Source organism: Choloepus didactylus, chromosome 17, assembly GCF_015220235.1.
Source record: "Choloepus didactylus isolate mChoDid1 chromosome 17, mChoDid1.pri, whole genome shotgun sequence".
NCBI lineage: Eukaryota > Metazoa > Chordata > Mammalia > Pilosa > Megalonychidae > Choloepus > Choloepus didactylus.
In genome coordinates, this window is record NC_051323.1 from 10,653,095 (window position 1) to 10,725,183 (window position 72,089).

Sequence of the window (72,089 nt, forward strand, 5' to 3'; positions counted from 1 at the left end):
TTGAGAATCTGTATTAATCATATAAAGGAGGCAATCATAGATGTTTAATTCCTTTCTATCTAAAATTCCCTCTCTTAAAAATGGTTTAGACTAGAGTATTTCTAAGAGCACTCAAGCTTTAATATTTTATGATTGTATTAGCCATGATGAGGTCAGGGCTGCTCAGACACTGCAAGCAATATGGAATACAGCAGAAAATAAAAAGGATTAAATTCTGTCCAAAGTTCCAAATTCACCTGCCTCTTTCTCTTTTCCTCTACCCACCTTTTTTTTTTTAATCTGTCAGCCTACTGATCTCTCCTACTTAAATCGAGAGCTGTGGTGTCCTATAAAGTGTTTTGTTTTCTTGATGCCTAAAATTTTTACCTGTAGAAGAAGGATACCAAGTTTCCCACATTTTGAATACAGACAATCACCAGCAAGGGAGAAAATTTTCTGCAGTGTTTATGGAGCGTGGTTGTCCCAGTTTAGAAAAATGCCATCCTTGTCACCTCCATTACCATCAATTTATATAAGGTTGTGTATTAGGGTTCTGTAGGGAAGCAAAGCCAATAGGAGAAATCTGTAAATAAGAGATCTTAGAAAAGTGCCTCATGCAACTGTAGGTATGCATGAGTTCAAATCCCATAGGACAGGATGCACAAGTCCAAATTCCATAGGGAAGGCAGAAAGCTGCAACTCCAGTGAGAGTCTTCAATAAGCTTCCCAGGAGAGGCTGGTTGGCTGAAGAAGAAATGAAAGTTCTCTCTCTTATCCCTTAAAAGTCTTCAACTAATTGGATTAAATCCAGCTGACTGAATTCTCTCATTGTGGAAGGCATGCCCTTCATTGATGTAATCAGTTACAGATGCAGTCAATTGACTGAAGATTTAATAAACCAGCCTTCTGATTTATTAATGAGCCACAAATGTCCTTGCAGTAATGGTTAGGCCAGTGCTTGCTTGACCAGATACCTGGGCACCATCACCTGGCCAAGTTGACACATGAACGTAACCATCACAATCTGGTACTCAGAAAGAAGTTAAATGTTTTGAATACGTGTGTGTGTGTGTGTGTGTGTGTGTGTGTGTGTGTGTGCAGATTTCTAGAGAAAAGTTATTCCTTCTAGTATACCCTCTTTGGATAGAGAATGAAGAATGGCAGGACTTTCCCTTCCTAATAATGAGGCAAAATCATGTTTACTGTAGGAGGATAACTCAAGAACTTTGCATTGCTCTCCTCTGAAAGTTGGTGCTGGGGTTACTGAGGTATACACAGATGGCGGAGTTGAGAGAAGTGACTCTAGGCAGGAAAAGTGCAATTCCTCTTTATTATGGCTTAAATATGGACTTTCCCCAGTCAATTCTGTGCCACTGGAAGTAGCTGGATTGGAGCTACCTTCCTTTAGTTTACCAAGCAAACTACCCATTGAATGCAGGAGGTTGAGCTGTATATTTGTTGTTCACATCTCCCAATACACATTGTACTCTCTTTTGTTCTTGGAGATGACATACAACATCGTACAGATTCTCTTGCCCTCTGGCATCTAGTTGGTTTCCACCCACTAGAGGTATCTCTAGCACCTAAGAAGGTGAGAGGAGAAAGAAAAAGGGTGCCTTACCTGCCCTGCCAGGCTTGGCAGTGGTTGTGCTCCTTTACCTGCGGCACAGCCCCTATCAGGAAGTCTCTCCCCAGTGCCTGAATCCATACCTCCTACCAGAAAAGTTCACCTGCACAACGTCATCTCTCACTGGAATCCATTAACTCTATTTCTTTGTCGTTCTTTAGGCAAAGCAATGGTGAAATTTTTCAGATATGGCTACTCCCTGGGTGTTAACAATCTTTTGTTGGTTAGTGTAACCCAAGACAACATTTTGTAAGTAATTTAAAAGTGAACATGTTCCACTGTTCCCTTTGAGTCCATCTATTGTATGATGGGAATTGAGCACAGACTAAGGAAAACAGGAAGAGGATGAGTTGGAGCTGGATCTTTAAGGTCAGAAACCTGGAAATATAGGGCCCTTGAAATAAATCACAGGAACACACTCAACCCATGGGATGTTAACCAGTTGTTGTTGCTGTTGTTGTTGTTATTGTTGTTGTTTTTTTAAGACAGAGAAAAAAAATATGCCCAGTCATTTAGATCTCTATTTCACCCTCCCTTCTCCTTCCCCAATAGTAGAGGGGATGCATGGGAAAGAGAATAACTTGAGGATAGAAAGAAGAGATCATCTCACCCTGCTTCAACCTCACCACAAACTTCTAGCTGCTAAAGCTACAAAAAGGTCTAGCCTGCAAAATGGGGATGGGAGGGGAAGTGCTTTAAATGGGATTTAAAAATGCACAGGATTGGGCTTTGAATATGAAATGAGATGGTTTGAATAAACTGAAGTGACTGACATTGTGGAATCTAGTCAAAATTATAAAAGGAGTCACAATTTAATGGAAAAGGAAATTTATAGAGAAGAATTGTTGAGCAGTTATAGGAAAAATAAAATGGTCTCTCATTTAAACCTGTGATGAGCTGAGACTTTTCAACAAATCAATTGTATTAAGTGTGATCTGTTAAGGACACTTAGCTTTAGGCTTAATCAAGCAGTAACAAATATATAAATATATAACCATTGCATTGAATAAGCTCAATTTATAGGATTAATTATTAAGAAATGTATTACTATTTCCCTCTGTCTATCTGAATAGTCAATGGCTCTAGACTTTCCTCATTCTCTGGATAAAAACTTGGTAAGACCTCTTGAATTTTCTGCTCCCTCTTTCATTGATCACTTTAAAGATACAAATCACATTCTAAATTCAATATATGAAATGCCTTCTGAGAATAATCCAAAATCAAAACTTGATTTGGAGTTAAAACTTCCCTATTTCCCCAGCTGGAGTCCAATGCTAAAGAGAAGATTCAGTGCAGGAAAGGGTCAAATGGTCAGCTTCCATCTAGAACGTATATTCCTCCTTTCACATCTTTCTAACTATACTTAGGACCTCCTCAAGGGAGCATGCATATTCTTACTTAAAATAGCTTTTAGTAAATTAATTTTAGTAACGTAGCCTTGGAGATTTCTTTGGATTTCACAGATATTTAAATCAATGCCCTCCCCCTCTGTCTAGTGCTTTTGTGAATTCTTCAGAAAAATATCCCCTTACATTGTTGCTTGCAATATTCCTTGAATTGGTCGAATGCATCTCTATATAGGGTGCTTGTTTAGAGCTCCCTTTCTCCAACTACAGGGGAAGAGGAAGAGAAATCCAAATCTCCAACTGCTAATATTGTATGCCCTCAATGGGGAAAAGGCATTTGAGAGACATAAGTTCTTGAACCTCCTTTGCAATATTGTTTCAGTTGTCTTTGAAAATCAGCAGAAACTTCTATTTTCCAAATGTAACAGTGATGTGGGACCATAAGGAATTACCTTCAAGGGTTGAAGTTAGATTCCCAAAAACTCATACACAACCCTCCCCCCAACAAGCTCAGAATACTTGTGTCAAAGAGAGCCTGTTTTCTTTGCTCCTCTTCACCTGTTGGTCTCATTCAGCACTGGCTGCAGTGAGCAGAGAATTTGATTGTTTGTGCACCTAGGCATCATCAAGTGTGCCTGTTACCCCCTTGAGACCCTTCTCATGCACCTTTTATAATCTTTGTTTGCAGATTCTGTAACAAAGGAAAGTGAGAGCTGCTTTGCAAACTCAGAGGAGCCCTTGATGTCTTACCTAGCACACTACAAATTAATTGAATCCAAATTTTATTTCTGTGAGTAGGAAGATAAAGTGAGCTCAGTGGTGAATCTGAGGTATCTTGAATATCATGAAATTTCTACAGGAGGGAAGGATGTCCTTACAAACTGTGTCAAACACAAAGCTCTGTGGGGAAAAAGTCAATTCACCCAAATAACCAGTTTGACTGTATTTTCATTTTTTATTTTTATTTTATTTTTTAACAAGTAGTTATATAGGAAATTTCCAAAGTTGTTAGGAGTTACAATACCATTCTTTCAGTTATTTCCTTATTGTGAAATATAACAGATATGCAAAAAGGTGATAGCTTTCAAATTACAATTTAACAAGTAGCTATAGAATGAACTTCAAAGGATGCTGCGGGTTAGAGTTCCACCATTTCAATTCTTTCCTTCTAGCTATTCTAATACCCTAGCAACTAAGAAAAAGAAAATTATATAGAGATTCAGTATTCATAATCTTTTGTTAAATTCCATCTTATCTGTGCTACCTCTTCCTCTAGTTTAATAACTTTCCCAGACTTCAGGGATGTCTAGGCAGTTGACCACCTTAACCTGTTCACATTGAAAAGGGGGTAAACGGTATTTTATTGTCAATGAAATTGACTGGCCACTTGATGAGTTGTAACCAAGCTTGTAAACAAGTATTCAATGAATTGACCATTGTAGAATGGTTAGTTTAGTCCTGTCAATAGAGAGAGTGAGGATTATGAGTTGAGAGTGACCAAGTCAGGATGAAACAATGAATTAAATGAAAAGCATAAAGAAGCATCTTGGTTATGCCTGACTTCATTCTCTGAGCTCCTAAGAATTTTATACTTAACATCATAATATTTTTCCACTGTATACTATCTACTATCCATCTGTTCTAGTTTGCTAATGCTGCCGGAATGCAAAACACCAGGGATGGATTGGCTTTTATAAAGGGGGTTTATTTGGTTACAAAGTTACAGTCTTAAGGCCATAAAGTGTCCAAGGTAAGTCATCAACAATTGGGTACCTTCATTGGAGGATGGTCAGTGGTGTCCAGAAAAAACCTCTGTTAGCTGGGAAGGCACGTGGCTGGCATATGGTCTGGAGTTCTGGTTTCAAAATGGCTTTCTCCCAGGATGGTCCTCTCTAGGCTGCAGTTCCTCAAAAATGTCACTCTTAGTTGTTCTTGGGGGTGTTTTTCCTCTCGTAGATTCTTCGGAGCAAAAGTCTGCTTTCAACAGCCATCTTCAAACTGTCTCTCATCTGCAGCTCCTCTCTCAGCTCCTGTGCATTCTTCAAAGTGTCTCTCTTGGCTGTGGCAAGCTCACTCCTGTCTGACCTTATATAGTGCTCTAGTAAACTAATCAAGGCCCATGCTGAATGAGCAGGGCCACACCTCCAAGGAAATTATCCAATCAGAGTTATCACCTACAGTTTGGCGGGTCACATCTCCATGGAAACAATCAAAGAATTACAATCTTATCAACACTAATCCATCTGCCCCCACAGGATTGCATCAAAGATAATGGCATTTCGGGGGACACAATACATTCAAATTGGCACACTATCCATTCAGAAAATCTATTTTCCCTTATCCAATGGAAAATATTTTGTATATTTGAGCCACAGATTAGACCATTCATTCCTTGAAAGAAGGCACTGGACATATTTTTCATCTTTGTAGCCCTGGTTGCCATTACAGTATCTGATCACTGGTAAGAAATTAATACGTTCATTTTGAGTGGAATGGCATTTGCATTGAATCTATTTCTGTTAAGAGTATCCCAACTTTTAGAAGCCATCTTGTTTCATAATAATTACACAAGAAATTACTTACTGTTAAGCTAATTGTGTGCACTCAGAGAAAGTCAACTTGCAGGACCCTCACCTTCCACGATCCAGGTTCTTTTTGAAGTGGGGTTTGTGGTGTATCCATTGCCTTGTCTCCCTCCTATTAAAGATAAAGGTTGAAGAAAATAGTCACAACAATTTTAGGTGCTTGGGCATAAGGCAGCAGGATTTTAGCCAACAAGCAGTAGGCTGTTTTATGTTTACCAAGAAGTTGAACATAAGACAAGGGTACTCTGAAGATGAAATAGGTCATATGCAAAGAAAAATAGCAGATGGTGGAAGTCACAGTTTAGGCATAAATCAGTCCATTTAAAGGAAAGTGAGAGCACCTGATAAGCAGAAATTAATGAAGAAAATTTAAAGTGATGCATTCTCAATTAACAGTAAAGACATATTCTGTAAAATTCCATAGAAATGCTAGCCTTTGGGGGTAAAAGTGAAATTAACAAACTTACCTTTATGCTAAAATTCCCATTCTGGATAGTTCATGTAGGATTTGGGGTAGAAAAGGACCAGAATCTTCCCCAAGAAAGCAATGCATGCTGAGTATATGGTAGAACAAATGTATGCAGTAGGACATATCATCTCCTCCAGTGAGTCGTTAATTGTGTGGTCTGTAAAATGGAGAGGAAGTGTTTAATGATCTGATACCCCCTTCTGTTTCCCAAATTGGATTCTCTTGCTTCCCTTCCCTGGTGCACAAGTAACTTTATCTATTTTAGAATCTTCCCATTCTAAGGAAGACAGTCAGTAAACTGACACCTGCTGAGAAAAGGTCATTTTTTCAGTCCAAACTAAGACCCCAGAGAAAGCAACACTTCCTACAAAGACCTCACTGATGGTGTATGGCATCAGTGTCTCAGATTATGACAAAGAATTGGTCTTTTTCTTTTTTGGGTGGAGAATGCTTTTTCCTTGTGTCCTTCAAATTGCACAATATAGACAACTTTCAACTCCAGATAGGTAAACTCCTTTTGCAAAACTCATTAAGAGTCAAACGGGATACTAATATGGTCAGTTTCATGCAAAGTGAGATCAGTTTTCCTACAGAGGAACTCTAAGTCCTTTAGTTACTGAGGACACTGAGGTCTGGGTAGTCACATATAAATACCTGTAATACCGGAAATAAGCAAAAATGTCTCTAGAAATGAAGATTGAGGAAAATAGAAATTAATAAGGAATGGAACCTTCTCCACATTTTCAAGCACAGAGCAGATTTACGTAACTTCATTTTATGTAAACTGTTGGGATTATAGCTTTCAGAGGCTTTATTATCTATTTTGTTTGTTGTATAATTTTTCAGGTCTTACCTTAGTGATAATCATATGGGGTAAAGGAAGGCTGTATAAGAAATGTTCCAGATTTTAAGAAAGGCAAAAGGTTCAAAAATATGGTGAGATCTATTGAAAAAGCTGGGAGAAAAATAAAAATGACAAAAAGATGAAAGTGAGGAGAGAAAAACAACTAGAACAGGACTTTGGGGGGAAGGGGATTTAACACCCCCTATACATTTTAGAGTGTTTATGTGTATCAAGTATGACTTTGATTCCAGCTCTTTACCAAGCCATAACAGTCACTTATGTCCAACATGTTAGGGCTGCATGATTTGCATATATGCAAAACCTACAGTCAGCTGGATGGATGGGCATAGCAGAGTCTGTATGTGCTCCATTTTTATCTGAGTCCAACATATTCAAGTTTTTCAAGTATAAAATGCCTGAATGTTCACATTTTGGTGGCACTAGCATTTACTGCCATGATATCCCAGAACTCTGCTTAATGTTCTATTAGGAGGGTTTTGACCTTGCATTGAAGAGAGCCCCAGTGCTGGACCAAATCCACAGTAATGGCTTGGGCTCCCTCCTAGGAGACAGGTGGAATCTGTGCCTCAAAAACCATCATGGACACTCACCTAAGAAGTAGATACTGTGGACTTCTTCCCCTACCCTAATTAATATGTGAGTTAGAGGAAGTCTTACTTATATATGAGTCAGAGGAAGGCTTATTTGAGACAGATTTCATAATTTTATACCAGATAATTTTTTTGTCATGAATCATTCTATAGTAAATAAGCAGTTTGAAAATCCTGTCTCTGGTTAATTTCCATGTAATTCTATCAAAGTAAGTGGAGTGAATGTAGCACAGTTTACTTTAGGGTTTAGATCACTGTACCTTTGCAATACATCTATTATTAGCTAAAAAGGATTGAGTAGTGAGGCTCTCTGTTCCTGCCATCACTGCATAATAACTTCAGTGAGAGTACAAGAAAGATACCCAGACTACTACCTGTGTGTGTGTGTGTGTGTGTGTGTGTGTGTGTGTGTCTGTGTGTATGGTGAAGGGGAGAAATTTGGGGGGTGATTTATCACACTAAAAATAAGAAGGGAAACGAGACTCTTCTGTCAGCTGAACCCCAATGTCGTTGCCTTTAGTCAAAGAGTGTTGCCCTCCCAATCATGCTAAAGTTGATATATTTCAATTATCCTGAAGTCTTACCTATACGCAAGTGGGGGTAAACAATTGACACTTATAATTATACACTCACTCAGTAAGAGATTATGCTCAGTGTGATATGCTAAAGGGGGAGAAATTAGTGATGTGTTTTAGGGAAAAATGTGAAAAGTTTTTAATTTTTTAGGCTATGTCATAAATTGCATATTATATTCAATCCTTAATGGGTATGAGCAAAATATATACCAACCAGGTCGACAGCACTTACTTACAGTGATATGCACACACAGAGGCCCACGCTCACTCAGAATCAGTAGCAAGATATAACCTCCCTGCCTTCCAACACAGAAGTTCCCATCACCTACCATTTCTTTGCTAACAAATAAATGGTTACAAAGCACCTCTGGGTGTGTGCCCAGGGTTACCAGGAATTCCTTTGAGATAGTACACAGGCATGGAGAAATAATAATATCCATGACTCCCTAAAGTTCTTTACAAATCAGATGCCATGAGTTAGGAATCATGATGGACCTGAGCTGTGCCAGTGTTGAGGTGTTCAGGAATTCCCTAGAGTCAGCATAATGAAGAATGTGTTACCAATTTTCTGTGTATACATCCTCAGAGAGGGAATATAGCATAGCAGTTAAATCAGACTACCAGATTTAAATTGCACCTTGACAGTTTACCAGATTGTCAATTTTGATGGGTTACTTTAAGAACTTTAAGTCTGAGTTTCATCCTCTATAAAATGGAATTATAGCAAATATCTCATGGGACATAGTAAATGCTTTGCAGATATTAGTTATAATAACCTTGTATATACTGGATACTCAGATCTTCTTAGCACAAAATGAAAGTATCAATATTACAGTGTGGGATTCATATCAAAAATTTGAGAGGATACTGGTTTTTAAATGTCTTTGATATATGATCAATAAAACCACCATTTGAGTTGATTTCTAGACTGGTGCTGTCCATTGGAAATATAATGTGACCCACGTATATAATTTTAAATTTTCTAGTAGCTACACTGAAAAAATCATGTTAACATAAGAGCAATAAAAAATTGTTAATAAGATGTTTTACGTATTTTAGTACTAAGTCTTTGAAATTCAGTGGTGTATTTTACTCGTATAACTCATCTCAAGTCAGACGAACCTTGTTTCAAAGATTTAATAGCCACATGTGTTTATTTGCTACTACATTGGATAGTGCATCTTTAGAACACAGATCACAAATACCTGGCACATATGATACAGTTTTTCCCCATGTGCCCATGGAAGGCTTGACACTCATTTCTGCTATGCCAGAAAATAATCACAACCTCTGTCTTAACTTCACACTCAGGCAGTCACTATCCTCAAGAATTAGCATATGCCAAGAACTTACTTGTATACCTGGTCTATATAAATGTCAATAAGTCAATATATAGTCAATATAGAGGCAGATTAATTTTCTTAGGTCACAAAATTTTCCACTAATGCTGGCAATCATGAATCATTAACCCAATGAACCAATTCTCTGATACTATGATTTTTGGCAAAAAAAAAAAAAAAAAAAAAAAAGAGTAGCTAAGGCTAAATATTTGGTTTACAGAAAACCTATCTCTAAGAAATAATTCCTTACCGCTATGTGATGGGAGGGCATACTTGTAAATGTGTGTTAAATTGTATAACTTATGCCTAAAAATAGGATGACTATGTTTCGAACATATACATTAAAACCCCTAGGTTAAAAAAGTTGAAGTAATTTTGATAAAGGAATGATTACTTTCTTCAATCCTTTCTGTCCCTTCTACTTTCTCTTTTTATTTTAATCCCACCTATTCCTCTCATGCATTTATCTTTTCTCTCCAATCTCCCCCCCACTTCTCTCTTTTTCTTTCTCTCTGTGTATTACTCTCTCCACATCTCTCTCCATTTCTCTCAGTAATATATCAATAACTATTTGCAGATTCTTAACACCAAACTTCAGGAACCAATTTCCTCCTTCCACATCTGGGTCCTGTGGACCATAAGTAGATTTATGTCAGTAAGCAGAACGTGGCCATTTGTGAAGATACCTTTTAAAGGCGTATTCTTCATGACTGCCTGAGAAGGCAGCTTTTACAATGAAGTGGAGGATTTTGTCTCAGGTTTCCATTAATTTATTTCTAAATAGCTGTAAATTTGGCATTGCCATGAAGAGAATACCCAGTTGCTGAACTGAACAAGTCTACTTTGCACACACATGGTCAGACTGTGTAAAATAGCCGCTTTTACTCTATAAGAAAACACGTATTCTTGTGCTTCTCTCTGCTCCAGAAATTTCTTGCAGGCTTTTCAAACAGAAAAAGGCATTGTCCTTGAGAAGGAACTCTTTGACTGAATCTACCCAGCAACTCATTAGCTGAGAAACTTGTAGGTGGGGATGCTCCAGGGCACCAACAAATGGTTTAATTGGGTACAAAATTCCAGAAGGCCATGTGCAGATTGACAGCATTTTTGTCCAAAAAAAACAGGGTGGTTCTAGCCTTCTGCAGGGAAAAAAAAAATGAAAAACGTGCTACCTGAACAGAATATGTGATCTCAAGGAAAGTGGCCAGTTGTTCTATATTCCCAACTCCTCCTTCACTTGCTCACAGAGGCCTCAACTTGTACCATTACAGATTCATTTCTGTGACTTACAGCTTATCCCTTATTGAAATGCGACTGCTTCTGAAGGTTTTGCCACTTAAATATGAGTGACTGTTCAAGTCCTTTCCAATTAGATAAAGTTGTAGCTGGCACTGCATTAACCCCAGACTCAGAAGGGCCCTTTAGTATAAGCATACGAACAACAATGACTATGGGAAAATAACTAGGCATAAACACATTCTAAAATGAAATACAAGCTTTTTTTCTCAACCGTTAGCTCAGGACAATTTTCTCTGTTGCTTATGCATGTGTACATGTTACAGGCAGGTGATAGTGGCAGAGAGAAGAAAGTTTTCCTGCTGCTCGCTCCTGCCAGTCTACAGGCAGTGTCGCTTACACGCAAATTGCCCACTTTATTCATATGGAGAAGCTCTGACCTTTTAAAAATTATTCACAATCTTGTGCCTTGGCTTATTAAGCAGGTGGTTTCCAAATCTGACACCTTGTATTCAAGGTCTCAGAGCGAAACCGTTGCTGAAGTATTATTTATCTCTTTATAATTTATTACTCTTAAGTAGCTTCTAATGAGTTTCATTGATTTGCTCATTGTGCTTATCACAAGGCAGGTTGGCCATCTGTCTAAGGGTGTTGACATTCACATTGATTTTGAAGGGCCTTCAATATCTTTCTTCATTTGGGCAGGGTGGATGAGCCCATTCACAAACAAATAAGTAATTACAAAGATAATCCTTTCCATTTCTATCCAGTGGTTTTAACATGCACACACACACACACACACACACACACACACGCACGATATATATATTTATAGTGAGAGAGAACAAAGAGAGATAGAAATGAGAGATACGCACATGCATATACATAAAAAAATATACATGTATTCATATATATGTGTGTACATATGTGTATATATATATATATATATATATATATATATATATATATGAGAGAGAGAGAGAGATAAATGTGGCCATGAATGGGGTAGAGGACATCTCTGGAAATACAGGGTGGGTCTTAATAATTGTTGACTTCCCCACAGTGCTTACTGGGTTCTAGGCACTATTCCATAAACTTATTTACTCTTTACAACAACTCTAAGAAGTAAATGCCATTATTATTCCCATTTTACATATGGGGAAACTAAGGCACAGAGAGGTCACACGGCAAGTTCTGCCTCTTCAGTCCTAAACTGAAGGACTAAGGAGACACAAAAAGACTAGATAACAGAAGAACAAAGAATACTTCCCCTATCCCATCCAAATAATCTTTTAGAGAAAGAGCGTGAGGGATACCAAGCAGAACTTGACATGATTTTAAAACTTTCAGTCAGACAATGAGAGCCTGCCTGGCTGAGGCTGGTGGAGTTGGTTATCAGGATGGAGCAAGGTACACACTGATCTAGGAAACAGTGCATGTGTCTAGGAGAAGGTCTGAGGTGGTTTTACTGTCATTCATAGTGATCGGGACATGACTTCTGAAAATGGAAAGCGAGAACAGTGGTGAGCTGAAGAAAAATCTACAAGCACACCACCTTGGTAGAAGTCAGAGGCATCTCCAAGAATCCTGAGCCAGAGTAGTATACATGGACAAGGGGAATTCTTACTTTAATGATCCCTGCATGCATTCAGCAACATGGATCCTGAAAACCAACCGTGTGCATCTGGAATAAATGTTATATAAAAAAGTTAATATTCAAGTTATTCTCTATTAGCATATATGCTCAGGTTTTGGCTATGTCTTACGTTCTTCCCAGTACACCAAAATAATGAGCCACTAGTGAAAATATTTGCCACCTCAGACTCCCACCTGCAAATGATTCCATTATGGATTCATTCAATAGAATACAAATATAATAGACATGGAAAAGTCAGAGCTACACCTATACAGTTCTTTGAAACTCGGCAAAGTGCTTTCCTGTTGGTTATCATATCTTTACCATCGTTACAGTTCAGGTAGCCTTATTTTCCTGATTTTATAAAGACAGTTTCCGAAGAAAACTTTGCTTAGCAATAATTCTCCTGAATCTCCTGAATCTAGGGCTCACCATGGGCCAGTAAGTAAGTGCGGCTCTTTCCTGCTCTCCTGTCTCTCACAGCCATCCTCTCAGGGTGGAGGCCTGCTCATTCCCAAGGGCACAGAGGCCCAGAGTTTCCATAATTGCTTAAAATCACCCAAGAATTGGTGAGGTCAGTAAGTGTAAAAGTGTCTGATTCTAGCATGCACTCTTAACCACCTTCTGATTAGTCAATTTTACACTCCAAGAGCATGTAAGAGGAGTCCTGTGGTCTTGAACACCTTGAAAATGTTCCTGTGTAAATTCCACAGAAGCTGCAAATCATTGAGGCAGGCATCAGTCAAAACTTACCTTTCTCCCATCACCTGACAGAAAATCTGCTGTTTTTCCATTCTTATATTGGGCCTTGAGTTTGGCATATTAAATGTGACAATCCACCTGAGATTTACATAGTCTATTTGTATGTTGGGTAAGACTGCAACAACCCAATCACAACTGTCAGTTGCATCTCAACAATTCCATCAGTAGAACGTCACTAAATTTTGCAGATAATTCCCTCAAAGCAGTGGAAGCCACTTAGGAATCTGTTGTTGATTCCAACTTTGTATGGGGCAACATCCTAAGCAGTTGGTTCTCAAAGCTTACTAGGGAGTGTTGGAATAATCACCCACTTCTGTCTATGATGAGGAAGTTCCAAGAGGACAAGTGATCTCTTACTGCCACTGCCTTCAATCACAAAACAAGTTAAAGATAAAAGTTGAATTTGAGTCTAGATTCTCTGATTCTGAATTAAGCACTCCTCCTATTCTAGAACATGTGTCTCTTGCTGAATGTTCTGATCAATGCTAACTGATGCAGGAGCTCAACATCAGCCTGCAAATACTTTCCAGAGCTGTTATAAAATAGAGGACAGAGAGCAGGACCTTGTGTTGGAGAATATTTGGTTTCAATTCTTTTTAACATAACCATATCCTGAATGGCATTTTATCTTCAGCACTGATCAAGCGCCCTTACTCTAACTGGCTTCTCCTTGCTTTCTCTGCCTTGTTCAAGTATACAACTCAACTCTTCCAGGCCAAATCATCCACCCAGAAGGCATAGTTTGAACTGGCAGCAACCCCAGACACTAATAGAGCTGATCTAGGAATTAACTCTGGGGGCGGCTAACCCCAGCAAAGTTCCTCTTAGGCCACAAGCCATCAAATTCTCTTCTGCATGCTAATTAATTATATTCCCCACTCCTTAAATGCTGACCTGGGGCTGCACACTATAGAGAGGAAGCAGTTGTTTATGAAATATAATATCAGGCCCTCTGGGAATTGCTCTATTTTGCCCTACTTCCCTCTAGAACAATTATATGGCCCTTATCTGATTGCTAAAATTTTGAAGTCCTTATCAAGGATGAACCATTCATTGCAAAATAAGTAGTCAACCATAAATTAATGGAAATCCCAGCTGGTTAGCATAACTTAATTCTAAAGGATTGTTTTCTGTGATCTTGAGTGATTAAGCCCAGTGGTGACCAAATTTCCCCATCCATAAAATACACCAGTTGGAGTAGATTATATCTGTGCTAGCTCTGCAGGATATTCTGTGATGACATCTTGTTTAAAGCACAAAATACCTTGGAAAAGAAAATAGATCATTTAGACAGATGGGTGTATAAATATTTGAAACCATTTTTTAAAGGAAATAATTCCTTCCTCTCTATATAAAGACAAAATATGTTGATTATAGGCAATTATAAATGCTAGAAACTATAAAGAAAAATTTTTAAAACTACTTATAATCTAATACTCAGGCATAAGAATATTTAATAGTTCAATGCCACCCATGTATTTTATGTGTCTGTCTGTCTTTAGGCAATGAAGTTCAGATGCAACTGTTTTAGTATCTTCGCCTAAACTTACCATGTGAGCACATGCACTGTGATAATCGTTCCTACAATCATTATTTGGAATGACTGCACAATTTTCCTATCATACAAAAGTCTCAAGGTTTATTTATGATTTGGTTGTCTTTACTCTTTGTCTCTGATGAGCATGCTTTTCATAAATCTTTGAATGTATTCATACAATTTGCATAAAATAAATTCCTATTAATGCAATTATTGGGTCAAAGAGAAAAATGCCAACTATCCCTTCAAAAAGCTTTTATCAATATATACATGGTCCCCCAGCAGTATGAGTGTGCCTAAAAGCTAATTTTTATATCAGGAATAATTTGCATTTTTAGAGCATTTTGTAATTTGTAAGTTATCATCATGTATTGATCTGCTTAAAAATGCTAAGAGGGGAAAAATGCTCAGAAGTAGGCATAAAAGTGTCATTATCTTAATTTCACAAGAGAGGAAACTGAAAATCAGAGATATTATATGATTTGCACAATTACAGACTAAAATTAGCAAAGTTAGTAATCAAATTAAAGCCTTCCAAAGTTTGGTTTAAATGTTTTATAGCATCTTTCTGTTTCATATGGGATAGTGAAAAGAGGAACACAGTTCTGGGTGGCTCAAGTGTGGAGAGAAAGCAGAGGTAGAGCTGGCAAGGGAAGGATGATACATTCAGCAACTCCAATGTCAAGAAACTAAAATGTGTGAGAAGAGGTTGCCACGTTTGAGACAAGTCAGTCACTGATTACAAAGTTCTGAGTTTTCCAAATATTCCATTTTCAAAGAATTAGGACAGGCATAAAGTTATCCCTAGAGCTACAGAACTCTAATGAATCTGCAATATGATATTTTTTGCTTGGGTAAGAAGGAGTAGTTAGCACTCTCCTGACCCAGAGAATGCCGTATTTCTGCTCCACGTGGATTTGCTGAAAGTCAGGTGTCACCAAGGGATGCTCACAGGAGACTGAGTTTAGTAAACCTTGATTCAGAATCACAGTCAATTACAGCGATTGATAGCTGCTCAACCACTGTCAGTGTTCTTGCTAAGAAAATTCCATTTTTACTGAGAATTAACAATGTCAACATGGTGAGATGAATAATGGACCTGAAAGATAGCCAGGTCCTAATATCTGGAACCTGTGGGTATCTTACCTCACACGGCAAAAGGCACTTTGCAAATGCGATTAAATTAAGGAACATGAGGTGGGGAGACAATACTGAATTGTCTAGGTGGGTAATAACAAGGGGTGCCATAAGAGGAAGGAGGAAGATTAGCATTAGAGAGGTAAGATGTAAGGATGAATAAAAAAGTCAGAGGGGAGAGAAGATGCTACGTTGCTGGGTCTGATGATGAAGAAAGAGGTCATGCTCCACAGAATGCAGGCGGCTTCGAGAAGCTGGAAAAGGCAAGAAAATGGTTTCATCTCGAGAGTTTCTGGAGGGATCTCAGGCCACCAAGACCTTGATTTTAGCCCTGTGAAACTGACTCTGACCTCCAGAAGTATGAATTATTTATTTAAAAATAAAGTCACACTGTTTCAAGCCACTACGTTTGTGTTAATTTTTTGCAGCAGCAATATATTTTTTTTCAAATTTTTCCCCAAATTCCACATGATTGTTGAATAGAAGATCTATTTAGAGAAATTATTTTTGAGAAATCATTTCTATTTAGAGAAATCATTTTGTCCTATTTATAAATGGATTCACAACCACAGGAATGCAGTTTAAGATTTGACCATCTCTTTTGCTGGATACATGATCAATCCCCAAAGACAGTTTAGCCAAAGATGAAATATGATTCAAATAGACATAAAAATATAAAGCATCTAAGAAAGAACTCAACCAAGAATATAAAAGCCCTCTGCAAAAAGATGTCAAATATAATGAAATAAAGAAAAGGTGATTTGAATAAATTAAGAGGTATTCCTGGACAGCAATACTTAATATATTTTAAATGTCAAATCTCTGCAAATCACTCTATCATATTATGCAATACCACTAAAATTTTCTAGTTGGGTTGTTTTAGGAATTCAATAAACTTTCTCTACTTTGTATATGGAATTATGATGGTCTACAAAGCACTACTTTTGGAGAATAGTAAAGAATGGAGATTTTCTGTAAAGATATTAGTACATTTTAACACAAAATAACAGTGGTATGAGCATGAGGATGAATTATTTGGACCAATGGAAGAAAACAGGGAGCTCAACCCTTGTATTTATTGGAATTCAATAACCAATAATGCTGGGAGCAAATTCAATGGGAAAATTGATGTAAAATAGATGATTTGCAAAAATGTGTCCATTTTGTAGAGGAAAATCAAATTGAATCTGCCCTAAACAAAACATACACCTAAAAGCAACATATAAGGGTAAGTTTGGATTAAGAACATGTATGAGAAAAAAGAAACATTATTAAGTGAATGGAAAGAAATGGTTATTATCTTTTTAAAATAAACTTTCCTGGGATAAAATTTTCATTTAATATAACTGACCATTTTAAGGTCATAGTTTGATGAGTTTTGACAAAAGTGTACTGTTTATATGCACATATATATACCTATCTGTTTATACCTATATACCAATACAATCAAGGCATAGCACATTTCAGCAACCCTAAACAAACTCCATCCTGCCCTGTCCCAAACAATACTGTTCTACTCATTGCCCAAGATAGCAACTGGCTGTGCTTTCTGTCACTGTATATTAGATTTGTCTTTTACACAGTTTCACATAAATGGAAAGACCAGGTTTACTATTTAATGTTTAACTTTGTTCTCTCAGCATGATTCTGACAGGCATCTGTGTCCTTTTGTATGTCAGGATTTCATTCCTTTTATTCTTGAGCAGTATTCTATTATATGGATTTCCCATAATTTGTTTATCCATTCACATACTTTGCATTTGAATTTTTAAAATTTATGGTAATTGAAAATAAATTTGCTATGGACATTAATACCCAGTTCATTGTGTGGACATTTATTTTATTTTTCTTGTTTAAGTACATAAGAGTGGAATGAATGGATCATAAAAAAAAGTTTAATTTTACAACACATTGTGGAATTATTTCCCAAAGTGATTATACCTTCCTTGCCAACATTTGAAATTGTTAGTCATTTTAATTTTAACCATTTTAGTGGGAACATAGTAGTACTTACTGTGAATTTAATTTCTATCCCTTGAATAAACTACACTTGGTCCTGGTATATTATTACTTTATGTATTGATGGATTATATTCCTAATATTGTGTTAATAAATTTTGAATCTATGTAAATGATGAACACTTGCTTGTATTTTTCTTTGTTTGTTGCTGTTGTGTGACTGTTTGATTTTTCCTTGTGTTTTCTTTGTTTTTCAATTCAGGGTAATTATGACCCTGAATTGAAAATGATATAGGAAGTTTTTCTTCCTCTCTATTTTCTTAAATACTTAGAGTAAAATTATTATTCTTTTTTAAACATTAGTAGAATTCTCCAATGAAACTATCTAATCCTGAAGTATTCTTTTGGGGATATTTTTAAACTTCAAAATAAATTTCTTTAACGCACAAAAGGTTATTCATGTTATGTATTTCTTCATGAGAAAGAAGGTAGTTGTGTTTTTCAAGGATGTTGTTTATCTGATATATGTTTACCAAACTTGTGGGCATAAAGCTTTAAATAGTATAATTCCCTTACCTGTACATACTTTTGCTTTAATATGATCTTTTTTTCTAGTTTCTTAAGGTAGAAGCTGGAGATGAATAACAGAGGGAGAAATGGAAAATTCACAAATATGTGGAAATTGAACAAAGTACAAGTAAACAGCCAATAGGTTAAGGAGGAGATAACAAGAGAAATTAACAGGTATCTTGAGGTGAATGAAGATAAAGTCACAACGTGCTGAAACTTATGTGATGCAGGAAGGGCAGTGCTGAGTGGTCTATTTATAGCTCTAAATGCTTGCAATAAAAAAGAAGAAAGATTACAAATACAAGGCCTAACTTCAAAACTGGAAGAACTGAAAAGAGAGGAGTGGGTTGACCCCAGGGTGAGCAGAGGGAAGGAGATGGTGGGGACTGGACTAGAGATGAATGAAAGGAAAGTAGAGGAACAATGGAGAGAATCAACAAAAGCAGGAGCTGTTTCTTTGAAAACATCAGTAAAATTGACAGACCTTTGCCTGGACTGGTGAAGAGGAAGGTAGAGAGGATACAGATAACTAAAATAAGAAATAGGGTAGCAGGGGGATTGTTACTGCTGACCCCACAGAGATAAAGGGGACAATGAAAGATACTGTGGACAACCATAAGTCAACAAATTAGGCAACCTATATGAGATGGACAGTTTCCTGGAAGCACACAGACTAGTTACATTGACTCAGGAAAAGAGAGGAGATCTCAAGTGATCTAAAAAAGAGATTTAATCAGTAATCAACAACCTAACAATAAAGAAAATCCCAGGGGAGTTTTATCAAACATTCCAAGAAGAATTAACACAAATCCTGCTCAAACTCTTCCAAAAAAATCAAAGAAGAGGGAACACTCCCTAATCCATCCCATGTGGCCGACGTCACACTCTTACTGAAGCCAGATAAAGACACCACAAGAAAAGAGAATTACAGGACAAAATCTCTTGTGAATATAGATGCAAAATGCCTAAACAAAATTCTAGTAAAATTAATCCAACAGCATATTAAAACAATTATACAGCATTATCAAGTGGGATCTATCCCAGATATGCAAGAGAATAAAGAATAAAGGTAGAGCCCTACCTCACACCATACACAAAATTAACTCAAAATGGATCAAATGCCTAAATAAAATAGCCAGAACTATGAACCTCCTAAAATAAATTGAAGGCAATTACTTCGTAGATTTTGTGCTCAAACACAAGCACCAAAAGAAAAAAAAAAAATGAATGGGATCTCATCAAAATTAAAAATTTTGTGCACCACAGGACTTTATCATGAAAGTAAAATAACCATGTATACAATGGGAAAAGGATTTAGAACCATATATCCAATAAGGGTTTAATATCCAGAATATAAAAAGAAATCCTACAACTCAACAATGAAAATACAAACAACCCAGTTAAAAATGGGCAAAAAGACATTTCTCCAAAGAAGATAAACAAATAGCCATAAGGCACATGAAAAGATGCTCAATATCATTAGCCGTCAGGGAAATGCAAATAAAACTACAATGAGATGCTATTTCACATCCACTAGAATGGCTATGTGCTGGCTTGAATCGGCTGTGCACCCCATAAAAGACTGTTCTCTCTCTTTTTTTTTCTTTAATACAGTTTAATTGAGATATATTCACACACCTTACAGTCATCCACAGTGTACAGTTATTCACAGCACCAACATGCAGCTATGCATTCATCACCAGAATCAATTTTTGAACACTTTCCTTATTCCAAAATAAAAATAAAAGCAAAAAAGAACCCTCAAAACTTTCTATCCCCCCTCCCACCTTATTCTTCACCTAATTTTTGTCCCCATTTTTTCCACTCATCTGTCTATACACTGGAAAAAGGGAATGCAAGCCACAAGGTTTTCACAGTCACAGAGTCACACTGTGCAAATTACATAGTTGTACAATCGTCTTCAAGAATCAAGTTCACTGGGTTGCAGTTCAGCAGCTTCAGGTATTTCCCTCTAGCCATTCCATACACTAAAAACTAGAAAATGATATCTATATAGCACATAAGAATACCCTCCAGAGTGACTCCTCGACTCCATTTGAAATCTCTCAGCCACTGAAACCTTATTTTGTTTCATCTCTCTTCCCCCTTTTTATCTAGAGGATTTTCTCAGTCCCACAGTGCTGAGTCCAGGCTCATCCCCAGGAGTCACTTCCCACGTTACCAGGGGGATTCACACCCCTGGGAGTCATCTCCCAAGTAGGGGGGAGGGTAGTGATTCACCTGCCGAGTGGGCTTAGAGAGAGAGGGGGCCACATCTGAGCAACAGAGAGGCTCTCTGGCAGAGATGCTTAGGTACAATTAAAAGTAGGCTTAGCCTCTCCTTTGCAGTGACAAGTCTCACAAGGGAAAGACCCCAGATCGATGGCTTGGCCCACCAAATTGTTAGTCCTCAATGTTTGTGAGAAAATCAGCAGTAATCCAGGTGGGTAAGTCCAACATTTCCACATTTCTCCCTAGTTCCTCTGGGGGGCCCAGCCAATACACTTTTACTCCCTGTCCATATCAGTCTGGGATGTATTGGGATTTCATCCCAACCTGTAAAAACTCACCAAAACCCACTTCCCATTCAAAGCTCCATGCTCCTATAGTGTTCAGACAAACTGATCGTACAAGTTAATTATCTAGTGTGCTACAGAAAATATAGATCCTGCACCAAGCAAACATCTCTTCCCTTGGTCTCACACAAAAGTTGTAGTTTTAAAATCCAGTCAGTATCATCCTTTACCCTTTGGCCTGATTTGCCTTAGTCCTAACCAGATCTGCTTCATTCATCTCTAACTGAAGTCTGAACTTTTTTTCAGCTAAAAGACTGCTCTTTTAATCCACTCTTATGGGAGCAGATCTTTTGTGAGTGGGATATTTTGATTAGGTTGTTTCCATTTATTACAAAATGTGATATATGCAATACTATGGAATATTATTAAGACATAAAATGGAATGAAGTCCTGATACATGAAACAATTAACTTTAAGACATGATGCTGAGTAGAAATAAGCTAGACACAAAAGGACAGATATTGTATTATTTCACTGATATGAAACAATTAGAATAATAAAACTTACAGAATCAGAATCTAGAATACAAGTTATGGGGATGGGGTGAGGGTAGGAAGAAAGGAGCTAATGCTTTACATGTACAGTTTCTACCATTAATGTGATGATGGAAAATATTGGTAATGGATGGTGATAATTGCACAACATTGTGAATGTAATTAACAGCACTGAATTATATATTCAAATATCATTGAAAAGGAAATTTTAGGTTATATGTATGTTACTATAATAATTTTTTTAAATACATGGAACTACACAACACAGTGAGCCCTAAGTAAACCATTGATTATAGCTAATAGTAAAATTATAAAAATGCACTCTCATCAATTTTAATAAATGTATCACAGTAATATAAGGTGTTAATAATAGGATGGTATAAAGGAACCCTATATTTTATGCATGATTTTTCTGTAAACCCACAACTTAAAAAAAAGTCATAAATATGTGTTAGTTTCTTGTAATTCTTACATGTATTATGAATATCTAAAAAAAAAGAATTAAAGTAATGTGAATACCCATCTTATGAAATAAAATTATACTACTACAGAAAACAGAAAAAAAAATACATTTCCCAGCTTCCCTTGAATTCATGGATGGTGGTATGACATAGCTCTAACCAATGCAGAAAATCATTGCAAAAGCTCCTCAAAAGAAAACAGTAATCTAGTGCACACTTTCTGCTATTTCAGATTCCTCTTTCTCTCCATTTGGAGTGCAAATGTAATGCCTGGGGTTTCAAAAGTGCATTTTCTTTAATCTATGAGAGAAAAATATAGATAATTTCAGATACATTTAATATTTTGTGACATTGCACCAAAATATATGACTGCCAACCCCTAGACTTTTGCCATTTGTTAACTGTAGCAAACACAATCCTTTTAGAAACAAAAACAAAAACTAAGGAAAATTGAGACACCTGATGTTTAATCTGAGCCTAGAATCAGAATATGGGAAGAACTGGAATTGTAAAGCTCTGCTATTTCATTACACCAAAATGTAAGTGTTCAGAAGTGGAGAGAGCATGAGTTTGGGAGACAAAATTCATGAGTTCAAATCTCTTTCTTCTCAGTTGCGGGCTGTGTGACCTGGAGCAAACATATGAACCATTTCAGCCTCAGTGTCCTCATCCGTAAAACTGGGGAAAAAAAAACTAGGTATTACATTTTTGAGATTTAATGAAGGTGATTCATTTTGTATTTCTGGCATTTATATATTTCTTAACATTCCTTTCTTTTTTTTAAAAGCAGTTTTACTTACACACCAAACAATCCATCCAAAGTGTACAACCAGTGGCTTTCAGTATAATCACGGAGTTGTGCATTCATCACTATGATCAGTTTTAGAACATTCTTAATGCTCCACAAGGTGAAACCCCATACCCTTTACACCCTCTGTTATTGACACTTAGACTTGGTGTGGTGCCTTTGTTACTGATGAGAGAATATTGAAACATTACTGTTAATTGTAGTCCACACTTTGCATTAGGTGTATCTTTTCCCATATATCACACTATTATTAACACCTTGTAATAGTGACGTACATTTTTTCTAGTTCATGGATTAACAGTCTTACATTTGTACTATTAACCATATTCACCATCCACAATAGGGTTCATTATGTTATGCAGTCCCATGTTTCATCTTCCAGCTTTCCTTCTTGTGAAATAATTGACCCTAAACTTCCCCTTTCAACCACAGTCATGTGCACAATACAGTGCTCTTAATTTCAATCACAATGTGCTACCATCACCTCTATCCGTTTCCAAACATTTACAATCCAACTTGTTAAAAATTTCTGCACAAATTAAGCATCAGTTCCCCATTCTCTACTTTAATTCTATCTCTGGTAACCTACATTCTAGATATTAACTCCATGAGTTTTCTCATTATAATTAGTTTATATCAGTCAGAGCACGCAATATTTATCCTTTTGTGTCTGCTTTGGTTCACTCAATATAGTGTCCTCAAGATTCATCCATGTTGTTGCGTGCATCAGGACATCATTTCTTTTATAGTTGAATAAGATTCCATAGTATCTACATAACACATTTTATTTATCCAATCATCAGTTGATGGACACTTGTATTGTTTGGCAATTATGAATAATGGTGCTATGAACGCTGGTGTGCAAATGTCTGCATCCCTATTTTCAGTTCTTCTGAGTATACACCTAGTAGTGGGATTCTTGTGTCATATGGCAGTTCTATACTTAGCTTCCTGTGGAACTTCCAAACTGTCTTTCACAGTGGTGATACCACTCTACATTCCCTCCAGCAATGAATAAGTGTTCTTATTTCTCCACATCCTCTTGAATACTAGTAGTTTTCTGATTTTTTTTAAATAGTGGCCATTCTAGTAAGTGTGAAATGCTATCTCACTGTGGGTTTGATTTGCATTTCCCTAGTAGCTAGTGATGTTGAGCATCTTTTCATGTGCTTTTTGGCCATCAGTATTTTCTCTTTGGAAAAATTCCTATTCAATTCTTCTGCCAATTTTTAATTGAATTGCTTGTCTTTTTATTGTTGAGCTTAGAATTCCTTTATATATTCTAGATATTAAACCCTTCTCACAAAGTTCCCAAATATTTTCTCCCATTGAGCAGGCTGCTTGTTTACCTTCTCAACAAAGTCCTTTGAAGTATTAAATTTTCAGCAGGTCCCATTTATCTATTTTTTTCTTTCATTGCTTCTACTTTGGGTGTAAGATCTAAGAACCACCATCTACCACACGAACCTGAAAATACCTCCCTACATTGTCTTCTATGAATATTACGGCTTAAGTCTTATATTTAAGTCTACAATCCATTTTGAATTTTTTTTTAATATGGCATGTTATAGGGGTCCATTGTGTTGAATCTTTAAATCAATTTGGGTAGAAATAACATCTTAACAAAATTTAGTCTTTCAATCCATGAAAACAGAATGTCCTTCCATTTATTTAGGTCTTCTGTGAATTTCTTTTGGAAAAAACAACTTTAGCTCTATCAGGGGAAGAATACATTAAACCTCCCCAAATAATTTTCTTCTGCACCTGGAAAGAGGCCTCAGGTAAGTTATGTGAAGTAGGATTAGGCTGACAGTGAAGCATTGATCCTTTTCAAATCATGCTGTAGAAGTTAAACTACCATATGTCATCACAGATGGCATACAGGCAGGAGGGAACTGTGATATTTCAGATGACAAAATAGAGTAAAAACACTTTAAAACATTAACAAGGGGGTCTAAAATTTACAAAATGAAATCTCATAGGATTTTATACAAAACATTTTTATTTGGGTTTTAAAAAGCAACACACAAAGAACTGAAATAGTGAGACCCAATTAAAACATGCAAGGTACAAAAAGTTGAATATTTTTATAGATCAAAATATAATTTAAAAGAATAAAATGATTCAGGAGAAGGAAGTATAGTTGGCTGATCAAAACTACATATCCAGGTGAGGAGGAGCTAAGATGGTGGCATAGAGAGGAGTGGAAGACTGTTAGACCCCCCTGGAACAATTCATAAATGACAAAAAAACTACTAAATAACCTGGAATAACTGTGGGGAGATAAACGTGACTGTTCACTCAACATCCAGCAACCTGATTTGGGAGGAATGCCCAAGATCACATCATAAAATCTGTAAGTAAAACTGCAGACCTGCACTGTAAGCCGAGAGCCAAGAGCCGAGAGCCCCTCCCTCATGGAAGCCTTGCAGCGTTAGAGAGCACCACTCTCTCAGCCCAGCTCCAACTGGGATTTTAATGTTAACTGCTCAGTACAGACAGCGAATCCTCAACAAGCAGACAGAGGCTTTTGGTGACAACTGACCTTGGGAGAATTGGGGAACATATCTGTCAGAGGACAGGGAGCCCAGAGGATCAGGTGCTATCTCTGGCTGATGGGTGAAACTGGGAGCTTTTCTGTCCCTTTCTCTCCCTGTGGAGAAAGTCTCAGCCATTTTCAGCCCACAGCGCTTTGCAGTAAAGACAGCCTCATCCATTTTAAAATCAAAACACTTTGATCAGCAAAGTCAGAGAAACAAAGAACTTATTGATATGCTATTAACCTCTCTGGAGGGGGCATAGCTTCCCAAGAGGAAAGGGAGGGGCCCAGCTCTATTGCCTGCCTTACCAGAATCAGACCCCAAAGCCTCGGGGAGGAGAGCCACAGGCCACACCCTCTTACACAGGCGGTGACAGGCTGACAGGTACACCCACCAGGCAGAAAAGCACAGATGTATCAATCCTCTAAGAAAAACCATCAGGGAAACCAGATACTGAATATCTTCTCCTTCTCTGACCTGAGCCTGTTCTCATCTGGGAAAACCTGATTGGGGTGGCCTAGGAGGTCAGATGCCTAGACAACAGAAAACTACAAATTACACTAAGAAAAACGAAGTTATGTCCCAGTCAAAGGAACAAATGTACACTTCAACTGAGATACAGGAATTTAAACAACTAATGATAAATGCATTCAAACAGCTTAGAGAAGATTTCACAAAAGAGATAGAGGCTGTAAAGAAACACTGGGCACACATAAGGCAGAAATCAAAAGTTCAAAAGAACAACTAGTAGAATCTATGGAAATGAAAGGCACAACACAAGAGATGAAAGACACAATGGGAACATACAACAGCAGATCTCAAGAGGCAGAAGAAAACACTCAGGAACTGGAGAACAAAACACCTGAAAGCCTACCTGCAAAGGAGCAGATGGAGAAAAGAATGAAAAAATATGAGAAACATCTCAGGAACTTAAGGATGAAACAAAGTACAAGAATGAACATATCATTGGTGTCCCAGAAGGAGAAAAGAAGGGAAAAGGGGCAGAGGCAATAATAGAGGAAACAATCAATGAAAATTTCCCTACTCTTATGAAAGACATAAAATTATAGATCCAAGAAGTCAAGCATACTCCAAACAGAATAGATCTGAATAGGCCTATGCCAAGACATGCAATAATCAGATTATCAAATGTCAAAGACAAAGAGACTCCTGAAAGCAGCAAGGGAAAAGCAATCCATCACATACAAAGGAAGCTTAATAAGACTATGTGCGGATCTCTCAGCAGAAACCATGGAGGCAAGAAGTAAGGGGTGTGATATATTTAAGATACTGAAAAAGAAAAACTGCCAACCAAGAATCCTATATTCAGAAAAGCTGTCCTTCATATATGAGGGAGAGCTCAAAATATTTTCTGACAAGCAGACAATGAGAGACTTTGTGAACAAGACACCCGCCCGACAGGAAATACTAAAGGGAGCACTACAGGGTGATAGAAGACAGGAGTGTGTGGTTTGGAACACAATTTTGGGAGATGGTAGCACAGCAATGTAAGTACAGTGAACAAAGATAACTATAAATACAGTTGAGAGAGGAAGGTTGGGAGCATGTGAGACACCGGAAGAAAGGAGGAAAGATAACGACTGGGACTGTGTAACTTGGTGAAATCTAGAGTGTTCAAAAATTGTGATAAAATGTACAAATATGTTCTTTTATGAGGGAGAACAAGCAAATGTCAATCTTGCAAGGTATTAAAAATGCAGAGACTTTGGGCGAAGGATGCAATCAATGTAAACTGGAGACTGTAACTAACAGAATCATTGTATTATGCTTCCTTTAATGTAACAAAGGTGAAATGCCAAGGTAGATGCAGATAAGAGGGGGGGATCGGGGAAGCATGTTAGACACTTGACATTGGTAGTGTTGTCTGACTCTTTACTCTACTTTGATTTAAGGTTATTTTTCCTTTTGCTACTTCCTAGCTGTCATTTTTTTTCCTCTTTCTTTTGCCTCTCTACCTTCTTTGACTCTCCCTCCTGCCTTGTGGAAGAAATGGAGATGCCCGTATATAGATAGTGATGAAGGTGGTGAATGCATAACTATGTGGCCATACAGAGAACCATCGATTGGTTACTTAGGATGGAATGTATGGTGTGTGAACAAAACCATCTTAAAAAAAAAAAATGGGTTGATGACAAAACCTCAAGGGCAATATACTGAGTGAAATAAGCCAGACACATAAGGACAAATATTGCAGTGTTTCACTGATAAGAACTAATTATAATATGTAAACTCATAGACATGAAATATAAGGTACCAAGATACAGGATGAGGCTTAAGAATGGGGAGCAGTTGCTTAGTATGAGCAGAATGTTCAACTAGGATGAACTGAAATGTTTGGAAATGAACAGGGGTGTTGGTAGCAAGATGTGAGAATAGCTAACAGCGCCGAATGGTGTGTGAATGAGGTGGAAAGGGGAAGCTCAGAGTCATATATGTCACCAGAAGGAAAGGTGGAGGTCAAAAGATGGGAATGTATAAAACTGAATCCTGTGGTGGGCAATGTCCATGATTAGCTGTACAAATATTAGAAATCTCTTCCATGAACCAGAACAAATGTATGACAATACAATTAGAAGTTAATAATAGAGGGGCATATAGGGAAGAAATATATACCTATTGCAAACTATATACTACAGGTAGTAGTATTTCAATATTCTTTCATAAACAGTAACAAATGTACTATACCAACACTACGAGTCAACAATTGAGGGGGGTTGGTTAGGGGTAGGGGAGGATTCGAGTTTCCTTTTTTTCTTTTTTCATCTTTCACTTTATTTCTTGTCTGGAGTAATGAAAAGTTTCTAAAAATTGAACAAAAATTAAGTGTGGTGATGGATGCACAGCTGTACGAGGGTACCCAGGGGCAAGTGATTGTACACTTTGGATCTTTGGATAATTGTATGGTATCTGAACAATCCCAATAAAAATTAAAAAGGGAAAAGAAAAAAAAAAAACTACATGTCCAGTTCTCTATGTGTCAAGCTGCTTATGAAATGATAAAAATAAACACATAAATACAAAATAAGGCATGAGATAGACTATGTGTGAATGAGCAATATCTACATGTTTGTGGATAAATTAGAGTCTAGTATCCATTAGTGACAATGGCAATTGAGAAGAAAGCTTCCCTGGATCTGTCCAGCAGAATCTCAAAAGTGTAGCATCAATGAAGGGAATGAGATTGGTAGCTACAGGCAGAATTTGTTTTAAAGGCTTAATATTTAATTACTTTGCCAATCTCTGTTATCTCACCATCACCATCCTCAAGTAACTTAGAAAAGAACAACATTTTAACACCAGAAAGTAATAAATAAGGACTAGTCTTCAAAGAAAATAGCAAATACCCTAAAAAAGATTTAGGTCTATGGACTTGGACATCAAAACAAAGTTTCACCCATGCTAGATTTTGATATTCCAAAGCCTAAAGCTGAGATCTGTGCTTTTGACTTTGAAATGAGTATTTTGAGCTTCAAACCTGACAGAAATGCCAAGAAAATGCAGTAAAAATCCCCACTCATGTGTGAGTTGACAGTAAAACAAAATTCCACAGAGAGAATTGTATAGGCAAAACTCAGCAGTTCTCATAAAAATAAATATTAAATAAAATCAATCATTTCAAAAGGTTATTTATTTCCCCATAGTTAAAAATATAACTATGTTTCATTGTGAAATATATACATTTGTATATAATAGTAGTAATAAGAAACCCTGTGAACTCAATATAACATTTAAAAGAAAAATTAACAAAATTAATTTGTTGTCATTAATGGCAGAGGAAGTCATGTATGTTTAATCCTTGCACAAATAAAGGGCATAAATCTCAATAAAACGTTACAACAAACTAGTTGAAGGCATTGGAGAACTACCAAAAGCAGGAAAAAACTGGAAGGCAAGTGATCTATGAATAAGGAGCAATACAATGATTATGATTTTACTTTTGTGACATTTCTCCAGAAGGCAGTCCATATTCTGTACAGTTTGAGGTGGCAAAAATTTATGAATAAATTCTATTTCTGTAGCGTAGCAACAAAAATTGAAACACTTAAAAAAAAAAACTTTTACATCAGTGTCAAAGCATATAATACATAAACATAAAATTAAAATATGTGAAAAAACTAAAAGCACTAAAACCACAAATCATTGCTGAGTCATGAAAACATGTCCTTTTAATAGAAAGATATATTGTGTTCAATACTTGAAAAAATCTCAATATTATTAAGAAGTCAGTTTTTCACTAACTGACCAGTGGCTTCAATGCCTTCCCAATAAAAATCCTAATGGCTTCATATAGAGTTTGATGAACTTTGTAAATGCAATGGACCTAGTGAACTAGGTTTGTACACAAGCTCATATACAAACACACGTATAGACAGACCAAGAGAGAAAGAATGTTAAAACAAAGGGCACAAAAGTGGTAACAATTATTGACTCTAGATACAGGGTATACAGGAGTTTCTCGTATCGTGCTTACAAATATTTGTAAGTTTAAATTTAAACCGAGATAAAAATTGCCAACAGAAAAGTAAATTCTTTGAGGAAAGCTCTGCTTTATTTTTCTTATCCATCCATTTTCTCAAATATTTTTAACATTTCCTTGACATGCTTTGTACAGTTTTTATCATATATGCATATACCATAACAGTATGATGAATATGCAATTCAGTTTTCACTATTTCTAAGACAATAAAAGTGGTTTCATATTGTACTTTTGTCACCTAATATGTGTGTTCCTATTAATGTTGACTTTGTGGCTTATTTCTTCATATTTAAATATGAAGAAAATAAATTCATATTTACTTCTCTCCTATTGACATTTGGGTTATACAATCTTGGGCAACTACAAATAATACTGCAATGAACTTTCTCATATTTCCTACTAAACCTGCATAGGAGTTTCTCTGGATAATGTATATTGGGAGACTATTTCTGGGTACAAGAGTATGTAGTTTGGGCTTACAAAATAATACAATATTGTTTTCCAAAGTTCTGGTTCTTATTTAGACTCCTATCTGTAGCAGTATATAGCAGAGATGAAATTGCAAATTAGTGAGGAATGTTGGAATATTCAATAAGTATTTCTAAGTAATTGATTATTAATAGAAAAGAAAATGAAGTTGAATCCTTATGTCTCCTGGAACACAAATACCACTTTCAGTGGATTAGACACAATGTGAATTTCAAACTTCAAACTTTCAAAAGGTAGCTTAGGCAATGCTTTTATAACTTTGGGAGAGATACTAAATTAACAAAAACATTGATGTATACATGTACATTTAAATTGATTATCTGTTTATCACAATAAAATACAAAACCACAACAGCAAGCTACAACCTTGGAGAAACTAATTTTAATCTATCACAATTACAACAGTAATATTAGCCAATATCAAGAATATAAAGTTCTAGTCAGCCAAGATGGCATAAGATGTTCCAGAGTGCTTGCTCCTCAACAGGATCTTTGAACAATTATAAAAAACTGGCAGAGCCAATATCTTCAAAACTCTGGAAAGAAGTTAAAGGATTGCAGTAACTGAGTGAGGGCCAAAGAAAGAAAAAGCAGCTTTAAAACGGGGTAGGAGAAACTCATGGTGCCCTGACCGGCCCCTCCCCAACCCCTCCCTGATGAAGAGGGGAGCCAGTCTATGTTCCCATTTTGGGTCCCTGGCCCTTTCTGGAGGCAACAGAGTAACCCCTATGTGCCTATTGGCATTTCTATATGTTGGTACCAATCTCTCAAGTGGCAACCTGAAAGACTGAACCAAGAAACTCATCTGTGGCTAAGCTCTCCCACAATCTGTACTGTAAGCAGAAGCAGCTTGCAGATAGCTAAAGCAGTGTAAAAACAATTAAGCGAAAGCATCCTAGGTCAAAAGATTACCTGCATTAAGTCATAAAATAGAATACCTGGTATGCTGGTTTGAATGTATTATGAGCCCCCAAACCCCATTACCTTTGATGTAATCTTGTGTGGGCAAATGTATCAGTGTTGATTAGATTGTAATTCTTTGAGTGTTTCCATGGAGATGCACCCCACCTAACTGTGGGTGATGACTCTGATTGGATAATTTCCATGGAGGTGTTACCCCACCCATTCAGGGTGGGTCTAAATTAAATCACTGGAGCCATATAAATCAGCTGACAAACAGAAGGAACTCATTGCAGCTGAGAGTGACATTTTGAAGAGGAGCTACAGCCAAGAGGGACACTTTGAAGAATGCACAGAAGCTGAGAGAGTAGCTGCAGATGACAGATGGTTTGAAGATGGCCATTGAAAGCAGACTCTTGCTCCAGAGAAGCTAAGAGAGGACAATTGCCCCAAGAGTAACCAAAAGTGACATTTTGAAGAGGAGCTGTGACCAAGAGAGGAATGTCCTGGGAGAAAGCCATTTTGAACCCAGTACTTTGGGGCAGATGCCAGCCACATGCCTTCCCAGCTAACAGAGGTTTCCCAGACACAATTGATCATCCTCCAGTGAAGAAGGTACCTGATTGTTGATGGCTTACCTTCGACACTTTATGGTCTTAAGACTGTAACTTTGTAACCAAATAAACCCTCTTTATAAAAGCCAATCCATTTCTGGTGTTTTGTATTCTGGCAGCATTAGCAAACTAGAACACCTGGAATGGAGACAAAGTCAATTCCTTAAAGGGTAGAGATGCAATCTGGATTCCTGTAAACAAGGGAATTCCTAAAGCCATGAGGAAACACAAGCCCAGGGCAAGATACAGGCTCAGGAAAGATGGAGAAGACCCTGCACTTCACCTTTACCTAAAGCTGATCTTGTTAGGAGGGCTGAACTCTGGAGGAGAGCACCAGCCAATACAAAGCCAATTTGTAGAGACAATGGAAGGTTTTTTTGTTTTGTTTTGTTTTGGTTTTTGGTTTTTTGATTTATTTTATTTTATTTTTTTTTTTTTGCATTTGTTTGTTTTTATTAGCTCCTGGCAATCAAAGAAATATCCATCATGCTACACACTGGCTACAAACCTAAGGAATAGACAGGCACTAAATCTTAGAGTTAACACTTTAAAATATTAAAATATTCAGTGCAACCACAGATTGAAAAACTAATAAACAGGAAATGATGGACCATCCAAAGGAAACAAATAGTAATCCAGAAATTATCAAAAGACCAGACTTTGGATAAACCACGCAAAGACTTAAAAAAAAAAAAAAAAAGGTCCTCAATATGCTGAAGTAGATAAAGGAAAAGAGAGAAAGAATTAAAGGACATCAAGAAAACAATGAGTGAACAATTGAGAATACCAGTAAAAAGAGGTAAAAATTTTCAAACGGAATCAAACAGAAATAATGGGGTTTAACACCATAATGATTAAATGAATTATCCCTTAGAGGGTTTCTGCAACAGATTAGAATGGCAGAAGAAAGAATCAGTCAACTCAAAGACAAGAGTATTGAGATGACTCAGGCTGAGGAGCAGAAAGAAAAAAATAATAGAAAAAAGCAAATAGAAGCTCTGTATCCTGTGGTGCAGTATCAAGCATAACAATATACACACTGCAGGAGTACCAGAAGCAGAAAACAGAAAGAAAGGGGCAGAAAGAATATTCAATAAATAACAGCCAGAAATTCCCAAATTTAGCATGATATGAACCTGCACATTCAAGATACCTGATGAAATTCTGTACCAACTGAGACAGAATTAATTACAGAATTTCTGTTTGGGGTAGTGGAAAAAGCCTTGGTAATGGATGGTGGTGATGGTAGCATAACTTTGTAAATGTAATTTAACAGTGGCAAAAAGGGGAAATTTTGGGTTGTGTGATGTATGCCAGTTTGGATGCATTATGTCCCCCAAAATTCCATGTTCTTTGATGCAATCTTGTGGGGACAGACATTTTAATGTTCATTAGGTTGGAATTCTTTGAGTGTTTCCATGGGGATGTGACTAAATCAACTGTGGGTGAGAACTTTGATTGGATAATTTCCATGGAGATGTTACCCTACCCATTCAGAGTGGGTCTTAATTGAATCACTGGTGTCTGTATAGCTCTGCCTTCGAAGAAATGTTTCCTTCAATTTGTTCCTTCTTCATTCCCTCCAGTCCAGACCAGCAGTGGCTCCATTTATACAGATCTCACAAAAATCTTGGTTTCGCATGAAGCACACAGGGGTAAAAAAACATCAGATAATAGGACTTTCCACAAATCCTTTCTGGATAAAACTATCTCAAATCCTGGCTTGTACTGAAATGGCAACATTTGACAAAACATGGAACCCATTCTTGAAAAAAAATTAAAAACTAGGAATAGAGGAAAACAACCTCAATATGATAAAGGTCATATATAAAATACCCACAGCTAACATTAAACCAATGGCAAAATACTGAAAACTTCCACTCTAAGATCAGGGACAAAATATGGTTGCTTACTGTCACCACTGTTATTCAAAACTGTACTGAACATTCCGGTCAGAATACTTAGGCAGGAAAAAGAAATAAAAGGCATCCAAATTGCAAAGGAAGAACTAAAACTTTCACTATTTTCAGATGACATGATTATATATATAATCCTGAAAAATCCCCAGGAAACCTACTAGAGCTTATAGATGAATTCAGCAATGTGCTTGGGTTTAAAATCAATATGCAAAAATCAGTAGTGTTCCTATCCACTGGAAATGAACAATCTGAAAAGGAAATCAAGAAGAATTCCACTTTCAATTGCAACTAAAAGAATCAAATATCTATGAATAAAGTTTATGAAGTATGTAAAGGACTTGTACAAGGAAAATTACAAAATATTGTTAAAGAAATCAAAGAAGATATAAATAAATGGAAGGTCATTCTGCGTTCATGTACTGGATGACTAAATAGTGTTTATGTCAATTCTACCCAAAGCAATTTACAAAGTCAACACAATCCAAATCAAAATTCCAATGGCTTTCTTTGCAAAAATGGAAAAGCCAGACTTCAAATTTAAATGGAAGGTAAATTGTCCTGAATAGCAAAACCCATCCTGAAAAAGAAAAACAAAGTTGGAGGACTCATATTTTCTGATTTCAAAATTTATTACAAAGTTACCATAATCAAAACATCATGGTACTGGTAAAAGGGCAGACATATAGATCAATGGAATCTAATTAAGAGTTCAGAAATGAAACCTCACATCTATGGCTAATTGTTTTTTGTTTTTTTTTTAAATTCAGTTTTATTGAAATGCATTCACGCACCATACAATCATCCATGGTATACAATCCACTGTCCACAGTATTATCACATAGTTATGTGTTCATCACCACAGTCTGTCTCTGAACATTTTCCTTACATCAGAAAGAACCAGAACAAGAATAAAAAATAAAAGTGAAAAAAGAACACCCAAACCAACCCCCCCATCCCACCCCATTTGTCCTTTAGTTTTTATCCCTATTTTTCTACTCATCCATATGCTAGATAAAGGAGGTGTGATCCACAAGGTCTTCACAATCACACTGTCACCCCTTGTAATCTACATTATTATATAATTGTCTTCAGGAGTCCAGACTGCTGGGTTGGAGTTTGGTAGTTTCAGGTATTTACTTCTAGCTATTCCAATACATTAAAACCTAAGAGGTGTTATCTATACAGTGCATAAGAATGTCCACCAGAGTGACCTCTCGACTCCATTTGAAATCTCTCAGCCACTGAAACTATTTCGTCTCGTTCTGCATCCCCCTTTTGGTCAAGAAGATACTCTCAGTCCCACAATGCTGGGTCCAGATTCATCCCCGGGAGTCATATTCTGCATTGCCAGGGAGATTTGCACCCCTGGGAGTCGGGTCCCACGTAGGGGGGAGGGCAGCGAGTTCACCTGTTGAGATGGCTCAGTTAGAGAGAGAGAGGGCCACATCTGAGCAACAAAGAGGTACTCGGGAGACACTTAGGCACAATTATATGCAAGTTTACCCTCTCCTTTGCAGTAATGAGCTTCATAAGGGCAAGTCCCATGCTCGAGGGCTCAGCACATTAAACCGCCAGTCCCAATGTTTGTGACAACATCAACACCAGTCCAGGTGAGGATGCCCAACACATCCGCACCTTCCCCCAGATCCTCGGGGCTGGGGGGGGGGGGGAGGCTGTAAATATATTTTTATTATCTGCCCAAATTACTCTCGAATGTGTCACTATTTCACTCCAGCCTATACTAACCTACCGTATCTCACTTCCTATTCAAAGTTCCATGCAATTGTGGTGTTTGAACAAACCAAATGTAGAGTTGTACCGTTAAGAAAATTTAGATCCTGTACCAAATAGATATCTATTCCCTTGGTCTCATATGGAAGTTGAAGTTTTAAAACATAGTCAGTTTTGACCTTTACCCTTTGGCCTGGCTTGCCCTGGTCTTAACCAGACCTGCTTCATTCATATCACTAATTGAAATCTGTGCTCTTTTTCAGCTTTTTTTTTTTTTTTTTTTAACAGTGGGTGTATGCACTAACACTGACATTCATATCTGCCAAGCTCTAGCTCTGAGTTTCAGGTGTCTCAGAGATATGCATTGTTCCAGAGACCAATCAGGTTATACACTAAGAGATCAGCATCTTGAAGTTTTGAGATAGGCATTACAATTCAGGGATAGAGTTAACTGCTGTAAGAGCTTACAATCTAAGGACTATTACAATAATCATGCCCACGTTAGGCTATGTTCTAAGATTCAATTCTGAGTTTACACATTGCAATTAGTCCATATTGGTGAGGCATTAAAGTGTTTGCCTTTATTTCTGGTGTACTTCACTCAAATACTGTGTACAGGATCCATTCACCTCATTGTGTGTCTCACAGCTTCACTCCTTCTTGTAGTTGCTCAATGTTCCACTGTATGCGTACACCAAGTACACCATTCCATTTTTCAGTCAATGTACCCTGAGGTCATCTCCACCTTTTGCAAATCATGATTACTGCCTCCATGAACACCAGTTTGCAAATGTCCATTCATGTCTCTGCTCTCAGATCCTCAAATGACATACCCCATAATGAGGTTGCAGGACCTTTTGGTCCCCACATACTTAACTATATGTGAAACAACCACAAGGATGTCAAGCCCACTCGATGAGATAACAGAAGTCTTCTCAAAAAATGGGGCTGGGAAAATTGGCTATACATGTGCAAAAGAATGAAGGAGGACCCCTACTTCATATTATATACAAAAATTAACTCAAGATGGATCAAAGACCTAAGTATAAGAACCAACACTATAAAATTCCTAGAAGGAAACAAACAGAAGCACTTTCAGGTCTTTGTGTTAAGTAATGGTTTCTTAGACTTTACACCCAAGGCACAAACAACAAAATAAAAAATAGATAAATGGGACTTCATCAATATAAAAAAATTTTTCAAAAAAATAAAAAACTTTTGTGCACAAACTTTTGTGAAAATAAAAAGATAACCTATAGAATAGGAGAAAATATTTGGAAACCACATACCCATTAAGGGTTTAGCATCCAGAACATATAAAGATATCCTACCTTAACAACAAAAAGTCAACAACCAAATTAAAAAAAAAAATGGTTAAGACACTTGAGTAGACATTTATCCAAAGTAGGTATACAAATGGCCAATAAGCATTTGAAAAGATACTCAATGTCATTAGCCATTAAGAATATGCAAGTCAAAACTATAACGAGATACTGTTTCACATCCTCTAGAAAGGCCACTATTAAAAAAATGGAAAATAATAACTTTTGGAAAGGATGTGGAGAAATAGTAATGCTTGTTCATTGTTGGTGGGAATGGAAAACGGTGCAACTGTTGTAGCACACAGTTTGGCGAGTCCTCAGAAAATTAAGTATCGATTAACCAGGTTACTGTGCAATCCCACTTGAAACTATATACCCAAAAGAATTGAAAGTAGGAACTCAAACAGATATTTGCATACCAATATTCACAGCAGCATTATTCACAATTGCCAAAGGTAGAAGCAACCCAGGTGCCCTTCAACCAGTGAAAGGATAATAAACAAAATGTGGTATATACATGTAATGGAATATTATTCAGTTGTAAAAAGTAATGAATTTCTGATGCATGACACAACATGGATGAAACTTGAAAACATCATGTTGATTGAATTAAGCCAAACGGAAGAGGACAAATATTGGTTATCACTGATATGAAATCAGAATAAGCAAATTCAGATTCAGAAGCTAGAATACATCTTACTGGGGGCCAGGATAGAGGTGGGGAATAGGGAGCTAATGTTTAATTGGTAGAGAGTTTCTGTTTGGGGAGATGGAAAATTTTGGCAAAGGGGTGGTGATGGTCACATAACACTATGAGTGTAATGACTACTACTGTATTACTGTATCACATAATCAAATGCAGTGAAAAGGGAAAATTTTAAGTTTTATATTAATTTGATAAAATTAAAAAAACAAAACAAAACATGGGACTGTACTACACGAACAGTGAACCCTAATGTGAACTATGGACTTTAGTTAATAGTACGATTATAATAATATTGTTTCATCGATTGTAAGAAAAGTACCGCACTAATGAAAATTGTTAATAATGGGGGAGTGGCATATGAGAATTCTGTATTCACTGCATGATATTTAGTAAACCTACAACTTTCTCATTTCAAAAAATGTTGTAAAAAGTATGTAGAGGTCATCTGTAAATGAGTTAGCTTAAAGAAGTTTGAAGTTTACTTCTTATAACATAGCATGCACTGGATAAGCCCCAGAAAATTCTGCTGGATACTTAATCCAAGTATGTTATTGCACTAGTCATTAAATTACATGTTTTTCTACATTGTATCATAAATTCTTTACCAGGACCATGAGTTCTTGCTTACTATAGTTTTACAATGAATCTTAAAATTAGGTAGTGTAAGTCCTGCAAGTTTGTCCTTCTTCAATAGTGTATTGGCTATGCTGGGCCATTGGTTTTCCATACAAATTTAGAATCAGTTTTGTTTTTTGTTTTTTTTTTTTTTGAGATATATAAAAATAACTTGGTTGGACAGTTTCATTGAATCTATAGATGAAGTTGGGAAAAACAGACATTGTTTGTTTATCTAGCTGCTATGGCAAATACTATCCAATAAGTTGGCATAACCAATGGAAATTTATTCTCTTACAGTTTTGGAGGCTAGAAGGCTTTTTTTCTCCCAGGGCTGGTAGCAATCTGGTGTTGACTTGCTGCAATCCCTTGGATGTTCATTGACTTGCAACTCTTACTGGTGACATCCTCTCCTTCTCTTCTGGTTCCTGCTAATTTCCTGCTTTTCCCAATGGCCTTCTCCAACCCTGGCTTCTTTTTTTTTTTTTTTTTCTCCTTATAGGCCTCCAGTTATACAGATTAAGGCCCACTCTGCCTTAGTTGGGCACAGCTTAACTGAAAATAACATTTTCAAAAGGTGCTATTTACAATGGGTTCACACCTACAGGAATGCAGAGTAGGATTAAGAAAATGTTTAAATTGAGGTACATATTTCAACCTACCATAGACAACAAAATTGAGTCTTCCTATCTATGAACATGGAATATATTTCCATGGATGTCTTTGCCTTTTTACCATCAGTTTTTAGTTTTTTGCCTGTAGGAATTTTACATATTTTGTTAGATTTATACCTAGCTATTTTGTGTTTTGTTGCTACTATAAATGGTTTATTTTCAGTTCAAATATTCAGATGTTCATTGCTAGTATATGGGAAAGCAGTCAACTTTTGATATTAACTTTGTATTCTATGACTCTTCTGTTTTTGCTAATGCTGCCAGAATGCAAAATACCAGAAATGGATTGGCTTTTATAAAGGGGATTTATTAAGTTACAAATTTACAATTCTACAGCCATAGAAGTGTCAAAACCATGGAATAAACATGAATATATCTTCACTGGAGAAAGTCATTGGCATCCGGAAAACCTGTTAGCTGAGAAGGCATGTAGCTGGCATCAGCTTGTGTTTCAAAATGGCGTTCTCCAAAATGTCTCCAGGCTTAGCTTCTTGAGATGAACTCCAGGATAGTATCTGCAAAGTGTAAGCAAAAGTCTGCTTTCAACAGCTGTCTCCAAAATGTCTCTCTAAGCTACAGCAGCACTAAGCTCCTTCTGTCTGAGCTCTTATAGGGCTCTGGTAAGCTAATCAAGACTCACACTGAATAGGCGGGGCCACACCTCCATGGAAATAATCTAATCAAAGGTTTTATCCACAGTTGGGTGGGTCACATCTCTATGGAAACAACCCAATCCAAAGATTCCAACCTAATCAACATTAATACATCTGCCTAAGATTGCACTGAAGAACATGGAATTTTGGGGGACATAATACATCCAAACCAGCACAATGACCTTCTAAATTTGTTTATTAATTCAAGGAATTACTTAATTTTTTCCTATTCTTAGGTATTTTCTACATGGGAAATCATGTCATCTGTGAATATGGAAAGTTTTATTTCTTCTTTTCCGATGTTACAACTTTTCTTTCCTTTTTTTATCCTAAGTCACAGGTTAGAACTTCCCATATGATGTTGAACAGGAGTGTTGAAAGAGGACATCCTTCTTTTATTTCCAATCTTGTGGGTAAATTTTCCAATTTCTTATAACTAAATATGATGTTAGCTGTATAGTTTTTTGTAGGTGTTCTTTATCAAGGTGAGGAAGTTCTCTATTACTAATGTGCTCAGGGTTTTTATCATGAATTGGTTTTGAGTTTTGTAAATTGCTTTTTCTGCATCAGTTGAAATTACCCTTTGATTTTCTTCTTTAGCTCTTTATATTCTGAATTAAATAGACTGATTTAAGAATGTACAGCTAGCCTTGCATACCTGGAATAAATCCCACTTGGTCATGGTGGATAATTCCTTTTACACATTGTTGAATTTTATTTGCTAATATTTTGCTGAGGAGTCTTGTGTCTTTGTAGTGTCTTTATATGGTTTTGACAATCAAGTAATGCCAGAAACATAGTGTTCCTTCTGTTTTTAGTTTCTGAAAGATTTTGGAAAATTGGTATCATTTTCCTTAATCGTTCATATATTTTAATTCATTTAAGTATTTTATAAATAGGTGTTTGGTATAACTTATCTAATAATTCTATTATTCAGAAGTTAAAACTTGACTTTTTTCTATTGCTAACTCTCAGTAATAGCTTTTTTTCTTTGTAGGTTTGGCATCTTTTATTGTGAGACCCTATTTCATAGAATGCAGTGTGTGGAACATCTGTATTCCTAACTTGAGATTGCTTTCTTCCAGGAAGGACTACTGCTTTCTCCTGATAGGGAACAGAGAATTCTTCCAACTGTGCATCTCTTTAATCTCCAATAACATCAATTTAGGGTAAATTTTAACCTCAGACCTCAGTAAAAGCAGTTTTATGGTGCAAATCCTTGAAGGGTCTATTATTCTCAATAATTGTAACAGTGATATTGATATTGTTATTTTTCTCATTCTAACTGGTATGTCATATAGTCATTTTTTTTTTCTTTCTTTTTGTAAGTGGATTTTTCTTTCCACATCAATGAAGTTCTTTACTATATTTTAAATTTGGGTTATATTAAGCAAATGTTTACACCTCAAAGTCTTTATGAATAATTGGTGAATGCAATAAATTCTTTGGGGAAATTTTACATTTGCTAAGGCAAGATGTGTTAAGTCTCAAACTATTAATCATGTTTTTTAATCCACATAACAGTGGATGGAAATGTTTGTAATAAAGGGTTTTGGGAGATAACTCCCTCTGGGTCTCTCATTTCTGCATATCTTGTGGGAAGATACACTGACAACTTTCATTCCAGGCTACCTTTTAAAGGACTTTTACAGAATTGAAAGCTTTGGAAGATAAAATAGTATGTCCTCCCAGAACAGAAGGTGGAGTTTTTGCTAAAACAATAAATGCAATATCTCCCCTGGGGAAAAGGTTAGGAAGGTTTGCTTAATGCCCATGAAAAACAAAAATAAGATTACAGTTTCCAAACCTCTGTACTTCCCAATTGTGAAGCACAGCCACTGTACATGCCGCTTCTACATGGGCCACTCTCTCTTAGTCTCATGAGATGTGTGGGGTAGATGGAACCATGACCATGAAGCTCATGCTGCCCTTTGCACTGTGAGTAACAAAATTCCCTTATCTCTGACACAGGAGTCCTGTGTCTTCTACCAAAATCCACAAAACTTGTGGGAAGCTAAGTTGTTAGCTAGCAAACAAAGTAAAATCTGTGACTATCCATGGTTCTTGATGAAGGTATTTGTCTATGTAATGTACAAGGTGAGAAACAAATTATACAAAATGAGAAACTTTAGATAGAACATAATATTTTATAAAACAAAGGAAGTAGTTTAGTCAAAGAAAGGAGGGTAAATAATCTACCAGCGACTATGAACTGAGATGTCATATAAACAACAATGGGTAGTAATTCTGGTTAAGGAACTAAAACCACAGAAGCACAATATGATAAAAAAAGTCATTATAATTATAATTTTGCATGAGTGTAGCAATTAATGTCAGGTCTTTGCTGAATCCCATCTTACTTTTTGACAAACCACCTTTGTTTTTAATTTTAAGGCAATGTCTCCATTATACCCAGAAGGTAGGAAAAATATTATCATAGTCCAATTGAGTGAGAAAATTAGCTTAACCTTCTGGATTGTTTTGAGTGCCTTCAACCAAAAACTTCCATTCAAATAAATGTTTAGTTTGTGATTTAAAAAAAAAATAGACTGGAGAAGAGTGATAAACACACAAAAATAAACCCAAGCATGCTTTTAGAGTTTGAAGGCAATTAAATCAATTTTGTAAATGAGAAAGCACAAAGGTAAATGATGTAATATAATAGCATATTGAGACGGGAAGCTGAAAAAAAATATTTACTGATTCTACTGATTCAACTGATCAGGAATTCAGGGGACAAAATATGCTCCAAACTGGAAGGTCCATGTTCCAGTTTGCTAAAGCTTCCGTTGTGCAAAATACCAGAAATGGATTGGCATTTATAAAGATTTATTAGGTTATAAATTTACAGTTCTGAGGCCATAAAGTGTCCAAACCAAGGCATCAACAAGAGGATACCCTCACTGAAGAATGGTCAATGGCTTCTGGAGCACCTGTCACCTGGGAAGGCACATGGCTGCCACCTGCTCCTTTGGCTGTGGCTGTCCTTTGCCCCAGGTTTTGTTTCAGAATGACTTTCTCCGAAACGTCTCTTGGACTCTGTCCTCACTCCTCTCTCTCAGTTCATGTGTGTCCTTGCTTTTTTCTTCCAGGACATTTCTCTCTAAGCATCTGGGGATCCCCTCTTTGCTTCTCCAGGACAAACCCTGGGCTTCATCTCTTAGATTAACATCTCCAAATGCCCTTCTGTCTGCATCTCCAAGAATCTCTAAACATCTCTGTCTGCTCTGGCTTCTCTTAAAGTACTCCAGTGATCTAATTAAATCCACCCTGAATGGATGAGGCCACATCTCCATGGAACTATCCCATCAAAATGTCTCACCTACATTTCTGTGGTGAGTCACATCTCCATGGAAACAACCTAATGAAAAAGTTCCACCCTAATCAAGACTAATAAGTCTGCTCCCATATCATTGCATTACAGAACATGACTTTTCCAGGGGACATAATACATCTAAACTGGCATAGCCCATTATCTTAATTCTCAAAAAACTGCAGTTCTAGACTTGATGCTTCAGAATATATGTATACATCATGGGCATTTATTGCAAACTCCCATAACCAGATCTTAGCTATTATTCTGTTCATTACTCATATGTAATCACCCTTTCTCTATTGTACCTTCTTAAAATCTATAGTCTTTAAGGTTCATCTAAACCATAGGAAACTGGAAAGTTTGACATGTGCAACCCGTGATGGGCTGGAGCCAGTTTACATCATCTCACAAGGGCTGATTTTGTACAACTCTTCCCAATTTTATGTTGTTTGGTGTTACATTGGTAGCCTGAAATTTGTCATGGTGGAATACTTATACCATGGACATTGCAAATGATACAAATTTAGGCTTTTTTCCCCAAAGACCTGATTGTTAAATTTTGACTATTGATTTCAACCTACAACATTCTTTACTTCTTCTAGACCAAGTGTTGCAAACTTTTGTGCTTTCAATGTAAGGCAAATAAATTAAATGAGTGGAGTACGGCAGGTGTAATCAGAAGTGAATCCATGTTTAAAGTTCTGTAAACATGACAGGAGATGGTGTTAGAGTGTGTTCCTCTGAAGAAAGTGGTTACTACTGGAAGCCAGATGATAAGTAGACATGGAAATGGTGGCCTTTTACAAGTCACATTTTTGTAACATTTTTGTTTATTTTTAGTTTAAAACATATTTTGATATAATTTTTAAGTTACAGAAACAAAGTGCAAGGGCAGTATAAAGAAATCCCATTTCTCTTTAACAAAATGAACCACTATTTTATATTTTACCTCATTATCATGTCTGCATGCATGTATTTATTCTATGCACAATCCACTATATATTATATATTATGTAGGTATGCCAATATGTGAATGCATTTTACATATATATAATTTTATCATATGTTGCTAGATTAATAGATGTTATTTTTTTCTGAGCCATTTCAGAGTATGTTGGAGCCTTCAATTCCCTTTGCCCCTAAATTTTTCATTTTCTTATTTCCTAATAACATTACTATATTACGCTATAATACAACAGTAAACATGAAGAAATTTAACATTGATTAATACTAATATAAAAACCAAATCCATATTCAAATGTTATAAATCATGCCAATTATGTCCTTTTTAGTCTTATCTGTCTATTTATTTAAGTCTGGGCTTCAACCCAAAATTAGCATTGAATTTAGTTTACTGATAATAATACTTTAATCTGAAATATATATTAGTATTTATTGTTTCCCTTGACCTTAACATTTTTAAGAATACAGGGTATTTATTTTGGGAATGACCATCAACTGGCATTTCTCTGATTGCTTATGGTGGGAATTTCATTTCAGTGATGTTGTGTGTTCTCATCACACTTCTAGCCACTGGATTTATCATTTATGATTTCCTTGCTCATTTCATTGGCTAGGAATTCTGATACAATTTTGAATTGAAGTAGTAACAGCAGAAAACCATTCCCTGTTCCCACTTCTAGGAAAAAAAATCTTTTGAGAGTTAACTATTAAAGAATCAGTTAAGGGGATTTTGTTTTTGTTATGTTTTTGTTTATAGACATCTTTTATCTGGATAAGAAAATTCACTTCCATTTATAGTATGCTCAGAAGTTTTACCATGTATTGCATTCAATTTTTCAAAAGTGTTTTGGGCTAATATAAGTGATAATATTATTTTTTCCCTTTATTGTTTTAAGAACATAAATTACATTTACAGATGTTTAGAAGTAGCAACACTTTGTCCTTGAAATAAACTTCATTTATCCATTATTTATTATCTTTTTTGTATTGATATAGATTCACTTTGATAATACTTTGTCGAGAATTTTCACAACTAATGTTATGAAGGTTTTCTATTACTATAATGTGCATCAGGTTTAAATGGTTGTGCTGACTAAATTAAATGTCTATTTTTTTTCTGAAAATGTTTGTGCATGTTTGGTATAATTTCATTCTGTAAATATTTGACAGAATTTACCAGTGCAAGTAGTTGGGTCTCTAGATCCCTACACAAGAAGGTTTATGATAATGATTGAAAATTTTGTAATAGACAAAGGCTGATGCTGATTTCTATATCTTTCTGTGTCAGTTTGGTAAGTTATATATTTGAATGAATTTTCCCAGTTCATTCAAGTTGACAAATTTATTAGCAAAAAGATGTGCATAATGTTGTCTTTTCATACCACTACCTGTAGGATCTCTACTAAAATCCTCTTTAGCAATCCTGGTATTGGCAATTGGTGTTTCTTTTATATTTTTGCTTGGTCTAGGAGTTAGTTAATCTTTTCAAAGAAACAACTTTTGACTATATTTTTTTCTATTTGTGTATTTTATTTAATTAATTCTCCTCTTTTCTTTAATGTTTCCTCCCTTCTATTTGTTTGCAATTCAATTTGTCCATTTCTTTATACCTTCTTTATTTGAAAGCTTAGAACATTTCTTTTTAACCATAGCTGTCTTCATGATACAAGTAATTTACGTTATAAATTTTTCTGTAGACACTGTGTTAACTCCATCACAAACATTTTGATATGTTATGTTTTCATTATTATTTAGTTAAATATTTGATTTCTATATGATTTAAATTGTTATAAGTTAATATTTATTTCACAAACCAGCATGAGATCTATTTTGGTAGCTGTTTCATGTGCATTTGAAAAAAATGTGCATTCTGTACCTATAAGGTATGGTGTTCCATATATGTTAATTAGATCAATGTTATAGCTAGTGTTATATATATGTATATAAATATATATAAATATATATTTTATATGTAAATAAACATAAATATATAAATAAACATAAATATATGTATTTTAAAATCCTATGGATTTTTAATCTAATTTTTCAATTAAGTTCTGAGAAAATGACGTGAAAATATCCCATTGTAATGGTAAATGTGTTCCTTTCTTCACTGAGTTCTGATTATTTTGTGTTGTGGACTTTGTATCTCTAATATTAGGCACAAACTCATTCATATTCCTGATGAATTGAACCAAATTTTTATCACTATGAAATATCTTCTGTCACCCTTGCTAATACTCCTTGTCTTTTCTGACTGTTAATTGTATAGCCAATCCCACTTTCTTATGTTTATTGTCTGTATGGTCTATCTTTTGCATCACTCATTTTCATCTTATGTTTTTTTTTATATTTAGAAGATATCTCTTGTAGACAGCATACAGTTGAGTCTTGTATTTTTTCCCAGTTTGACAATATTATTTTTTAAATTGAAATAGCTTCATAGTTAGTATAATTATTGATCTATTTTGGTTTATTACTAGCAATACATTATTTATTTTCTGTTTGTTCTGTTTTCATATTTCTCTGCACCTCTTTCCTTGTTTTTTGTTGTCAAAATAAATACATCTCTAATACTTAATTTTAATTTTCTACTGGCTTTTCAGATATATCTGTTTGCCTCAATTTGTAATGGTTATTTCAGGGATTAAAATGTTCATTCTTAGTTTATCTCAGACTAAAGTTAATATTACTTTACTTAATGTAAAATAGAATAGCTTTTCAACTTTGTAGTTCTAATAATTCACATAGGTCCTTGTAATATTGATATATAATTTACATGTACATATTGTAAACCCCACAAAATAGTGTTATGCTTTCAGTTTAAATATCCATTCATCTTTTAAGAAAATTAAGAAAAGACAGAATATAAGGCCATCTTAATTGCTCACATATTTATTATTTCCAGTATTATTTACCCCTTCCTGTAAGTCTCATTTTCCATCTTGTGTCAGTTGTGACAAATTATTGTGTCATGATGACAAATTACCTGAAAAATATTATCTGAAAATATTTTTATTAACCTTCACTTTTTGGAGGATATTTTCTCTGGATATAGACTATTGTTTTGTCAGTTCACTTTATATTTTTTGTCTGTCAGCTATTGTTTATATCTATATGTTGTCTAACTCTGGCTCCTTTTGAGACTTTCCCTACCTTTCTTTCAACTGTATAACTGTGTTACCATATGTGCTGGTTTGTATATATTATATCCCCCAGAAAAAGCCATATTCCTTAATGCAAACTTCTGGGGGCAGACATATTAGTGTGGATTGGGTTGGAACCTATTGGTTCAGTATTTCTATGGAGGTGTGGCCATGCTCATTCAGTGTGGGCCTTGATTGGTTCACTGGAGCTCTATAAAAGCTCAGATAGAAGGAGCTCATAGCTAGATGCAGTTGAGACAGATATTTTGAAGACAGCCATTTGAAGCTGATGCAGACATTTTGTAGAACACCATTTTGAAACGCAACCTGGGAGCAAGCAGACACCAGCCACATGTCTTCCCAGGTAACAAAGGTTTTCTGGATGCCAATGGCCTTTCTCCAGTGAAGGTACCCTCCATTGATGGGCACTTGATGACCTTAAGACTATAACTGTGTAGCCAAATAAACCCCCTTTATAAAAGCCAGTCCATTTCTGGTATTTTGCATCCTGGCAGCTTTAGCAAACCAGAACAGATTTTGGTACCAGAGAAGTGGAGTGCTGCTGAGCTTGCAAATACTAAATATGTTGGAACAGCTTTTTAAATGGAGAAGGGGAAGATTTTACAAGAATTGTGAGGAGCTTGATAGAAAAGGCCTAAACAGCTTTTAAGAGACTGTTTGTGGAAATACGGACTCTAGAGATACTTCTGAAGAGGACTTGAGCAGAAATGATGAATGTGTTGTTGCAAACTGGAAGAAAGGCAATCCTTATTTTAAAGTGGCAGAGAATTTGGCAAAATTGAGTCCTGGTGTCAGATGGAAGGAAGAATTTGAGAGCAATGAGCTGGGATACTTGGCTGATGAGATTTTTAAACTAAAAGTTGTAGATATAGCATGGCTTCTCCTTGCAGCTTATAGTAAAATGCGAGTGGAAAGAGATAAACTTAGAACTGAACTCCTGGGTTTAAAGATACCAGAAAATGATGGTTTGGAAAATTCTGGACTTCCAGGGGGTGGAACCCCAGTAGCTACAGCCCCACATGAGGATTTAACCAATCACGGAACCCAACCACCATTTCAGTACAATCCAAGATTGGAGAAGGAGTTAAGCAGAAAGGATTTGTGGAAAGTCTTATTGTCTGACAGCTTTGACCCCTGTGTGCTTCATGCAAAGCCAACAGAAATTTTGGGAGATATTTATAGATGGAGCCACTGCCAGTCTAGACTGGAGGATACAGACAAGGAACAAATTGAAGGAAAAATTTCTTCAAAGACAGAGCCATGGAGGTTGAGGTCTGGAGACAAGAGGTCTCAGGCTGGGAGAGTGGAGTGGCCCACACACATGGAAAGGGTGAGTTTGTCCTGGAGGTCAAGGGTAGGCCTTCTAACTCAATGCTCAGGAACAGTTCTGCCACCCCAGGCCCCAAAGAAGTGGAGCACATTCCCAGGGAATTGGGGAGAGCCTGGCCACCACCTCACTGTTCTGAAGGGGTTGAGCATGTGCCCCAGAGATGGAAGAGAATCCGGGTGCTGCCCTCATGTTTGAGGATGGTGGGGTCGAGAAGGTGGTCTCCCCAGTGTGTGGATATGTTGGAACACTCACCTCAGCATTTGGAGAGAAAAGGGAAACCATGAAGGCCCTTGGAAAAGGTTGGACTCCTGATCTCTCAAGCCCCAAGGATAAATGACTCTCAGAGTTTGAAATCTAATGAAGTTTGCCCTGTGGGTTTTAGGAATTGTTTTGGTCCCTTAAACCCTGCTTTCCTTACTGTTTCTTCTTATGGCAATGGGAATGTTTAACCTATGATTGTCCCTCCTTTGTATATGGAAAGCAGATAACTTGTTGTAAGTTTCACAGATTCACAGCCATCGGGGAATTTTGCTTTTGGACACACCATACCTGTAACTGATTTTGATGGGATCTTGTACTTACCTATTGATACTGAAATGATTTAAGTTTTTGTGATACTGTGATGGGATGAATTTATTTTGTATTGGAAAGAATATGCTTTTCTGGTGTCCAGGGGGTGGAATGTGCTAGTTTGTATATATTATGTGCCCCAGAAAAAGCCATATTCTTTAATACAATCTTGTAGGGGCAGACATATTAGTGTGGATTAGGTTGGAACCTATTGGTTCAGTATTTCCATGGAGGTGTGGCCATGTCCATTCAGTGTGGGCCTTGATTAGTTCACTGGAGCTCTATAAAAGCTCAGACAGAGCTCACAGCTAGCTGTAGCTGAGACAGACATTTTGAAGACAGCCATTTGAAGCTGATGCAGACATTTTGGAGAACACCATTTTGAAACACAACCTGGGAGCCAGCAGACGCCAGCCATGTGCCTTCTCAGCTAACAAAGGTTTTCTGGATGCCACTGGCCTTTCTCCAGTGAAGGTACCCTTTGTTGACAGACACTTTATGGCCTTAAGACTGTAACTGTGTAACCAAATAAACCCCCTTTATAAAAGCCAGTCCATTTCTGGTATTTTGCATCCTGGAAGCATTAGCAAACCAGAACACCATATGTGTCTATTCTGTTTTCAACATAATTTGAGTTTATTGGGCTTCTTGGATTTCTAATTGCATTTATTTATTTTTGCTTAAAATGTGGGAATTTTTCAGTCATTATTTCACTAACCATTTTTGTATATGTGCCCAATTCTTCCACATCTTTCTTATTGGGAGCAATAACTTTTACGATAGAAGTCTTTAAATTTTTCTTTGTTTTGAGATTGTTTTCCCAGCATGTTTTTATTTCCAGATTGGTTTTTTTCTCTTATTTCTTCAAATTTATTTATATATTTGGTTTTTTTCTCTTATTTCTTCAAATTTATTTATATATTTGGTTTTTTTCTCTTATTTCTTCAAATTTATTTATATATTTGGTTTTTTTCTCTTATTTCTTCAAATTTATTTATATATTTAATGGATTTTTTTACTGATCCATTTTTAATTACATCATTTTTTCCTTTATCATTTCTAAACTTCCCTTAAACCCATCCAGGAAATTTTTAAATTTGGATATTTAATTTCAGATATTTACTTTTTATTTCTTTTAAAGTTCCCTTTTCTCTGCTTAAATCTTTGTATTTTCTTTTATTAAAATTACATGTCCATTAAGTAATTGAGAACATTTTACAGCTAGTTTAAAGTTATTCTATGCTAATTCCAACATCTTGTCATCTTGGGGTCAGATTCTATGGATGGCACTTCTTTTTTTCTGCTAATGAGTCACATTTTCTAGCTTCAATGTATGTTTAATAATTTTTCATTCATCCGTGGTATGTTCCTTCACACCTGTAATAATCATGTATGGTAAGAGGGCAAGTCAAGCACCTTACATGTCATGGTTGTATGAAAACAAAAACCCTAGAATCTAGATACTTGGAAGTTTTAACACAATCTTTGATAGCTAAATGCTGACAATCAGTTTTGAAAAGTTAAAACGCTGTTCTCAAGAACACTAGGTAATCTAAATAAAATATGCTGTGGCAGCCCAGGGGTCAGAATCCCCCACCCCTTAGGGAAAAGGGTGGAGCCTTGAGCATGCAGGAGCCCATGTGACCAGGGCACAGTCACTGAAGGTCATTGATCCTGGTCAATGTTGGTAATCAACTCTCATGGACTCAGTGGAGGTTTCCTTGTAACCAAATCTAGTGAGGCTCTCTTGAACTATATAAGACACTCTTCCTCTTGTTTGCATGGATCAATGACTCCCATTTCCCAATCAGCTGCCATCAGGAAAAATCATCCTGTAAATAAATCCCCTATTAAAACTCATGGGCAACTTTTTGCCTGGTTGGTTCTTTGGTATTGGGGTTGAGTTGGTCTGGAGCCTACGCCTATGAGCCAGACCTGGTGATCTGGTGAGGTTCAATGTGTAACTTCTAGTCTGAATATAGTTTATGTCCCATTCTGCTGTCATTTTCTATAGAGCAAAGGAATATTATGTAATATAGTATGCACGTGGCAAAGAATGCATGTAAATTTTTGTTATGTTGTGAAAATACATATCTCTTGTATTTCAGGTATGTGTATTCTGTTTCACCACCTGCAACACTGAAACCTCCTACCAGTTGCTTACATCTCTTTTTATGACCCCAAAGAGACTAAATGCATTCCTGGTACCTTGAAGAAGAGTCTTCAATCCCTCTACAATGCCCATTCATCTCAGACATGATGCCAGTCAGCAAGGAGTAGTCAATAAATATTTGCTGATAACAAAACTACCTTAATTTTTTTAATTTATCTGTTTTGATTTAGTAGTTCTTAAGGTTTATTAGGTTGGAACAATCTTGAAATGCTGAAATATCTTCCTGATCTTTACAGCTTATTCTAGCTTTATATGAAATGAATGGCATACTGTTTAAGTTTCTTAGCAGATAAAACAAATACAACACAACAGTTGGCTTAAACAACGTGAATTTATTGGCTCATGGTTTTGAGGCTAGGAGAAGTCCAAAATTGAGACATCAGCAAGGTGATACTTTGTCCCAGAAGACTGTGATATTCTGGGGCTGGCTAGCTCTGATCCCTGGTCTTTGTCTTCTTCATCACACAGCAATGAACATGGCGGCATTTTCTCGTCTCTTTTTCGAGTTCTGTTGACTTCCAGATTCTGGCTGCTCCTAGCAGCTTCTCTTTCCATCTGACTTTCACTCTCCTTATAAAGGATTCCAGTAATCCAGATTAAAATCCAACCTGATTCAGTTGGGCCACACCTTAATTGAAGTAAAATCTTGAGGAGATCTTACTTATAATAGGTCTACACCCTCCAGAATGTGGAACAAGACCATGAGTGTGCATGAGCTGGGCATGTTCAATCCACCAAACTTATATTATTGTAGCACTCTGCAATTTAACATTCTACACAGATATTGACCCCCCACCCATCCAGTCATTGGGAGACACTCATCTGCTCTTATATTATTCTTACATAAGTTATAAAGATGGGCATTTTTTACCATTTGAATTATCTGAGTGATTTCCTCAATGATTTGCTTGTGTATATTTCTTCCCAATCACGTATACATATTTAAAATGGGTAGAATATTGCCAGAGTATAAATTTCAGCATGCTCTAAGTTAGAAATCAATCAAAATAAAGCACTCAGCATACAGAAAAGTTCAGATTTTAATGATAATTTATTTTATTTTTCTCTACATATCAGGATAGTATCAAGAAAACAAGGGAGGCATAGTTTCACAAGGTTCTGGAATGGGATTTTGAGCTCTCCATCCTAGTCACCATCCCAGTTGGCACATTGTTAATCAGCAGGAAATATACCAGTTAGGGTTGAGTGGAGGTTCAGGAAAATGCTGGAACTTTTTTATGCATAGCTAACTTATACATGGACATATCATGAATGGAAAAAATAACAATAAGCTTAAGTTTTCATGATTTATCTGCTATTGGATAATTTAAAGAATTGGAACATATCATCATACTTCCTTGCATAATATTTTACTATTTAAAAACTGTATATAATGACACATTCTTTGCTACCTTCACAGGCTTAAAGTGAAAATGGTACATTAAAAAAATGTTTAAGGGCTATGAAAACTAAAACATGAATACAAAGAAAAGAGTCTGCACTTGTTGCCCAGAGGATAAGAATGCAACTGCCTAAGTAGTAGGCTTTTTTCAAGACTGCCAGAGATGTACTCCTTCGCAAATAAACACCATATCTGCTAGTAATCACTTGTCTAGGAAATAAAGTCTTACCATTTCATAGATAAATCGGGGCTGATAAAAAAAAGTTGCCTGGGAAAAGAGACATAATGATTGATGTTAATACTTAGGTATAAACGGCATCAGAAATTCTCCTGAGAGTTGCTTTTGTTAATGGGGAGTGAGAGATGGGATGAGAGCACTGGACTTGGAATGAGGATAGAAAACTGTGAGGAAAAAAAAGGTATAGAAGTGAAAACTGGCAACAGCCACTTGGATGGAACTCTTTATCAATATTGTGAAGTCTGTCTTTAGCAAATGTTTAACTATCTTAATTAGCCTGAAGATGATGTATCAATAGTCAGGAGTGGTATGTAGGCCAGAAGGAAAATTTTAGTATTCCTGGACCAAAAAAAAAAAAAAGCCAGAAGCAAAATTACAACTTAATTACAACTTAGAACTCTTGTCAAGGTGCTCTATTTAACAACCAACATTTGAAATTATTAAGATCCATTAGTAGGGATCTTGGAGCACCTCTACAGCCTGAATTATATTCCTGCCAAAGATGGGTTAGCTGTCAAAGGAGATTCAAATATGAATTTCTCTCATAATGCAGCTTAGTGTGAAAAGAAAGCAAAAAGTTTCATGTAGTTTAATTTTGGTTGTGATTAATAAATATTTGTCTGTTAAAACACTTTACATTTTCTTTCACTTAGCTGACCATCATATTAATGATTTTTCAATTTAGAGTTATATCTGTTACTTGAAATAGCAAGATATTGGCTACATGTACAATATTTCTAAACAGATTAGCTATCCCTTCTTAAATTTTTGGTAATGAACATTTATGAAACCAAGATGATTATTCAATACTTTGTTCAGTAAAATTGGATTGAAAAAGTAGATAATCAATTGTGTTATTACCTGTCTTCTAGAACTTAACATAAGGCCTGACACATTATTTGCTCATTTAAGAGGCACGATAACCAAAGAGGTAAGCAAAATACAGATTCTCTGGGACTACAATATTTGGCTATATAAACTCTCATACAAGATGAGTTAGGGATGCAAAACTGGCTTATTTTGGCCATGGGAAAGCAGTTGGACTATTCATACTTAAAATTTTTCATAAGATTATAATACACAGTCATTCTCTGTGAAGAAAGAAAACAAGCAGAAAAACATATTAACAAATACAGGGGAATACAGAGGAAGTTTAAATTGTGCAAGAGATTAAATCATTTACCAAATAGAAGATTAAGGCTTTTGGTGTATCCATAAATAAGAAATTACTAGATTAGTTCAGAGTTGGCAAACCTTTTTTCTGAAAAGGGCCTGGTACTAAATATTTTAGCCTTTGTAAACCATATGTCTCTGCTGCAACATCTCCACTCTCAGTGAAGCAGCCATAGACAATATATAAACAAATAGAAGTGTTTTATTTTTTTACAATTACACTTTATTTACCAAAAGAGGTGGAGAGGTGAAGGGCTGGATTTAGTTTGCAAGCCATAGTACCAAATCCTGCATTCATTGATAAGAATTACATGAATATCTTAAGCTCATGCAAAAAAAAAAAAAAAAAAAAAAAGAAGAAGAAGAAAACTAAGGCATAGTAGTGAGTTTACTTGGAAAAGAATTTGCTTGTGAGAACCAATATAAATGTCTTCAATATCAGAGACAACAATTGATTAAGACAAAATATTTGGAAGAGGAGGAACCACATATCTAAATGTGCCATTGAAGAAAGTTCTAGAGTTAGCTGAAAAACAAATTTTTAAAGGGGGAGAGACAAAATGACTCCAAAAAAGTGTACCTGTAGCCCCACTGCCCAGCACAGTAAAGGAGCACATGAAAAATTGATTAAGTTGTGCCCACAAAAGCATGATGCCTCACCCAAAAACCACATTGGTGCAGATCAATGAGTCCATAGAAATAATCCCTATCATGATTTGACAGTGAACAGGGAATAAGAGAACTATCAAACAGGAGGTTTGGTATTCTGTGAAACAACAGCCATAAAATCAAATTCAGGAGAAAGCTGTGAGCTATTATCAGGAATACGACTGAAACATCAAATGGATTTAATAAAAGTCACAATGGAAAATAGGAAATATACTCAAAACTACAGAGTCAAAAATCTTAAAGGACAAACAATAAAAGGACCAGTCCTGTGTATTGCACTGAAGACATGATCTGTTTTATTGCCTTGGTAGAGGTTACTGGTACAGATGCACTATTTAAAGACCCTATTTATGCCTATATTTCTTAAAGTTGTCATTATCTGGGATCTATGAGTGAAATGTAGGTAAAGAACATTGAATCAAGAGGAAAAATCAAACAAGAATTGGTGGGAAAGTAAAGTTTTATTATAAACTCATATAACAGGGTCAACCAAATAAGTGGCCCAAATAATTCTGAGTATTAAAAAAAAGGAAACATTAGGAAAAATATAATAAGAAAATTGAACATTAGTGTTTTTAATTGAGATTTTTATATAAAATTATAATTTGAAAATTTAAGGTGAGAAGAGCTATTAAAACAAGCTAACGATGTAACAAGGTGGACTATTTCTCTATTACCGTAATTCATATCACCACCTCTTCTGATAGAGAACTGAAAGTCATGACCTCAAATTTCCTCACAGACTTAGAATGTATTTAACTTAATTTAATGAAATAATTGTGTTCATTATGTGAAGAAAAAGGCACATATTTTAATTAACTTTTGTATTGGGAGCCCATTCTCCTAATCTTTCTCTTTCTAAAGATTATCAAAGGGAAGCTCTTATTAATCACCAACTTAATTTTACATATAGGTTAACTAAGGCCTTGAGATATCAGGATAAATTTGTGTCCTCAACTCTTTATTGCTTGGTGAGGTTGTGTGTGTGTGCACGCGTGCATGCATGTGTGTGTGCGTGTCTAGACATACCAAAAGATATAACACCCTCTCTAAACCCTTTTTTACTCTTTTCAGCAAATAACATTTTTTTCCATTTGATCATTACCCAAGAAATTCTCTGACTTTTCATATCTAATATATTATTGCTGGAATTTTGAAATACGAACTGTCAGTTAAAATTATCCAATTAAAATAATAAAGACACGGTTACATTTGATTCATTTTGACTTCAGGAAAATAGAGTTGAAAGGGGGAAAGAAATAAAGCTTGAAAGTGAATTTGGCTTTTGAAAGCACAATTGCCTAGACAAATTGGAATTTTGCTTGACATCAAGCTCAGATCAGACGCTGAACCTGATTTCATTCAAATTGATTTGATTTGAAACTAAAAGTTCAGCTGAGTTCCACCTGATAGAAACTTTCAGATTAATGACATTTAGCCCAATACACTGTATGGAATATGAATGTGGAAATGATCACCCATTCATTTAAGAAATACACTAAAAAGATTCCATTGTACAGCATACATGCAATGACCTGAGGGTCTCCATCAACAATATTGCCAGTCTGACACTAATTTGCAAAGCTACTTTATCTCTTTGAGTCCCAGGTTCTTGAAGGAAAAAAGAAAGAAAATATTTGAAGGAGAACAATGATTATCAAATTGGTTTTAGAAGCATGTGGCATTTTTTCAAACAGTTGTCCTCCAAGTTCAAACAGAAGAACCCAAGTGGCTCAAGACTTGATTGTTCCTTGACCCATGCTGGCAGTAAGCAGCCCTTACCAACAATCCAAGTAGTAAATAGGTTATGAGGTATTCTGATGCCTCCAGAGAGGTAGAACTGGAAATATCCATCCCTGGAGGTGAAGGACAAGTCCCAAAGTAGGCTCAGACTCAAAACCTGGGGAGAAACTTAACTAATATTAAAGACTCTTACTTCCTCCCAAGGAAAACAGCAATTGTCCAATTGGCTTGGATTTTAAGGCTTTGCTTGGTGATCAGGAGTTACAGTCTCTAAATAGTTCCTTTCCCAAAACCACTGGACCAAGGCAGTGTTTTCTTAACTGGCTGGAAGATACAAATCTCCTGGGAACATTTGTGAAAAGACAGCCTATATAGCCCCTCTTCTGGAGGGACTGATTCACTAATTCTCAGACAAGGGTGAGAGCTAAAATGGATATTTTGAGTTGTTACAGCTGATGTTTATCAAAGTGTAGAAGATTCCATAATTTTGGAAATAGGGACACAAAATTAATTTTACAATTGCTAAAAGGATGGGCTCTGAAATCAGACTGTCTGATTTTGAATCCCAACATTGCCCACTTATCAGTTATGTGACCTTTTGGCTGATTTAAAGTGATATTCTATGTAAAACTTTAAAAGTAAAACCTGACACAGAGATAGCCTTCCATAAATGATAGTGGGTAGTTTGAAGCTGTTATATACCTCAGAAAAGGTCATGTTCTTTTAATCCATCCCTATGGTGTAGACCTATTGTGGGTGGGATCTTTTGGTTAGGTTATCTCAACTGAGATGTAGCCCAGTCCATTCAAGATGCATCTTAATCCTTTTACTGGAGCCCTTTATGAGAGTATAAGAGAGAAGAAACCAGGAGAAGCTCAGAGGGAAAAAAAAAGCCCTCAGAGGAGCTCAGAGAAAGCCACTGAAGCGAGAGGCTGAAAGCAACAAAACCCAGGAGAGAAGAACCAGCAGACACCAGCCATGTGCCTTCCCATGTGACAGAGGTGTCCCAGATGCTGGCAACCTTTCTTCAGAGTCCAGATATTATCCTGTTGATGCCTTAATTTGAACATTTTCATAGCCTTAAAACTGTAAATTTGTAAACTAATAAATTCCCAGTGTAAAAGCCAACCCATTGCTGGTATATTGCATTCCAGCAGATTTAGCAAACCGAAACAACCAAGCCTTGTGGAATCTAAATCAGATACACAATTATTTTGACATCCCACTAAGATACCGTCTATTAAGCTACACCCAAGGCTAACATTGCCTCGACTATAAAGCTTATCTCAATCTAAGAAATGTTAACGTGTGAAAAAAGGGAAGTGTATCTTAGAATTAACAGAATACACAATTAGAGAAGTTTGGAGAGTAATGTAAGTACATAAAATAGAGCTGGTGAGAACAGCAGGGAGAGGACCGCCTGTGAAGTTCCAATCCTTCCTAAGAACTAATGATGCAGATGCACCAGCAAGAAAGAGAATTAAACCAGGATAAAGAAGTTGCAAGCACAACCGGGAAACTATGTCATTAGATTTAAATAAGTAACTTCGAAAATATTTTGAAATAAACAAATAATCACTAGTAAGTTGTAATTTCAAAACGACTGATCTAGTATTCTATAGATTCTTCAAGGATGAAGGCCTGAGAGTGTTGTTCAATTGCCAACTAAAACTTACTAAGAAGATTGCTTTGATCTAGAGTGGAATAGAAACATTGAATAACCTTACACTGGTATTAGAAAGACTTACAGTTAAATATGTTTTAAATCAATTCAATGCAATGCAAAGAAAATATAAGAAATTTATAGCTTTCAAAATAATAAAAGATGAGAAGAAATTTAGAAAGTATTTTTCAACCTTATTATAGGTAGGATACAATAGGAAGAAAAAGCACTTGGTAAACAGAAAACAAGAAATAAGATCACAGTGATAATATAAAAATATATAGAAATAAAATAGATTAAATTTACTAAATTTACTAAACTATATTTACTAAATCCTCAGCAAAAATCAGATGGACTTTAAATTCAACTTTGTGCTCTTAAAATAGTACACCAAAATTAAAAATGACAGAAAACTTAAAAATAAGGGAATTAAAAAGCTATAGCAAAAAATAGTAAAAAGAAAGCAATATAAAATTTAATTCAGAGAGCAAGCAACATAAAGATCAATGGAATAAACCATCTAAAAGATAAAAAAAAAATTAACTTTTGTAACCTAACAATATGTATAGAAAAATAGAAACTGACAATCTAATTTCAGGGTTTCATACTTTATTATACCTTATTCAGCAATTTGTAGGTCAGATTAAAAATAAGCCCTTTTATATAAAGTTGGAATAATAAAGCTAATGCAATAAAAAGACTAAAATTTAGAAACACGACATATTTTCAAATATTGACTGAATATTACATTGCAAATTAGGACTCCCAGATTTTAAATAACTAATATAAATCAATCCACATTCTCTGATTACAGTAAAATGGACTTAGCAACAACTAATTCTTTTTTTAAAAGCAAAATAGAAATGAGTCAAATGTTTGGAAACTCAAAGTATAACTAAATAACTCATAGGTTTAAGGAAACATGAATTAAGCAATATTTAAAACAGAATTGAAAGCATTGCATATAGGATGCTGCTAAAATGGTACTTAGATGAATGTGCATACCTGGTCTTTTAATAAAAACATTTAAGATGATGTTTATATACCAATATAACAGGGGAGCAATTTAAAGCAGAAGCTAGGGTAGGATTTACTCTAAAAAACAGACAACCAACAAATCAAACTGGAACAGGTAGGGATTCCAAATTTGGGGCTTTCCATGGATATGGAGTCAGAAACTTGTGGAATTCCTGGCTCTCGGGGCCAAACCTGTAGCTCAGGGGAATAAAGAAGCTGAAAACCTACAGGGAAAATTCTGTCAGTGAGACAGCCCTAGGAATGAGACGTCAAATCAGAGTGTAAGCTCTGCATAAACAGCATTGCTACTATTAACTGTGGTATCTTTAAAAGCAAGTATAGCCATCTTGTTCTTCATTAGGAGCGTTTTGGCATTTTTGGCCCAGTCCTCTTAGGTGTTAATAATACAGTCAACTTGTCAATTTCCAAAAAACCTTTCATTCAGTTTATAGATTGGAGAGTATTAAATCTTCACAATGTTGCATCTTCTCATCTATGAAATACTGATAATTCTCCATTTATGGAAACCTTTGTAAATGTCCTTTGGTAGAAGTTTATGATTTTTATCCAAAAATGCCATAAACTTTTTTTAATTAACTTTATTTATCAAATAAAAAAAATTTCTAAACAAAACAAAGTAAAGCAATGGGAAAAACAAATATCCCGAAATAACTTCATTCCTTCCAATATGCTCCTACCATACCAAAAGAAAATTAAATTAAATTTTTACAAGATTTATTCTGTAGTGCTTATTGCGGAAATTGCAAATGGTGTCCACTTTGCGTGTATATATATATATATATATATATATATATATATATGCATAAATATATATATATATATTTCTACCTAGTTTCTTGTTATGGGTGATTACGTTATATAATCATATATTATACATAGAATTATATAGTTAATGGAATCATTGTAATGTATACCCAGTATTTAGGCTAAAAAGGGATATTTTAATAAAGGATAAAAATACCCACTGTGGAGCGAGTTCCCTCAGGGGAATACAGACTCAGGCATAACAGAAAATTCCAGTGAATGACCCCGTTATTACTTACCCGTCACAAAGGGTCCAAAGGAGTAGAAGGAATTCCACTGTGGCCAGGCCCCTGGGGAGGACAACTGCTCTGATCAGGGTCGGTGGGTGGTGGCTCCCCGGGTCTTGCTTCCAGTCGAAGACGAGAGAGAAGAAACTGCGCTGCCTGAGGGTGTGGTTTGATCTACCCCAAGGGGAGGGTTTCCTGCCAGTGCGAGTCCCCGCTCTGATAAGCAGCTGGCTGCTCTGTGCAGGTTTGGGGTTCAAGAGGAGTCAGGCCACGTGGTTAGATGTAACATCAACACAGCGCTGCAGAATGGAAACCCTGAAACTTCCACATGCATGGAAAAGGAGAGGGAGGTAGGGAAGGGCTGGGAGATGGCCCCTAGGTCTGTCTTCCCCAGCACCTACTATCAAGATTAAGAACAAAAGAGAAAACATTAACAGTGAAGTTGAACTTACCTGTTAGCTCATCATAAATGGCATCCTTTCCCCTATCTCCCATCAGAGGTAATCAAAATCCTGAATTTTGTGATTATTTCCCTTGGCATTTCTTTATGCTTGAACTGTATATGATATCCTAAATAAGGTGTAGATTTTTTTAGTATTTTGGTAAAATTTATAAAAACAATATTAAAATATATTATGCTTTTGTATTTTTTTTCTTTTATTGCTCAAAATTATGACTCTTTAAAGTCTTCTGCTACGTGGTATTTCATTACATAACTATATTTATTATCCACTATCCTCTGATGAACATTTAGGTGTTTTCCAATTATTTACTGCTACCAGTAATGATACTATGTACATTTTAAAAGTGACTCTTCATGTTTGTGTACAATATATTCTATAAGTTACATATCTAAAAGGGAATTGCTGTCAGTGTACATGTCTCTCACAGGGTGTGTATCATAAACATAAATAAACACTGTCAAAATGTTCCCCCATCATAATTATAATCTATTTCTATATGACAGTTTTCACTATTCACACTCTTGGCAGATTTATCAAAACTTTAATTTTTGTTAGGTTAATGCGTATGAGGTGGTATATGTCATTCTAATTTTAATTTCCACTTCCCTACTTATTTGTGAGGTTGAGCTTCATTTTATATGTTTATTAGCCACTCATAAATTTTCCCTTTGTTAAAATTCTGGTTCAAAGCTCTTCACAGTTTTTCTATTTGGTTGATTTTTTTGCTCTTATTAATCTGAAGAAGTTATTTACATATTCATGATGCTAAATTTTGCCATTTATTTGTACTGCAAATATTATTTTTTCACCTTTAAGATGGAATATTTTGCTCTCTGGTTTGTGATTTTCAAGTATAAGTAATCTTACCCTAAATTCATAAGAATATTCATACATAATTTCTTTCAGGATTTTTAAAATTTTGTTTTTCACAGAAGTACCCTTGAATCCTGGTGTAAGGAACCAATGTGCTTTTTTTTTTTTCCTGTTTCCATGAAAATAAAAAATGAGCCCAGGCTCATTTTAGAGGAGACTTTAATTACCCCCATTGATTTTCAATGTCACCTCTGTCAATAAGAAATTTTAATATTTGAGTGGATATTGTTTTTCAGGGATCCATGTTTTACTTATTTTTCTTTGTCTAACTATTACAGTTTTAATTACAAGGTTTGATGCATAATGATATTTAATAGGAAAATCCTGACCATATCTAAGTTAAATTTTCATCCATGTCCTTTCAAATAAATAATCAGCCTTTTTCACTTTTTTTCCTTTTAAAAAATATAAATAAAAATAGTGTTTATGTGTTAACTGGGATTACATGGAATCCATAAGTCAATCTCTTGATAATTGATATATTTAATATATTGACTTTTCCTATCAATGAATATGCTATACTTCTCCATTTATAAAACATTTTTAATGTCATTTCACAATATTTTATAAATAAAAATGAAGACCATTTTTTTAGAAGACTTAACCTCAAGCATACTACTTGTACTGTGTATTATACATTTTAAATCACATTTGATATTTGCTTTTGATATATAGAAATACACCAATTTTTATATATTGATTTTGTATTTATAAAATGCAAAAATGCCTTTAAATCTTACATTTTTCTTATCTAATATTTTATTCATTTTTTTAACTTCCCAAAATATGCATTACCTATGGGCATCTTATATAATCAACATTTGTTTAGATATATATCTCAAAGTTTACCAGCATCTTAGTTCACATTTCTTCTTGCATCCCAGAGTTCCCTCATAATAATTCTTGTCTTGCAGTATATGTATTTTTTTTTTCATCTTCAGAAGTTTCTTTAGTGAGAGTTTGTAGGTATTGGTAAACTCATTCATTGTAGTTTTCTGATAATAAAAAATTTTACCTTCATTTTGGAGTGAGAGTTTAGCTAAATATTCAATTTTAGATTAACTGACTTAATCTCATCAATCAACAATCTTGCTACTTCCTATTTTGCTCTTTGGAAGGCTTCTCTTCTGTTAACTGCCCTTTTCTGACAAGTCGTCTGTGTTTTACAGGTCTCGGTAGAGATCATTTTGCCTTTGATCTGTATTCTTTTGGAAGGTGGAATTCTCTGTGCTTCTGAATAGTGAGATTCATGTCCTTCATCAATTGTAGGAAATTCTCAGCCACTTTTAAAAGACATTGTTTCTCCTTATTTTTCCATGCCTTTCTCCCTAAAAGCTAGTAACATATACACTAGATTTTTTCATTATATCCTCTAAATCTTTTAGTCTTTCTATTTTGTTCTATTCTCTGTCTCTTTGCCTGTATTATGACCTTCAGGTTAATTTCTTTAGATTTATCTTCTGTTATACTAGTTTTCCTTTATACTATATATAAAGCCTTTTAAAAATATCTACTAATCTGGTGTTTCCAATGATTATGAATTACATTTCCAAAGTTCTGTTTCAAATCTCCCTTAAAATATTAATATTTTCTTGTTGCTTGTTCATGTTTGTTTATTTTCCAATATATTTTAAACAATTTATTTGGTATCTCTGTATCAGGGAGTGACACTGCCAGGTTCAGTAATCCAGGAAGAGGGCTCACAGGGCTTGGTATAGGGTCATACTCACGGTTAGGCTATATGACAATTGACCAAGACTGTTTTCCCTTCTCTTGACTAACCTGCTTCCCCCACACCCCTGCCAGCACCCTCCCCCACCCTGACTACCTAGAAACTAATCTTGCAGCTGTGGGACTGCATAGAAAAACAACGTGGACCGCAGGAACATAAAAAAGAAAAAGATCACTTCATATCTAACTATTCCAAGTATCAAATTCACCCATGACCACTCCCTGCGCTCTTTACCAGATGGCCTAGTGGTATTTTTCCACTGCCCTGGTCCTGATTATAAAACTCAACCAAATCCCTGCCTTCCTTGGAGTTGAGTTCTCTCTCTCCCGTTCCATAGCCATATATACAAAGGTAGCTATGAATAAAATCGTCTTGTTTCACACTGCCCAGTGCAGTTTTTTTCTTTGACACAATGGAAGTATACACAGCAAAATCAACAAAGAGAAGTGATTCTTGCAGCAAAATCTGGAGGAAACCAGACCGGGGCTTCCAGGAGTCCTTTCCCAATCAAGTCACACAAAATACACTTAATTCCTCCAGCAAGCCAGTTTGGAATGACACATATCAAATGTATGAAATTTAAAAAATACAAAAATGAGACCTAAATACCTGCCAATAGAAAACAGATGGATTTACACTATGGAATTCCCTGAAACAAAGCAAATAAACTAGATGTAACTGCACGACATGATTAAATCCAGAAATACTAGTTTTAGTTAGTTAGGAAACATGTAAAAATTGTTATGTATTTTTAGTGATATGGACATCTACCAGGGAAGTTCGTAAGACTCAGTGCCAGTGTTTTTGTTGGAGCTGATCACATAGTTACCCCCACCCGATTGTATCTAAAGACTCCAGGCTCCCAGAAGGAAATCAGGTGTTCAGCATAAACCATATTGTTTGCACAAACAGCTAAGGCACAACAAGCCGATACTATTAGGGAATGATGGGGACAGTCCTGAAATCCAAGTTCCCAAACACCAACCAAAGGTCCACCTCAGAAGCAGGACTTTCTAATGATGGTTCTCTTCGGAATGCTATGTTTTTTGTTTTTTGTTTTTTTCATTTTTATTGAGATTGTTCAGATACCATACAATTATCCAAAGATCCAAAGTGTACAATCACTTGCCCCTGGGTACCCTCATACAGCTGTGCATCCACCACACTTAATTTTTGTTCAATTTTTAGAAACTTTTCATTACTCTAGACAAGAAATAAAGTGAAAGATGAAAAAAGAAATAAAGAAAAGGAAACTCTAATCCTCCCCTATCCCTAACCAACCCCCCTCAATTGTAGACTCATAGTATTGGTATAGTACATTTGTTACTGTTTATGAAAAAATGTTGAAATACTACTAATTGTAGTTTGTAGTTTGTAATAGGTATATAGTTCTTCCCTATATGCCCCTCTATTGTTAACTTCTAGTTGTATTGTCATACATTTGTTCTGGTTCATGGAAGTGATTTCTAGTATCTGTACAGTTGATCATGGACATTGCCCACCATAGGATTCAGTTTTATACATTCCCATCTTTTGACCTCCAACTTTCCTTCTGGTGACATATATGACTCTGAGCTTCCCGTTTCCACCTCATTCACTCACCATTTGGCGCTGTTAGTTATTCTCACATCTTGCTACCAACACCCCTGTTCGTTTCCAAACATTTAAGTTCATCCTAATTGAACATTCTGCTTATACCAAGCAACCACTCCCCATTCTTAAGCCTCGTCCTATATCTTGGTACCTTATATTTCATGTCTATGAGTTTACATATTATAATTAGTTCCTATCAGTGAGACCCTGCAATAAGTGTCCTTATGTGTCTGGCTTATTTCACTCAGTATATTGCCCTTGAGGTTTTCTCATCAACCCATTTTTTTTTTTAATATGGTTTTGTTCACTCACCATACATTCCATCCCAAGTAAATAATCGATGGCATGGTCATGCATTTATGTGTTCACCACCTTCACCACTATCTATATAAGGGTATCTACATTTCTTCCACAAGGCAGGAGGGAGAGTCAAAGAAGGTAGAGAGGCAAAAGAAAGAGGAAAAAAAAATGACAGCTAGGAAGCAGCAAAAGGAAAAATAACCTTAAATCAAAGTAGAATAAAGAATCAGACAATACCACCAATGTCAAGTGTCTAACATGCCTCCCCTATCCCCCCCTCTTATCTGCATTTACCTTGGTATATCACCTTTGTTACATTGAAGGAAGCATAATATAATGATTCTATTAGTTACAGTCTCTAGTTTATGCTGATTGCATCCCTCCCCCAGTGCCTCCCCATTTTTAACACCTTGCAAGGTTGACATTTGCTTGTTCTCCCTCGTAAAAGAACATATTTGTACATTTTATCACAACTGTTGAATACTCTAGATTTCACCAAGTTGCACAGTCCCAGTCTTTATCTTTCCTCCTTTCTTGTGCTGTCTCACATGCTCCCCACCTTCCTCTCTCAACCGTATTCATAGTTACCTTTGTTCAGTGTACTTACATTGTTGTGCTACCATCTCCCAAAGTTGTGCTCCAAACCACACACTCCTGTCTTCTATCACCCTGTAGTGCTCCCTTTAGTATTTCCTGTAGGGCAGGTGTCTTGTTCACAAAGTCTCTCATTGTCTGTTTGTCAGAAAATATTTTGAGCTCTCCCTCATATTTGAAGGACAGCTTTGCTGGATACAGGATTCTTGGTTGGTGGTTTTTCTCTTTCAGTATCTTAAATATATCACACCACTTCCTTCTTGCCTACATGGTTTCTGCTGAGAGATCCGCACATAGTCTTATTAAGCTTCCTTTGTATGTAATGGATTGCTTTTCTCTTGCTGCTTTCATGATTCTCTCTTTGTCTTTGGCATTTGATAATCTGATTATCAAGTGTCTTGGCGTAGGCCTATTCATATCTCTTCTGTTTGGAGTACACTGTGCTTCTTGGATCTGTAATTTTATGTCTTTCATAAGAGATGGGAAATTTTCATTAATTATTTCCTCTATTATTGCTTCTGCCCCCTTTCCCTTCTCTTCTCCTTCTGGGACACCAATGATACGTACATTATTGTACTTTGTTTCATCCTTGAGATCCCAGAGACGTTGCTCATATTTTTTCATTCTCTTCTCCATCTGCTCCTTTGTGTGCAGGCTTTCAGGTATTTTGTTCTCCAGTTCCTGAGTGTTTTCTTCTGCCTCTTGAGATCTGCTGTTGTATGTTTCCATTGTGTCTTTCATCTCTTGTGTTGTGCCTTTCATTTCCATAGATTCTACTAGTTGTTTTTTTGAACTTTTGATTTCTGCTGTATATATGCCCAGTGTTTCCTTTATAGCCTCTCTTTTGCAATATGTTCTCTAAACTTTTTGAATTGATTTAGCATTAGTTGTTTAAATTCCTGTATCTCAGTTGAAGTGTACATTTGTTTTTTTGACTGGGCCATAACTTTGTTTTTCTTAGTGTAGGTTGTAATATTCTGTTGTCTAGGCATGGTTTCCTTGGTTATCCAAATCAGGTTTTCCTGGACCAGAACAGGCTCAGGTCCCAGAGGGAAGAAATATTCAGTATCTGGTTTCCCTGCGGGTGTGTCTTAGAAAATTGCTCCACGCTGTGATGCCTCAGGTCACTGAGCTTTTCTGCCCAGCAGGTGATGCCTGTTAGCCTATAATTCTTGACTGGTGTGAGGAGGTATGGCCGTGTTCCCCCAGGCTCTGGGGTCTGGTTCTGAATGGAATGGGCCCCACCCCTTTCCTCCTAGAGAAGACAGAGCCCCCAGGTGGAGGTCATTAGCATTTCAATGGTCTCACTCTCTGCTTGTGGTGTCTCCACCCTTCCCAGAGTCACAGCCCTAGAAACTGAATATGACTGGGGCTTTCTCCACTGAGCCAAAAAAGAAACAGATAGTCCCCTTCAGACCCAGTCCAAGGTGACCCTCCGGCTCTCCAAGGTCAGTCATCACCCAAAGCCTCTGTCTGTTTTTTGGGGCTGCGTACCTGTAGTGAGCAGTTCACACTCGCTACTTAAAACCCCAGTTGGAGCTCAGCTGAGCTGTATTCGCTTGCTGGGAGAGAGCTTCTCTCTGGCACCACAAGGCTCTGCAGCTCGGGCTATGGGGGAGGGGGTCTCACGACTTGGCTCCGCAGGTTTTACTTACAGATTTTATGCTGTGTTCTCAGGCATTCCTTCCAATTCATGTTGGTGTATGATGAGTGGATGGTCTCGTTTGTCCCCCCGCAGTTATTCTGGATTATTTACTAGTTGTTTCTGGTTTTATGTAGTTGTTCCAGGGGGACTGCTTAGCTTCCACTCCTCTCTATGCCACCATCTTGCCTTGCCTCCGAGGGACGTTTCTTTTAACATTAAAAAAGTGTTTTAAAAAACAATTCCATATACACAAAAAATTGCAAAATTGGGACAAAATATACCCATGAACCCTTAACCCAGATTTCCCAAATGTTAACATCTTATACAACTATAGTACAATGATAACAGTCAGGAAATTAACACTGATACAGTTTTATTATCTAATCTGTAGACTTCATTAAAATTTTCCCAACTGTCCCTTTAATGCCTTTGTTTGGGGCCAGGATCTGATCCAGGATCAGAGGTTGCATGAGTCCCCCTTAACTTGCCTTTCACGACCGTGACACTTCTGAAGAATGCTGGTGAGCTATTTTGAAAAATGTCCCTCGATTTGGGTTAATTCCTCAGGGTTAATTCAGGTTATGCCTTCTGGGTAAGGATATCACAGAAGTGGTTGTGTGTCCTTCTCAGTGCTTCCCACGAGGAGGCACCTGCTATTGAGGTGTCCCATGACTGGTGATGTTAACTTTGATGACTTGACTAAGCAGGTATCTGCCAGGTTTTCACACCCCTAGATTTATCATTTTCCCCTTGGCACTTACTAAGTATCCTGTTGAGGTAGGTTAGATCTAGGAAAAACACCTTGAAGGCCTGGAGGCAGGGACCTGGTGCAGGGAGGGGTGGCATCTGGTGAGAAGAGTCAGGCTCCTGAAGCCGTGTGGTAGCTAGTGGTGGAGCTGGGATGTCAACTCAGCTGTTATTCTGGAATAACAAACTCCCGCCAAATCTTATTGACTTTGAACGTCTCACGATTCTGTGGACTGGGCTTGCTGGTTTTTGGGGTGGGGGTGTCTCTTGTGGCTGCACTTCCTGGAAGGTCATGGGGCTCCAAGGTCTGAGCTGGACTTACAAGTCTTCCAGTTGGTTCTGGCTAGTGGCAGGGGCTCCTCGGTTCATACTGCAACAGACAAGACCGGCTTTCTTCCGCGGTAGGAAGGGGGCAAAAGCCCGGACTCTCACAGTGTGGGCACTGCTTCCACTGAATACCACTGGTGCGGGAGGAATGCTATGTTAACTCTTTCTTGCACAATCTTCTATAGATAATTTCAATGTCTAAATTCCTTGGGGGTTTTCTGTTACTTGTGGTTTCTGCTGGCACTTTTTCACAGTTGCTTGTTTCTTCATGTTGTAGCAAACCCTGACCCATTTTTCATACCCTACCCCACTCACACTGACCACCTTCCAAAACAGCTGCTCCCTGACTACCAAAGTTTCCATTTGTCTTTTCTCTGATCCCTGAAATCCCTACCTGTACACCTCCAAGATAAGTTCTTGTTTTTAACAGCTCCAGCTAGACTAGCCTTAATTTGCTTTAACCATCAAGGTATGAGCAATTAAAAAGAAGGTAAATGTAAAAAAACCAACTTTGCCTAATTATAATAACAAAAATCATACTCACTGAAATGAAACCCAGATGCTTTGTTTTGCAGATGTTATACCTTGAAACTGCACCCAGTAACCAAACAACTCCTGACTAACTTCCCTTGTATCTCCTTATTTTGTTTTACAGTCCTGAATTTGGGTGCCCTTGCATGCAGCCCCTTATTGATTAATATGAGTCAGTCCTGAACTAACCCCCCCAAATTTCTAAACTGTCTTGCTGAACCAAGCCAGTTCCAATCGAGGTTAGCACAGCTGACCAGTGTAGTAGCCTAAGTATCTATCCATACTCAGTAATTAGACTATCTCTGACCCTACTTCATCATCTCAAACCATCTTGCTTATTATCCTCAGCCTGCCTGCATTTGTTGAATGCTGTAAAACACTGAAAGCTTCTCCAGTTCAGAGAGACAGATGTGAGGAAACTGCTCCTGTCTTTGCTAAATAAACTTTTTCTCTTCTCAAAATTCTGGTGTCTACTGATTGACTTTGTGAGCATCAGGTGAGGTCTTACTTTTACGCGGTGACAGTGTTTTCTGGGTTTTGATTAGTGTGATCGCAATCATGGAAATTTCAAGGGGCCGGGGTCGAGCATGCTGTTCTCCAAAGTGAATTTGGACTTACTGCTTTTAGAAATTTGAGCATGCTGTTGAATCTGGCATTCCTAGAATATGCAATCAGTAACCCAAAATTGGTTACAAAGTCCAAAGCATACATTTTTTCCTCCCAAAAGAGTCATTGAGGAGAAAGAACATGTTTTCCCTGTCTACACCATTTATTAGCACCTGTGTGCTTTTGGTCTACCCTTTTTGTTAGCGTCTTCAAAGGTGAATTTTTGTGGAGTGGAGAATAGTTCCACCTTCCCTACTTGGCAGAGCCCAAGGTCATTAGTTTGGCTTTCCCTGTGTGCACTATGAAGGCCTGGGTGCTATGGGAGAGCTGAGTTTTATGATTCCAGTTACCACTGTTATTTCAATTCTTAGATTTTGGACTCTCAGGGATTTCCCACACTTTGCTGTGATTTAAAGTAGGTGTTTTTCACATTAAAAAAAAAAAAAAAAATTTTTTTTTGAAAATCTAGTCCACCCCGTTGCTGGAAGCAGAAGTTCTGGATTCATTTTGCAATTCACTTGCTTTCTCTCTTTTTATTTCATAAGATTCTGTCTTGTTTTTATAATTTCCTCTTCTTAATTCCCTTGGATTATAAATTTTCTCTTAAAATTTATTCTTCCTTATAGTAGAGCATTTGATTTTGTATTTCCTTATTTAATAATCAACATTATTTATGGATGCAAATTTAGTTCTGAATGTTGGTTTGACAACATACTAAATTTTGATGTGCTGTAGGCTAGAGATGTCTTTTCCTGTACCCTGTTATATGTCTCCTTAAAGAGAACAAGAAAGGAAAAAAAGAAGCCCTCCATATCCCTTCTCAGAGAATCTTCTCACACACCATGTATCTTGTAGAAGATAGGTAAAGCTTGTGAAGCATCCTCACTAAGTTAAATTCATATTATATGTTCTGTTAGAACTCTACACTACTCCTTAAGAACAATTCTTACCTTGTAATTTTTAATTTTTATGTGTATTTAAGTAGTATCTAATACGATTTGGCAAGTCATGATTTCTCAAAATTAAGCTTACATACTTAAGGAATATTTTTGAATGGCTATCTGAATAAAGGAATGAATGAAGGAATGAAGAGTTTAATTTTCCAAGGTTTCATTCCATTGAAGAAAAGTAGAAGGGATAGTTTGCTCCAGAAATGTCACTGAAGGGTTATTTTCCCTCTCTATTCTTTGTAGACCTTTTGGAATGATCCCCTGATTTAAATCTGCAGACTTGAACATGAAACAAATTTCCTCAGACCCAAACCCAGTAGATCAGCGGCACATAATTGTGGAAGAAGCTTGTTAAAATTTAAAGCTTAAATGATGTGCCAATATAAATTTTCTTTTTGTCTTGAAGACAAAAGTTTAAGTAAACACAATTTAAACATAAAATAAAACTAAGAAGACCCAGAATTTTATGCCCAGCTATTAATCATATGTATTGTAGTGAAGAATGAGAGAAAGAACCTAAAAGCCCATGTAATATAATATAATGTTAGCACCAGATAACAGAACACATCAATATTCTATGCAGATAACATGCAGAACACCCAAGAGGGATTAACGATACCTGAACGGGGTGGAGGCACCATAATAGGAGAATAAAGGAAAATGAATTTGATAGGTATGATTTTATTTAAAATACAGGAGTTATAAATAATGCCATTGTTAGCAGCTAGTGTGCACCAAAGGCAAAGTGTATAAATATAAATTTTCATGAAACTTGCAAATGCACACCAGGAATCCAGTTTCAGCCACTATTGCCACATTTAACAACATAAAATCAAAGTATAGAGCAGGAAGACATATAAGGGAATGCCTCTTCCCTTTTCCCAGTCTTTACTAAGCTTTCTGTGTACAGAAAGCATTTTATCCAGGTAAATCTATGCTATGAAGAATGGCTTTGGGACTTATAACATTCTATCTGTTGAAACACTATGCTGTAGTGTATGCAGATTATATTAGGTTAGAGGAGAAAAGTCACTTATTGGATATTTCTTAAAACATTACTAGATTACTACTATAACAGTAAATTATGTACATCAGGTTAAAAGCTTGGATGAGAGAAACACAAAGACCTGGGTCCAAACTCTAACTAGTTTTTTGACTTTTATCGACTCATTGAGGTTCTCTAAACTACAGATTTCAGATGTGGGAAACTCCCCAAAGAGTAAAGATATTATATAAAGTTAAATGTAAAGCACTGCTTAGCTTAAGTTCTTTATTTCAAGTCTATTTATTTCAATTATTTAGGAATATCCATTTCCAGCTTAACACAAACTTCTATACATATATTTTATAAAGCACCATCATAAACAGATTCATTATCGTTCCCCATCTAAGAGACAAAGCTCAGAGAGAGACTAAGTGTACAGCATCTAAAAAAAATTTAATTAATTAATTAATTAACTGATTAATTAAGGAAACTGCATTTCCCTCTGGATATTCTGATTCCAAATCCTGTAATTTATAACAATGACCACTGGAGGCTTTTAGGTATCACCACACTAAACCATGGTGAAGATTAAGAAAAAAAAAAAAAGGAAGGTGGTGTTAATCTGATGTTTTCTGCAAGTTTTATTTTCTCCTTTCCTTTCTCTTTCTTCCCAAAAAATGTTCCGTTATTTTTTGACCCAGTGTACCAGTTTGGATGTATTATGTCCCCCAAAATGCCATTATCTTTGACGCAATCTTGTGGGGGCTGATGTATTAGTGTTGATTGGGTTGGAACCTTCGGATTGAATATTTTCCATGGAGATATGACCTACCCAACTGGGTGACGACTTTGATTGGATAATTTCCATGGAGGTGTTACCCCACCCATTTAGGGTGGGTCTGAAATAAATCACTGGAGCCATATAAATGAGCTGACAAAAGAAAGAGCAGCTGCAGCTAAGAGATTCATTTTGAATGTAGCCGTCGGAAGGTGAAACTGACATTTTGGAGAACGCCATTCTGAAATGCAACCTGGGAGCAAGCAGACGTTAGCCA

The 72,089-nt window shown here is 36.2% G+C and overlaps 1 long non-coding RNA gene across 1 annotated transcript; it reads right to left on the reverse strand.

The window, feature by feature from the left end:
• Positions 1–5,550: 5,550 nt before the first annotated feature.
• LOC119511974 lies at positions 5,551–59,736 on the reverse strand. The gene is made up of 3 exons (XR_005212301.1): positions 59,700–59,736; positions 6,005–6,163; positions 5,551–5,649 (listed from the first exon to the last, which is right to left on the reverse strand). It is a non-coding gene; the product is annotated as an uncharacterized LOC119511974 (long non-coding RNA).
• Between the last annotated feature and the right edge of the window lie 12,353 nt (positions 59,737–72,089).